General features: G+C 43.5%; 2 protein-coding genes across 2 annotated transcripts; one reads left to right on the forward strand and one right to left on the reverse strand.

Annotated features, from left to right (window-relative positions):
* Positions 1-45,789: 45,789 nt before the first annotated feature.
* LOC123137837 (ubiquitin carboxyl-terminal hydrolase 21) lies at positions 45,790-51,053 on the forward strand. The gene is made up of 15 exons (XM_044557682.1): positions 45,790-46,115; positions 46,783-46,866; positions 46,981-47,040; positions 47,134-47,211; positions 47,324-47,431; positions 47,854-47,928; positions 48,102-48,179; positions 48,286-48,363; positions 48,460-48,580; positions 48,678-48,788; positions 49,007-49,179; positions 49,253-49,588; positions 49,671-49,787; positions 49,862-50,330; positions 50,589-51,053. Exons 1-15 carry the CDS (start codon positions 46,065-46,067, stop codon positions 50,867-50,869), a joined length of 2,220 nt encoding a protein of 739 aa, XP_044413617.1. The 5' UTR covers positions 45,790-46,064; the 3' UTR covers positions 50,870-51,053.
* Positions 51,054-51,412: 359 nt separating this feature from the next.
* Positions 51,413-58,708, reverse strand: LOC123137835 (ABC transporter B family member 2). The gene is made up of 9 exons (XM_044557681.1): positions 58,033-58,708; positions 57,862-57,916; positions 57,558-57,733; positions 54,995-55,455; positions 53,976-54,902; positions 53,230-53,890; positions 52,889-53,136; positions 52,388-52,800; positions 51,413-52,303 (listed from the first exon to the last, which is right to left on the reverse strand). Exons 1-9 carry the CDS (start codon positions 58,321-58,323, stop codon positions 51,744-51,746), a joined length of 3,792 nt encoding a protein of 1,263 aa, XP_044413616.1. The 5' UTR covers positions 58,324-58,708; the 3' UTR covers positions 51,413-51,743.
* Between the last annotated feature and the right edge of the window lie 13,381 nt (positions 58,709-72,089).

A 72,089-nucleotide genomic window follows, 5' to 3' on the forward strand; every position in this document is an offset into this window, starting at 1 on the left:
CATAAATGGAACATGTTAGTTGAGCTGGTTAGACAAACTACTTTATCCTCCCAACCATATAGCACCATTTGGAGCTTCGGAGTCGAATGGCCAATACTCTGTTAAATCTTTTTATAAGATGATTAACTTTGGTGGGATTTCTTCTGATATTAAAGATTTCATCTGGAAGATTAAAGTGCCTCCAAATATCCACGTCTTCTTGTGGCCGATGTGTAATAATAAAAGCTTGACTAGGGATAATCTTGGCAAAAGAAGACATGTAGAAGATAAAACATGTGTTTTTTGTGCTGAATCAGAATCAATTCAACACTTGATGTTTGATTGCATCGTTGCGACTAAAGTGTGGGATGTGATTGCTGAAGCTTTTAAAATAATCCCTCCAGCGTCTTTTTAATCTTTATCTTCCTTTTGGAAGAAGAAAAATCAATGTGAAGCTATTAATACTTCCACATCTGCTACCTTATGGTGCTTATGGCATTTGCGCAATGATTTTGTCTTTCAGGGGAGAAGATGGCAAGGTATTTGTTGTGTGTTCAACCAGGTGGGGACAACAATCAGGCAGTGGAAAATCTTATGTTCAGAGGTCCAGGGTGTTCTTCTTCTCCAGTGCTTAAGGCTTTTGGATCAGCAAAGAGGGGAACTGCTTAGAATCGCCTGGACTAGCTGATGTAGTTAGGGTGATGGAGCTTTGAAAAAGGGGAGAGTGTACTCTCATCTTGTGCTTATGCTGCTCTCTCCGGCCGTTCTCTATCTACCTTTCAATGAAAAACTCTTGATGAAGAGATGTAATAGGGTAGTAGTTTAAAACCTTGGTGTGCGTGTGTGTGTTCTGTGGCTGCTACTTTTGGTTGTCACCAAGAGCTGTTTAAAAATCTGGTCCTGTTGTGGTTGCCTTGGCTTTTAATAAAAAGTTGGGGCGGGGGGCAACCCCTTTCTTAAAAAAACAATAATCCCCTCAATTACAACAAATGTTCAACTCCGAATAATTAAAACAATAACATATGATCGGGATTTAAAACAATTGTTTAAAATAATTGTAATTCCATGTTTTTGGCTAAACACTTGAGTGGAAGAGATACCTCTACATACATCTATTGCTTGTATATAGTTATAGGTAGAAATATTACCCTTAGATTCGGTGCTCCATTTGTACCTATTCTCCCGAGGGTGCAATGGCTCTTAGTCAGCGGTACAACTGCTCCTGATGAGCAGTACAACCGCCATGAGCGATTGTACCGGCTGTACAATTAGCAGTACTGAACCTCTCTGCATTGTTTCTTTTTCTTTCTACTTTGCAAGCAAATATTCCGCCTACCTTGTGTGTATTCCTATCGTCTTTTTTGGGTTCTTTGTGTGCTTCCCATATGTGTGTGCAGGTGGCTCTGGTTTTCGCTCTCCTCCTCGCCATAAGACCAGAAAGAGGGTCCGAAGAGCCAAGCGTTCCCACCAAGGCACCCGACCATGAGAATTCTACAATTGTTAAGTGACGTGTGGTTGTGCCAATACACATGTGGAAGTAACATCATTGGGAGAGGTTTCACAAGCAGATGCCTCATGAGGTCTGATACCTCTCCAACGTATCTATAATTTTTTATTGTTCCATGCTATTATATTACCCCTTTTGGATGTTTATGGACTTTATTCTACACATTTATATCATTTTTGGGACTAACCTACTAACCGGAGGCCCAGCCCGTATTGCTGTTTTTTGCCTATTTCAGTATTTCGAAGAAAAGGAATATCAAACGGATTCCAAACGGAATGAAACCTTCGGGGGCGTGATTTTTGGAAAGAATGTGATCCAGAGGACTTGGAGTGCAAGTCAAAAAAGCAATCGAGGCGGCCAGGAGATAGGAGGGCGCGCCCACCCCTCCTGGGCGCGCCCCCTGTCTCCTGGGCCCCTCGAGCGGCCACCGACGTACTTCTTCCTCCTATATATAACCACTCACCCCGAAAACATCCAGGGAGCCAACAAAAAACAATTTCCACCGCCGTAACCTTCTGTATCTATGAGATCCCATCTTGGAGCCTTCATCGGTGCTCCGCCGGAGGGGGAATCGACCACGGAGGGCTTCTACATCAACACCATAGCCCTTCGATGAGTTGTGAGTAGTTTACCACAGACCTTCGGGTCCATAGTTATTAGCTATATGGCTTCTTCTCTCTTTTTGGATCTCAATACAATGTTCTTCCCCTCCCTTGTGGAGATCTATTCGATGTAAACTCTTTTTGCAGTGTGTTTGTCGAGATCCGATGAATTGTGGGTTTATGATCAAGTTTATCTATGAGGAATATTTGAATCTCCTCTGAATTCTTTTATGTATGATTGAGTTATCTTTGCAAGTCTATTCGAATTATCAGTTTGGTTTGGCCTACTAGATTGATCTTTCTTGCCATGGGAGAAGTGCTTAGCTTTGGGTTCAATCTTGCGGCATCCTTACTCAGTGGCATAAAGGGTTGCAAGGCACGTATTGTATTGTTGCCATCAAGGATAAAAAGATGGGGTTTATATCATATTGCTTGAGTCTATCCCTCTACATCATGTCATCTTTCTTAATGCATTACTCTGTTCTTATGAACTTAATACTCTAGATGCATGCTAGATAGCGGTCGACGTGTGGAGTAATAGTAGTAGATGTAGGCAGGAGTCGGTCTACTTGTCACGGGCGTGATGCCTATATACATGATCATGCCTAAATAATCTCATAAGTATTCGCTTTTCTATCAATTGCTCGATAGTAATTTGTTCACCCACCGTAATACTTATGCTATATTGAGAGAAGCCACTAGTGAAACCTATGCCCCCCGGGTCTATCTTTTATCACATAAGCTTTCAATCTACTTTTATTTGCATCTTTACTTTTCGCATCTATATTATAAAATAACAAAAATATATTTATCTTATCATACTATCTCTATCAGATCTCACTTTCGCAAGTGGTCGTGAAGGGATTGACAACCCCTTTATTGCATTGGTTGCGAGTTCTTTGTTTGTTTGTGTAGGTGTGTGGGACTTTTGAGGAGCCTCCTACTGGATTGATACCTTGGTTCTCAAAAACTGAGGGAAATACTTACGCTACTATTGCGGCATCACCCTACCCTCTCGTGGGCCCCTCGAGGCTCCCCCGACCGACTTCTTTCGCCTATATAAGCCTACGTACCCTAAAAACATCGAATATCAAGATAGATCGAGAGTTCCACCGCCGTAAGCCTCTATAGCCACCAAAAACCTCTCGGGAGCCCGTTCCGGCACCCTGCCGGAGGGGGAACCCATCACCGGTGGCCATCTTCATCATCCCGGCGCTATCCATGACGAGGAGGGAGTAGTTCACCCTCGGGGCTGAGGGTATGTACAAGTAGCTATGTGTTTGATCTCTCTCTCTCTCTCTCGTGTTCTCTCTATGGCACGATCTTGATGTATCGCGAGCTTTGCTATTATAGTTGGATCTTATGATGTTTCTCCCCCTATACTCTCTTGTGATGATTTAAGTTTTCCTCTTGAAGTTATCTTATCGGATTGAGTCTTTAAGGATTTGAGAACACTTGATGTATGTCTTGCCGTGCTTATCTGTGGTGACAATGGGATATCATGTGCCACTTGATGTATGTTTTGGTGACCAACTTGCGGGTTCCTCCCATGAACCTATGTATAGGGGTTGGCACACGTTTTCATCTTGACTCTCCGATAGAAACTTTGGGGCACTCTTTGAAGTACTTTGTGTTGGTTGGATGAATCTGAGATTGTGTGATGCATATCGTATAATCATGCCCATGGATACTTGAGGTGACAATGGAGTATCTCGGTGACATTAGGGTTTTGGTTGATTTGTGTCTTAAGGTGTTATTCTAGTATGAACTCTATGATAGATTGAGCGGAAAGAATAGCTTCATGTTATTTTACTATGAACTCTTGAATAGATAGAACGGAAAGGATAACTTTGAGGTGGTTTCATACCCTACCATAATCTCTTCGTCTGTTCTCCGCTATTAGTGGCTTTGGAGTGACTCTTTGTTGCATGTTGAGGGATTGTCATATGATCTATCTATGTTATTATTGTTGAGAGAACTTGTACTAGTGAAAGTATGAACCTTCGGCCTTGTTTCCTACCATTGCAATACTATTTACGCTCACTTTTATCATTAGTTACCTTGCTGTTTTTATAATTCAGATTACAAATACTTTTATCTACTATCCATATTGCACTTGTATCACCATCTCTTCGCCGAACTAGTGCACCTATACAATTTACCATTGTATTGGGTGTGTTGGGGACACAAGAGACTCTTTGTTATTTGGTTGCCGGGTTGTTTGAGAGAGACCATCTTCATCCTACGCCTCCTACGGATTGATAAACCTTAGGTCATCCACTTGAGGGAAATTTGCTACTGTCCTACAAACATGTGCACTTGCAGGCCCAACAACGTCTACAAGAAGAAGGTTGTGTAGTAGACATCAAGCTCTTTTCTAGCGCCGTTGCCGGGGAGGTGAGTGCTTGAAGGTATATCTTTAGATCTTGCAATCGAATCTTTTTGTTTCTTGTTTTATCACTAGCTTATAAAACTAAAAAATGGAAATGAGTTTGTCTTATACGCTTCGTCTTTTTAATATCTTTCATGAGTTTTATGAAAAGGAAAATTGTGCTCAAGTGCTAGAAGAAGAAATCTAAAGGATGTTTGACACTAAATCTTTGAATGATGAGCATGATTGCAATGTTGTTAGTATGAACTCTTTGAATATCCATAGTACTAATGATGATTGCTCTAGTCATGATGAAAATATCTCTCATAAGCATGTCAACTTTTGTGGAGTGCATGTTTGCATGAACACACCGAATAGAGAAGATGTATATTGCAAGAGGCATAAGCATTTAGAAACTAAATTGTTGCAAGAAAAGTTAAATGAGAGTGCTGAAAATTTGCATTTCCTTTGTCGTACTTGTGAACTATGCAATGAACGTGGTCATCTACATCTCCTATGCAAATTATTTAATGATCGAATCATGTCCAAGAATTGTGATGATTTGATTTCCCTTGCACATTATAATGAACTTAGTTTGCTTTTGGGTTATGAAGAATTGAAACGTTTAACTAAGGATCTTCCAGATTTTGCCCTTAAGAAATTCCTTGATATTGATCTAGAGAAGATTTATTTGTATTGTACGGTGAATTGCATTGAAAATCCTTATATTGCCAATTACCTAAAGAAAAGAAAACAAATAGAAGATGAAGAGAATACTAATGAAAGGGAAGAGACTTCCCATTATCCTCCTATTATTTCTTATGGTGAATCAGGTATCGAGGAGGAGCCTTCTATTCAACCAATCTCATCAATAAGGAGCTCAAAGAAGAGGGTTGAACCCATACATAATGTGAAGAAGAAAAGAAAGAGAAGGGGCAGCAAAGGTAAAAAGGTATCCCTCCCAAATTATGTTGCTCCTACTACTCATTGTGATGATGATAATTGCTATACTATTGGTGCTATCCATACTATTAATGATGAGAGTGATTATGCTTATGATATGAAAAGGCCCAAGCTTGGGGAAGCTATGTTTGATGAGGATGAAATATTTGAGAATATATTTGCTGAAATTAATGTTTGTCCCAAGCTTGGGGATGCTACGTTTAATGAAGATGATATTTTTAGCCTCCCAAGTTTTGATATGCAAATTTGTTATGATGAAAGCATGCCTCCTATTTATGATGATTATATTGATGAAAGTGGGTTTGGAAGAGTGTCAACTTTAGGAAGTAGTGATCCCACTATTTTGTACGATGTTGAATCTTATTGTGATGAATATGAAAGTGGATTTGGAAGAGTGTCAACTTTATTTAGTGATGATTCCACTATTTCAGAAGAGGTTCCAATTGATTATGAGAACAAAGTTGCTATCTATGATGATTATTGTGATGACTTGTATGCTATTAGGAATAATGATAACCATGAAACTTGTCATCATGATTTTAGTTTTCAATTGGATTATGACTCACATGATAATTATTTTATTGAGTTTGCTCCCACTACTATTCATGAGAAGAAATTTGCTTATGTGGAGAGCAATAAAATTTCTATGCTAGTAGATCATGAAAAGAATGCTTTAGGTGCTGGTTATATTGTTGAATTCATTCATGATGCTACTAAAAATTATTATGATGGAGGAACATATGCTTGTAGGAATTGCAATAATATCAAGTTTCCTCTCTATGTGTTAAATTTTTTGAAGCTATGCTTGTTTTACCTTCCTATGCTAGTTGATTATTGTTCCCATAAGTTGTTTGATCACAAAATCCCTATGCATAGGAAGTGGGTTATACTTAAATGTGCTAGTCATATGCTTCATGATGCTCCCATTATGTTTCAATTCTTATCTTTTATGTGAGCATCATTGCCATCATCATGCCTAGCTAGAAAGGCATTAAAGAAAAGCGCTTGTTGGGAGACAACCCAATATTTACCCCTACTGTTATTGTGTATCCACATGATCATGCTACTGTAGTAATCATGTTTTATAGCTTTTGTTTCAATAAAGTGCCAAGTAGAACCTTTGGGAAGACTTGAGTGAAGTTTATGTGATCTTGCTGTAAAAAACAGAAACTTTAGCGCTCACGAGAATAGCTGCCATTTTTTACTGGAGAGTGATTTTAGGTTTATTATTTTTTCAGATGATTAATAGACAAATTACTCAGGTCCAGCAATTTATTTAATAATTTTTGGGGTTCCATAAATATACGTTTGATACAGATTACTACAGACTGTTCTGTTTTTGACAGATTCTGTTTTCATTGTGTTGTTTGCTTATTTTGATGAATCTATGGCTAGTATGTAAGGGTATGAACCATAGATAAGTTGGAATACAGTAGGTTTAACAAAAATATGAATAAATAATGAGTTCATTACAGTACCTAAGTGGTGATTTATTTTCTTATACTAACGGAGCTTACGAGTTCTGTCTTGAGTTTTGTGTGGTTGAAGTTTTCAAGTTTTGGGTAAAGATTCGATGGACTATGGAATAAGAAGTGGCAAGAGCCTAAGCTTGGGGATGACCAAGGCACCCCAAGGTAATATTCAAGGAAAACCAAGAGCCTAAGCTTAGGGATGCCCCGGAAGGCATCCCCTCTTTCGTCTTCGTTCATCGGTAACTTTACTTGGAGCTATATTTTTATTCACCACATGATATGTGTTTTGCTTGGAGCATCATTTTATTTTATTAGTATTTGCTTTATGTCATTTAGAATAATGTTTTGCATCTTTATTTTCAATAAAAATGTCAAGTATAGCCTTTACCATGCTTATTTTGCTAGAATACATGTTGCTGTTTGAAAACAGAAAGTTTACCGCTGTTGCAAAAATTCCCTAGAACAGTCAGAGAATGGTATAATGTTGAAACTTTTTTCATATTACGCTCTGATAAATATATTACAGTGGGAATTTTCTCTCATATTTTTTGGAGTTAGGGAAGTATTGATACTCTTGCATTCTTTACAGACTATACTGTTTTGGCAGATTGATGTTATGGTTGCATTGTTTGCATATGTTTGCTTGTTTAATGATTCTATTTGAGGATAGGAGTATTGAATATGCAGAGGCATTTAGTATGCAATGTTGAATAATAATTTAAGTGATTTGTTACAGTAGAAAATGATAAGGTTTTGCATTGGTTTATACTAACCTATCTCACGAGTTCTTGTTGAGTTTGTTGTGAATGAAGCTTTTGATAAAAAGAGAAACCATGATATGAGAGGAATTAAGGAGACACAAAATTTCAAGCTTGGGGATGCCCGAGGCACCCCAAGATAATATTTCAAGAAGTATCAAGCATCTAAGCTTGGGGATGCCTCGTTAGGCATCTGTAGGATCTTGAAGTATGTCTAGAGGGGGGGTGATTAGACTACTTGACCAAATAAAGGCTATGCCTTTTCCTAATTTTAGTCTTTGGCAGATTTTAGAAAACTTAGCACAAGTCAAGCAATCTTAACACAATTCAAGCAAGCATGCAAAGAGTATATGAGCAGCGGAAAATAAAGCATGCAACTTGCAAGAATGTAAAGGGAAGGGTTTCGAGATTTCAAACGCAGTTTGGAGACACGGTGATTTTTGAGCCGTGGTTCCGATAGGTGGTGCTATTGTACATCCACGTTGATGGAGACTTCAACCCACAAAGGGTAACGGCTGCGCGAGTCCACATAGGGCTCCACCCAAGAAGGGTCCACGAAGAAGCAACCTTGTCTATCCCACCATGGCCGTCGCCCACGAAGGACTTGCCTCACTAGCGGTAGATCTTCACGAATTAGGCGATCTCCTTGCCCTTACAAACTCCTTGGTTCAACTCCACAATCTTGTCGGAGGCTCCCAAGTGACACCTAGCCAATCTAGGAGACACCACTCTCCAAGAAGTAACAAATGGTGTGTTGATGATGAACTCCTTGCTCTTGTGCTTCAAATGATAGTCTCCCCAACACTCAACTCTCTCTCATAGGATTTGGATTTGGTGGAAAGAAAATTTGAGTGGAAAGCAACTTGGGGAAGGCTAGAGATCAAGATTCATATGGTAGGAATGGAATATCTTGGCCTCAACACATGAGTAGGTGGTTCTCTCTTAGAAATGGTAAGTTGGAAGTGTAGGTTTGTTCTAATGGCTCTCTCCATGAATGAAGAGGAGGTGGAGGGGTATATATAGCCTCCACACAAAATCTAACCGTTACACACAATTTACCAATCTCGGTGGGACCGAATCAACAAACTCGGTCAGACCAATTTAGTAAACCTAGTGACCGTTAGGGTTTTCGGTGGGACCGACATGCAACTCGGTAGGACCGATATGGTTAGGGTTAGGGCATAACTTAATCTCGGTGAGACCGATTACACAAACTCGGTGAGACCGATTTTGGTAATAAGCTAAACAGAGAGTTGGTCAGGTAAACTCAGTGGGACCGATTCGCTCATTTCGGTGGGACCGAAATGTTACGAAAAGGAAACAGAGAGTTTACATTGCAATCTCGGTGGGACCGATCGCTCATCTCGGTTAGACCGAAACATTACGAAGGGAAACAGAGAGATTACAATCCCATCTCGGTGAGACCGAGATCCCTATCGGTGAGACCGATTTGCTTAGGGTTTGTGGCAGTGGCTATGACATCTGAACTCGGTGGCGCCGGATAGAAAGAATCGGTGGGGCCGAGTTTGACTTTTGGTTTAGGTCATATGTGGATGTGGGAAAGTAGTTGAGGGTTTTGGAGCATACCACTAAGCACTTATGGAGCAAGAAACCCATTAAGCAACACCTCATCCCTCCTTGATAGTATTGGCTTTTCCTATAAACTCAATGTGATCTTGGATCACTAAAATATAAGATGTAGAGTCTTGAGCTTGAAGCTTGAGCCAATCCTTTTATCCTTAGCATTTTGAGGGATCCACTTTTCTCATCCATGCCATGCCATCCATTGAGCTTTCCTGAAATATTTGTCTTGGAATAGTATTAGCTCAATGAGCTATATGTTGTTAGGAATTACCAAAACCACCTAGGGATAGTTGCACTTTCAGCATCCCACCTTTCTTCTTCAACAACTATCGGTTGGTACCGGTTGAGCATAAGTTTTTGCTTCTTCACATGAGTTGTGTTATCCTTGCAATGTCATTTTATTTTGTTTTGCTTGCGGCTTGAATAAAATACCAAGATCTGAAATTCTTAAATGTTAGAGAGTCTTCACATAGTTGCACAATTATTTGACTACTCATTGATCTTCACTTATATCTTTCGGAGTAGTTTGTCATTTGCTCTAGTGCTTCACTTATATCTTTTAGAGCATGGCAGTGGATTAATTTTGAAGAAATTGCTAGCCTCTCATGCTTCACTTATATTATTTTGAGAGTCTTTTAGAACAGCATGGTATTTGCTATGGTTACAAATTTGGTCCTAGAATGATGAGCATCCAAGTTGGGTATAATAAAAATATCATAGGAAGTGAATTGGATGCTATGATCAATTTGTTGCTTGATAATTGTTTTGAGATATTAAGGTAGTAATGTTAGGGTCATGCTAGTGGATAATTATGAAATTGAGAAATACTTTTGTTGAAGTTGGTAAGTCCCGTAGCATGCATGTATGGTAACAGTTGTGTGACAAAATTGTTGCATGAGGTGCTCTTTTGATTGTCTTCCTTATGAGTGGCAGTCGGGGACGAGCGATGGTATTTTCCTACCAATCTATCCCTCTTGGGGCGTGCGTAGTAGTACTTTGCTTCAAGGGCTAAGTAGACTTTTGCAATAAGTATATGAGTTCTTTATGACTAATGCGAGTCCATGGATATACGCACACTCGTCCTTCCACTTTGCTAGCCTCTCTTATTACCGCGCAACTTTCGCCGGTATTGAACCCATTATTTACCTTCCTCAAAACAGCCACCATACCTACCTATATGGCATTTCCATAGCCATTCCGAGATATATTGCCATGCAACTTTCCACCGTTCCATTTATTATGACACGTTCCATCACTGTCATATTGCTCTTTGCATGATCATGTAGTTGACATCGTATTTGTGGCAAGGCAACCTTCATAATTTTCATACATGTCGCTCTTGATTCATTGCATATACCGGTACACCGCCGAAGGCATTCATATAGAGTCATATCTTGTTCTAGCTTTGAGTTGTAATTATTGAGTTGTAAATCCATAAAAGTGTGATGATCTTCATTATTAGAGCATTGTCTCAGTGAGGAAAGGATGATGAAGATTATGATTCCCCCACAAGTCGGCATGAGACTTCAGACTTTACAAAAAGAAAAGAAAAAGAAGAAAAAGAAAAAAAGGAGAAAGGCCAAAAAAAGAGAAGAAAGGCCAAAGAAAAAAAGAAAAAGAAAAAAGAAAAAAAATAAAATAAGAGAAAAAGAGAGAAGGGACAATGCTACTATCTCTTTTTCCACACTTGTGCTTCAAAGTAGCACCATGATCTTCATGATAGAGAGTCTACTATGTTGTCACTTTCATATACTAGTGGGAATCTTTCATTATAGAACTTGGCTTGTATATTCCAATGATGGGCTTCCTCAAAATGCCCTAGGTCTTCGTGAGCAAGCGAGTTGGATGCACACCCACTTAGTTCTTTTTGTTGAGCTTTCATATATTTATAGCTCTAGTGCATCCGTTGCATGGCAATCCCTACTCACTCACATTGATATCTACTGATGGGCATCTCCATAGCCCGTTGATACGCCTAGTTGATGTGAGACTATCTTCTCCCTCTTTTTGTCCTCACAACCACCATCTTTTACCACCTTAGTGCTATGTCCATGGCTTACGCTCATGTATTGTGTAAGAGTTGAAAAAAAGCTGAAGCGCATTAAAAAGTATGAAACAATTGCTCGGCTCGTCATCGGGGTTGTGCATGATGAGAGTATTTTGTGTAATGAAAATGAAGCATGGCCTAACTATATGATTTTGTAGGGATAAGCTTTCTTTGGCTATGCTATTTTGATAGGACATGATTATTTGTTAGTATGCTTTGAAGCATTATTATTTTTATGTTTTATAAGCTTTTATCTTGAATCATTTGGATCTGAATATTCATGCCACAATAAATAAAATTACATTGAGAATTATTCTAGGTAGCATTCCACATCAAAAATTCTGTTTTTATCATTTACCTACTCGAGGACGGGCAGGAATTAAGCTTGGGGATGCTTGATTCGTCTCCAACGTATCTATAATTTTTGATTGTTCCATGCTATTATATTACCCCTTTTGGATGTTTATGGGCTTTATTTTACACTTTTATATCATATTTGGGACTAACCTATTAACCGGAGGCCCAGCCCATATTGCTGTTTTATTACTTGTTTCAGTATTTCGAAGAAAAGGAATATCAAACGGAGTCCAAACGGAATGAAACCTTCGGAAAAGTTATTTTTGGAACAGAGCCAATCCCAGGAACTTGGAGTGCAAGCCAAGGGATCATCGAGGAGGCCACGAGACAAGGGGCGCATCCTACCCTCTCGTGGGCCCCTCGAGGCTCCCCCGACCGACTTCTTTCGCCTATATAAGCCTACGTACCCTAAAAACATCGAATATCAAGATAGATTGGGAGTTCCGCCGCTGTAAGCCTATGTAGCCACCAAAAACCTCTCGGGAGCCCGTTCCGGCACCCTGCCGGAGGGGGAACCCATCACCGGTGGCCATCTTCATCATCCCGGTGCTATCCATGACGAGGAGGGAGTAGTTCACCCTCGGGGCTGAGGGTATGTACCAGTAGCTATGTGTTTGATCTCTCTCTCTCTCTCGTGTTCTCTCTATGGAACGATCTTGATGTACCGCGAGCTTTGCTATTATAGTTGGATCTTATGATGTTTCTCCCCCTCTACTCTTTTGTGATGAATTGAGTTTTCCTCTTAAAGTTATCTTATCGGATTGAGTCTTTAAGGATTTGAGAACACTTGATGTATGTCTTGCCGTGCTTATCTGTGGTGACAATGGGATATCATGTGCCACTTGATGTATGTTTTGGTGACCAACTTGCGGGTTCCGCCCATGAACCTATGCATAGGGGTTGGCACACGTTTTCGTCTTGACTCTCCGGTAGAAACTTTGGGGCACTCTTTGAAGTACTTTGTGTTGGTTGGATGAATCTGAGATTGTGTGATGCATATCGTATAATCATGCCCACGGATACTTGAGGTGACAATGGAGTATCTAGGTGACATTAGGGTTTTGGTTGATTTGTGTATTAAGGTGTTATTCTAGTATGAACTCTATGATAGATTGAGCGGAAAGAATAGCTTCATGTTATTTTACTACGAACTCTTGAATAGATAGAACGGAAAGGATAACTTTGAGGTGGTTTTGTACCCTACCATAATCTCTTCGTCTGTTCTCCACTATTAGTGGCTTTGGAGTGACTCTTTGTTGCATGTTGAGGGATTGTCACATGATCTATCTATGTTATTATTGTTGAGAGAACTTGTACTAGTGAAAGTATGAACCTTCGGCCTTGTTTCCTACCATTGCAATACTGTTTACGCTCACTTTTATCATTAGTTACCTTGCTGTTTTTATAATTCAGATTACAAATACTTTTATCTACTATCCATATTGCACTTGTATCACCATCTCTTCGCCGAACTAGTGCACCTATACAATTTACCATTGTATTGGGTGTGTTGGGGACACAAGAGACTCTTTGTTATTTGGTTGCAGGGTTGTTTGAGAGACACCATCTTCATCCTACGCCTCCTACGGATTGATAAACCTTAGGTCATCCACTTGAGGGAAATTTGCTACTGTCCTACAAACCTGTGCACTTGCAGGCCCAACAACGTCTACAAGAAGAAGGTTGTGTAGTAGACATCATACACCTCTCATAATTTTCATACATGTCGCCCTTAATTCATTGCATACCCTGATACACCGCCGGAGGCATTCATATAGAGTCATATCTTGTTCTAGTTTTGAGTTGTAATTCTTGAGTTGTAAATCAATAGAAGTGTGATGATCTTCATTATTAGAGCATTGTCCCAGTGAGGAAAGGATGATGAAGACTATGATTCCCCCACAAGTCGGGATGAGACTTCGGACTTTAAAAGGAAAAAAAGAAAAAAAAGAAAGGCCAAAATGAAAAGAAAGAAAAAAAGAGAAAGGCCAAATAAAAAAATAAAAAAATTAAAAAAATGAGAGAAAAAGAGAGAAGGGACAATGCTACTATCTCTTTTTCCACACTTGTGCTTCAAAGTAGCACCATGATCTTCATGATAGAGAGTCTCATATGTTGTCACTTTCATATACTAAGTGGGAATTTTTCATTATAGAACTTGGCTTGTATATTCCAATGATGGGCTTCCTCAAAATGCCCTAGGTCTTCGTGAGCAAGCAAGTTGGATGCACACCCACTTAGTTTCTTTTGTTGAGCTTTCATATATTTATAGCTCTAGTGCATCCGTTGCATGGCAATCCCTACTCACTCACATTAATATCTATTGATGGGCATCTCCATAGCCTGTTAATACACCTAGTTGATGTGAGACTATCTTCTCCCTTTTTGTCCTCACAACCACCACCGTACGCTCATGTATTGCGTAAGAGTTGAAAAAGCTAAAGCGCATTAAAAAGTATGAACCAATTGCTTGGCCGAAACCAGGGTTGTGCATGATGGGAGTATTTTGTGTAACGAAAATGAAGCATAGCCTAACTATATGATTTGGTATGGATAAGTTTTCTTTGGCTATGCTATTTTGATAGGACATGATTATTTGTTATATGCTTCGAAGCGTTATTATTTATATGTTTTACAAGCTTTTATCTTGAATCATTTGGATCTGAACAATCATGCCACAATAAAGAAAATTACGTTGAGAATTATGCTAGGTAGCATTCCACATCAAAAATTCTGTTTTTATCATTTACCTACTCGAGGACGAGCAGGAATTAAGCTTGGGGATGCTTGATACGTCTCCAACGTATCTATAATTTTTGATTGTTCCATGCTATTATATTACCCCTTTTGGATGTTTATGGACTTTATTCTACACATTTATATCATTTTTGGGACTAACCTACTAACCGGAGGCCCAGCCCGTATTGCTGTTTTTTTTGCCTATTTCAGCATTTCGAAGAAAAGGAATATCAAACGGAGTCCAAATGGAATGAAACCTTCGGGAGCGTGATTTTTGGAACGAACGTGATCCAGAGGACTTGGAGTGCAAGTCAAGAAGCAATCGAGGCAGCCAAGAGATAGGAGGGCACGCCCGCCCCTCCTGGGCGCGCCCCGTGTCTCCTAGGCCCCACGAGCAGCCACCGACGTACTTCTTCCTCCTATATAAACCCACGTACCTTGAAAACATCCAGGGAGCCAATGAAAAACAATTTCCACCGCCGTAACCTTCTGTATCCGCGAGATCCCATCTTGGAGCCTTCGTCGGCGCTCCGTCGGAGGGGGAATCGACCACGGCGGGCTTCTACATCAACACCATAGCCCTTCCGATGAGTTGTGAGTAGTTTACCACAGACCTTCGGGTCCATAGTTATTAGCTAGATGGCTTCTTCTCTCTTTCTGGATCTCAATACAATGTTCTTCCCCTCTCTTGTGGAGATCTATTCGATGTAAACTCTTTTTGCGGTGTGTTTGTCGAGATCCGATGAATTGTGGGTTTATGATCAAGTTTATCTATGAGAAATATTTGAATCTCCTCTGAATTCTTTTATGTATGATTGAGTTATCTTTGCAAGTCTATTCGAATTATCAGTTTGGTTTGGCCTACTAGATTGATCTTTCTTGCCATGGGAGAAGTGCTTAGCTTTGGGTTCAATCTTGCGGCATCCTTACCCAGTGACAAAAAGGGTTGCAAGGCACGTATTGTACTGTTGCCATCGAGGATAAAAAGATGGGGTTTATATCATATTGCTTGAGTCTATCCCTCTACATCATGTCATCTTTCTTAATGCACTACTCTGTTCTTATGAACTTAATACTCTAGATGCATGCTGGATAGCGGTCGACGTGTGGAATAATAGTAGTAGATGCAGGCAGGAGTCAGTCTACTTGTCACGGGCGTGATGCCTATATACATGATCATGCCTAGATAATCTCATAATTATTCGCTTTTCTATCAATTGCTCGATAGTAATTTGTTCACCCACCGTAATACTTATGCTATCTTGAGAGAAGCCACTAGTGAAACCTATGGCCCCTGGGTCTATCTTTTATCATATAAGCTTTCAATCTACTTTTATTTGCATCTTTACTTTTCGCATCTATATTATAAAATACCAAAAATATATTTATCTTATCATACTATCTCTATCAGATCTCACTTTCGCAAGTGGCCATGAAGGGATTGACAACCCCTTTATTGCGTTGGTTGCGAGTTCTTTGTTTGTTTGTGTAGGTGCGTGAGACTTTTGAGGAGCCTCCTACTGGATTGATACCTTGGTTCTCAAAAACTGAGGGAAATACTTACGCTACTATTGTTGCATCACCCTTTCCTCTTCAAGGAAAAACCAACGCAAGCTCAAGACGTAGCAAGGTCCCCGTCACACCACACTGGACCATCACTCAGTTTAGAAATGAGATGCGAGTAAGGATTGTGCATGCGCTTTTTGAGCACAACAAGAACTGATTCACCAAGTAGTGGACTATTGACCTTGATCATTGGAGGAACAACATGGAGTACTTTGGTGAGGTCTTAGCTCTTTGCGAGGAGTTTTACTTGATCAAGCTTATGGCAATCAATTGCGACTTTGATGTACAGCTTATCCATCAGTTCTATGCTACCGTTCACTTCGGCGCCAATGATGCTCGTACTCTGACCTTCATGTGTCGTGATGGGTTCTTTCAAGTGCCCTGAGAGCTTTCTGCAATGCTCTTGGCTATGGTGATACCGGTCTCATCAAGAATGGCGGCATTCGTCCTCACGCTCGTGCTACTTCCATGAACAAGGAGAAGCTTTCCCCATTGTACATTCGTGAGCATGGTGTCATTGGTGAGTCCAAGGATCTTGAGAAGGTTTATGACATCATGCATCATGTGTTTTGCAATGTGCTTTTGCCCAAGGTTTATGGCTACCTGGTGGATCTGCTGGTGGTTACGAGGACCAAGGTGGGATCTGGTGACACTTTTGATGTCTCCAAGTGGATGTGGGAGGAGATGCATGGCATGGTTATTCACCGTAAGGTACCCATTTATGCATGGTTTGTCATGTGCTTCTTGAACTTTGTGTGGGCATTTCACAAGCCAGGAGAGCCCTTTACATCTCTAGATAATCTCACGGTTCATGTGGCCAAGCAACTAAGGAAGAAGAAACATGTTGAGCCTTGCTATCTTGATGATGATCTTGAGGATGTCTATGCCACTTCTAGTTATGAGGACTTTGAGATCGAGCCTGAGGCCAAGCCCTCCTGTGTTGCTAAACTCACTACCAAGGTAAAGAAGACTTTCTGCTTGCAGACTCACATTCAGAATAAACTTTATGAGGCACATGTGAATGAGAAGAAGACCAGACGCAGATAGATTCAGATGACGAATCACCTCAATGTTCCTGTGGACAGTGGCACTGAGAAGAGCGTCACTCTAGAGGGAAAGTGGATCTTTGAGAACATCACTTGGACTAACGATGAGGCCTCTGGCCCTCCTGCTACCTTTACCTTTCTTGTCGTCGCGGATGATGATATCATGGAGGAGGACGAGGAGTCTGATGGTGGTGATCCAGATGGAGAGATCCCGAGGAGACCGAGGAGTCTGAGGAGGACTACCGAGCTCTGGGGCGTTAACATCGCTCTTTTCCTTTTTGGTGTCTTGATGCCAAAGGGGGAGTGAGTTCTATTAGGTCTTGGGATTTGCATGGGTGTGTTTTATCTGCTTTTGGTTGCCAGTTAAACTTTTTTGCTTTGAGTTGGTTTGTGAACTTGTCGTGTGTGGAGACTCTGTGCATGGTGTGAGACATGCGATCCCGACCTGTCTATTTCCAGTTACTTATCTTGTCTCGTATGATAGTACAACCTTGCTTATTTATTGTTGCCTCACCTTTTGCTCTACTTCATGTATCTTGCAAATGCATGCATATTGTTTATTCATGTCATTTGCATTCATTGATTGGACTAAAAAATCTAGGGGGGCATTGATCCTAATGTGAGCACTTTGCATTCCAAAAGCAAAATCAAAATAGTGCTCGCATGTAGGGGGGGCTCGTTTATATTTTATAGACCTCTAGTGCAAATCGTGTGGTTATCATCATCCACCAAAATGGGGAGATTGTCAAGGTATTTCCCGCCTTAGCGTTTTGATGATGATGACAATTCACCTTGTGGACTAATCGTGTGCCCAAGTTACTCAGTTACACTTTGTTTGGTGCAAGACGGATAGGCATCCCCTTAGGACAGTAAAGATCGAAGATGGTGTTTCCAACGTGTTTATTTCTTTGGTCGTAGGAAACCCGTGCTATTAAGAGGGAATCCACATGGGAAGGTACTGGGTGAATCAATGCACGTACACATTCTATTGCACCCACTATATACCCTTCCGTTTGAGGAGAGAGGTCCCCAAATTCTCTCTGGTGCAATGTTGTTTGTGCGTGGCGGTTGTAGTGCTAGACCTATACTTCTAGGTCAACCTCTGCCCTAGGGGTGATACCCTAGGGTTGGTCGTCCTCGGGTGTTTTGCAAGCGGGTGTACCGCTCCCTCCGGGCGGTTGTACCGCCTGATGCTTAGCAAACCCTAGGATTGGTGTTGGGTGGTTGTACCGCCTCACCACTGGAATTATTTTTGTTATCGGGCAGTAGTTGGGTGGCGGTGACCCGATAGTTCCCGGATGACACCTGCCGATCGGTACTACCGGTGGTCGAAAGCGGTTGTACTGCCCCGTCCTTAGCCACCACATGTACTTGGTCCTGGTGGTTGCACCGGCACTACCACCGGCCCAACCACCGCTACATGGTGATTCCCCTCTGTTGTTGAGACGGTTGTTGGGCAGTGGTGGAGCGGTAGTTACTGGCAGCTTCGGCTGGTCGGTACTACCGGTGGTGCTACCGGTTGTACCACTCAAGGCATTACTGCAGGGTATCTCATGAATGCTGGCTGCACCACTGCAATGTAAAGGCTACTGTAACGGTTCGATTTTGGGGGATACTATTTAAGGAGGTGGTTCTTCCACCTACCACTCATCGCCTTCCTCTCTCTCGCCTCCATTAATTCCCTTCAAGATTTCTTGCCCGATCTCTCTCTCTATCCACTCAAACTTGTTGATTTGTTAGGGATTGAAGGAGGGGACCTGGATCTACACTTCCACCAAAGGAAATTTGATTCCCCCATACTTTCTTGTGCGAATTTTGTTACTCTTGGGCGTTTAGGAACCCTAGACAGAAGAGGTCACCTCAGAGCCACATTCCATTGTGGTGAAGATTAATGGTGGTGTTGGGAGCCTCCATTTAAGTTATGGAGAGAGCCCCAACCTTGTTTGTAAAGGTCTGGTTGTCGCCTTCAAGGGCACCACTAGTGGAATCATGACATCTTGCATTGTGCGATGGCGTGAGAATAATACAGTGGCCCTAGTGGCTTCTTAGGGAGCATTGTGCCTCCACACTGCTCCAACGGAGACGTACTCCCCCCTAAAAGGAAAGAACTTCGGTAACGCATCCTCGTCTTCACCGACTCCATGATACATCTCCGTCGTATCTATACTTTTTGATTGTTCCATGCCAATATTCTACAACTTTCATATACTTTTGGCAACTTTTTATATTATTTTTGGGACTAACATATTGATACAGTTGCATGTTTTACGTTTCGCAGAAAACCCATATCAAACGGAGTCCAAACGGGATAAAAATGAACGGAGAATATTTTTGGAATATTTGTGAGATTTGGGAAGAAGAATCAACGTGAGACGGTGCCTGAGGGGGCCACAAGGCAGGGGCACCCCTCGGGGGGACCGGCGCGCTCCTGACCCTCGTGGGCACCCCGTAAGGCGGTTGCTACTCATCTTTTGCCGCAAGAAGCTAATTTTTGGGGAAAAATCTTGGCGAAGGTTTCAATCCAATCAGAGTTAGGGATCTCCGGATATATAAGAAACGATGAAAATGCAGAATACGAGAACGCATAAATAGAGAGAGAGAGAGAGATCCAATCTCGGAGGGGCTCTCGCCCCTCCCACGCCATGGAGACCATGGACCAAAGGGGAAACCCTTCTCCCATCTAGGGAGAAGGTCAAGGAAGAAGAAGAAGAAGAAGGGGGATCTCCCCCCTCGCTTCCGGTGGCGCCGGCACGCCGCTGGGGCCATCATCATCACCGCGATCTACACCAACAACTTCACCGCCTTCATCACCAACTCTTCCCTCCTCTATGCAGCAGCGTAACCCCTCTTTTACCCTCTGTAATCTCTATTTACACATGGTGCTCAATGCTATATATTATTTCTCAATGATGCATGGCTATCCTATGATGTTTGAGTAGATCCGTTTTGTCCTATGGGTTAATTGATGATCATGATTGGTTTGAGTTGCATGTTTTATTATTGGTGTTGTCCTATGGTGCTCTCCGTGTCGCGCAAGCGTGAGGGATTCCCGTTGTAGGGTGTTGCAATACGTTCATGATTTGCTTATAGTGGGTTGCTCGAGTGACAGAAGCATAAACCCGAGTAAGGGGGTTGTTGCGTATGGGATAAAGAGGACTTGATGCTTTAATGCTATGGTTGGGTTTTACCTTAATGATCTTTAGTAGTTACGGATGCTTGCTAGAGTTCCAATCATAAGTGCATATGATCCAGGAAGAGAAAGTATGTTAGCTTATGACTCTCCCTCAAATAAAATTGCAATAGTGATTACTGGTCTAGTTATCGATTGCCTAGGGACAAATAACTTTCTCGTGACAAAAAGCTCTCTACTAAAACTAACTTAGTTGTGTCTTCATCTAAACAGCCCCTAGTTTATATTTGCGTGCTCTTTATTATCTTGCAAACCTATCCTATCACACCTATAAAGGACTTCTGGTTTCATACTTGTTCTAGGTAAAGCGAACGTTAAGCGTGCATAGAGTTGTATCGGTGGTCGATAGAACTTGAGGGAATATTTGTTCTACCTTTAGCTCCTCGTTGTGTTTGACACTCTTACTTATCGAAAGAGGCTACAATTGATCCCCTATACTTGTGGGTTATCAAGACATTTTTCTAGCACCGTTGCCGGGGAGTCATAGCGTGGGGTGAATATTCTCGTGTGTGCTTGTTTGCTTTATCACTGAGTAATTTTTATTTGTTGTTCTAAGTTGTTCTCTATCTTTAGTTACGGATATGGAACACGAAATACCAAAAAAATTAGGTGTACTTGCTACTCATGGAGATGGGGAACCTCCTAAAACCCTCGATGCTCATTATGTGAAAGATATTATGTACTACTTTGATAATCCTGAGAAAACCCCATTCAATTATGTTGTGGGAGACACGTTGGATCAACGTGAATAATTTAGGGATTATCGCTTGACACAAAAAGGGAAACTATTATGGGATCAAATTTATATGTTGTATTGGTATGCTAGGCAACTATGATTGAGATATGATTATACTTGTTGCTCTAGGATGAAGGCTCCACACCTTCCATTTTCATGCAAAGTTAATGATAATAAAACCTTAGCTTCTTATGCTAATGGTATATATGATTACTATGATGTGGAACAAGTAGAAGAATTCGTTGCTTTTATGGGTGCTTATGAAATTGAATCTTTGTTTAAAGAGTGTGAAAATCTTGATGATGTTGTTTACAGACCTGAAAAATTTCCTATACTTAAATATTGCTATGAGAATGATGAATTCAATTCCGATATTGATGCATTTATTGAGGAAGTCTCCGCTGTCCAAGAAGAGACTAATATTTTGCAGGAGTCTATGGAAGAAGGAATTGATGAAACTGTGAGCTCATTGGATGAAAAAAATGAGGAGGAGAGCGAAGAACAAAAGGAGGAACAGCGGATTAGCTACCCATGCCCACCTTCTAATGAGAGTAACATGAAGTATGCTTATGGAGATGAACTTGCTATAGTTCCTTATGTTAAACATGAAATTGTTTCTATTGCACCCACGCATGATAGTCCTATTATCTTTTTGAATTCTCCCGACTACACTATATCGGAGAAGTTTGCCCTTATTAAGGATTATATTGATGGGTTGCCTTTTACCATTGCACATGATAATTTTGATGAATGTGATATGCATGTGCCTGCTGCCCCTACTTGCAATTATTACGAGAGAGGAACTATATCTCCACCTCTCTATGTTTCCAATATGATAAAATTGCAAGAAACTGCTTATACTATGTATTGGCCTTTACTATGTGTGCATGAATTGTTCTTTTATGAGATGCCGATGCATAGGAAGAGAGTTAGACTTTGTTGTTGCATGATATATGTTACTTTGTGCTCACTACTAAATTGCAAATCATTGTTAATTAAAATTGGCTTTGATATACCTTGGGATCCGGGTGGATCCATTACTTGAGCACTATATGCCTAGCCTAATGGCTTTAAAGAAAGCGCTGCCAGGGAGACAACCCGGAAGTTTTAGAGAGTCATTTATTTCTGTTGAGTGCTTTTATATAGTTTAAAAACAAAAAATAAAGAGGGGAACCCAAAACTTTTCAAAAAGGAAAGTGAAAGTAAGAAAGACAAGAATTGTTGAAGTGGGGGGGCTCCTTGAACTTTGTTCATGCTCACGAAAACTTTGTGAATCTTAATTACAGAAACTTTTCATCAAAAATAATTATCCCCTTGTACAATTCCATTGTATTATAAAAATAATGTGCCAAGGTTTGCCTTTAGGATGTTTACAATGCTTGTTGGTTTGTGCGGTGCAGGACAGGAACTTTGGTTGTAGTGCACGATTTTACATGTTTTACTGGAACGTCAAACGGTTATGGAACTTTTTGCACTGTATTGTTGTACAAATTGTTTATTTTTAATAATTTTGGTATAATTGTTGGGGTACCAGAAGTATGGTGAATGTTCAGATTGCTACAGACTATTCTGTTTTTGACACATTCTGTTTTTGATGCTTAGTTTGCTTGTTTTGATGAAACCGTCAATTTTTATCAGTGGATTGAGCCATGAAAAAGCTATATTACAGTAGACACAATGCAAAAAACAAAATATGAATTGGTTTGCAACAGTACCTAGAGTAGTGATTTGCTTTATTGTACTAATGGATCTTACCGAGTTTTCTGTTGAAGTTTTGTGTGGATGAAGTGTTTGATTGAGGAGGTCTCGATATGAGGAAAAGGAGGAGAGGCAAGAGCTCAAGCTTGGGGATGTCCAAGGCACCCAAGTAAATATTCAAGGAGACTCAAGTGTCTAAGCTTGGGGATGCCCCAGAAGGCATCCCCTCTTTCTTCAACAAGTATCAGTATGTTTTCAGATTCGTTTCGTTCATGTGATATGTGCAAGTCTTGGAGTGTCTTTTGCATTTAGTTTCACTTTTCTTTTATGCGCCATGCTGGTATGAGATAGTCCTTGGTTTATTTATAGAATGCTCATTGCACTTCACTTACATCTTTTGAGTATGGCTCTATAGAATGCTTCATGTGCTTCACGTATATCATTTGAAGTTTGGATTGCCTGTTTCTCCTCACATAGAAAACCGCCATTTGTAGAATGCTCTTTTGCTTCACTTATATTTGTTAGAGCATGGACATATCTTTTGTAGAAAGAATTAAACTCTCTTCCTTCACTTATATCTATTTAGAGAGATGACAGGAATTGGTCATTCACATGGTTAGTCATAAAATCCTACATAAACTTGTAGATCGCTGAATATGATATGTTTGATTCCTTGCAATAGTTTTGCGATATAAAGGCGGTGATATTAGAGTCATGCTAGTGGGTGTCTGTGGATTAGTGGAAATACTTGTTTTGAGGTTTGTGATTCTCGTAGCATGCACGTATGGTGAATTGTTATGTAACGAAGTTGGAGCATGGGATATTTTTTTATTGTCATTGATACGTCTCCAACGTATCTATAATTTATGAAGCATTCATGCTATTTTATTATCTGTTTTGGATGTTTATGGGCCTTATTATACACTTTTATATTATTTTTGGGACTAACCTATTAACCGGAGGCCCAGCCCATATTGTTGTTTTCTTGCATATTTCAGTATTTCGAAGAAAAGGAATATCAAACGGAGTCCAAATGGAATGAAACCTTTGGGAAAGTTATTTTTGGAACAGAAGCAATCCAGCGAACTTGGAGTGCAAGCTAGGGAAGCTTTGAGGAGGCCACGAGATACGGGGGCGCGCCCACCCCCCTGGGCGCGCCCTCCACCCTCGTGGGCCCCTCGAGGCTCCCCCGGCCGACTTGTTTTGCCTATATATTCCCATATACCCTAAAAACATCGAAGACAACAATAGATTGGGAGTTCCACCGCCGCAAGCCTCTGTAGCCACCAAAAACCTCTCGGGAGCCCATTCCGGCACCCTGCCGGAGGGGGGATCCCTCACCGGTGGCCATCTTCATCATCCCGGCGCTCTCCATGATGAGGAGGGAGTAGTTCAGCCTCGGGGCTGAGGGTATGTACCAGTAGCTATGTGTTTGATCTCTCTCTCTCTCTCTCTCTCTCTCTCTCTCTCTCTCTCTCTCTCGTGTTCTCCCTATGGCACCATCTTGATGTATCACGAGCTTTGCTATTATAGTTGGATCTTATAATGTTTCTCCCCCTCTACTCTCTTGTAATGGATTGAGTTTTCCCTTTGAAGTTATCTTATCGGATTGAGTCTTTAAGGATTTGAGAACACTTGATGTATGTCTTGCCGTGCTTATCTGTGGTGACAATGGGATATTCACGTGATCCACTTGATGTATGTTTTGGTGATCAACTTGCGGGTTCCGCCAATGAACCTATGCATAGGGGTTGGCACACGTTTCTGTCTTGACTCTCCGGTAGAAACTTTGGGGCACTCGTTGAAGTACTTTGTGTTGGTTTAATAGATGAATCTGAGATTGTGTGATGCATATCGTATAATCATGCCCACGAATAATTGAGGTGATAATGGAGTATCTAGGTGACATTAGGGTTTTGGCTGATTTTGTGTCTTAAGGTGTTATTCTAGTACGAACTCTATGATAGATTGAACAGAAAGAATAGCTTCATGTTGTTTTACTACGAACTCTTGAATAGATAGAATAGAAAGGATAAATTTGAGGTGGTTTCGTACCCTACCATAATCTCTTCGTTTGTTCTCCGCTATTAGTGGCTTTGGAGTGACTCTTTGTTGCATGTTGAGGGATAGTTATATGATCCTATTATGTTATTATTGTTGAGAGAACTTGCACTAGTGAAAGTATGAACCCTAGGCCTTGTTTCCTACCATTGCAATACCATTTTGCGCTCACTTTTATCGTTAGTTACATTGCTGTTTTCATAATTTCATATTACAAAAACCTATATCTACCATCCATATTGCACTTGTATCACCATCTCTTCGCCAAACTAGTGCACCTATACAATTTACCATTGTATTGGGTGTGTTGGGGACACAAGAGACTCTTTGTTATTTGGTTGCAGGGTTGTTTGAGAGAGACCATCTTCATCCTACCCCTCCCACGGATTGATAAACCTTAGGTCATCCACTTGAGGGAAATTTGCTACTGTCCTGCAAACCTCTGCACTTGGAGGCCAAACAACGTCTACAAGAAGAAGGTTGTGTAGTAGACATCAAGCTCTTTTCTAGCCCGTTGCTTGGGAGGTGAGTGCTTGAAGGTATATCTTTAGATCTTGCAATCGAATCTTTTAGTTTCTTGTTTTATCATTGGTTTAGTTTATAAAAGAAAACTACAAAAAAATGGAGTTGACTTTGTCTCATATGCTTCATCTTTTTAATATCTTTCATAAGTATGATGAAAAGGAAAATTGTGCTCAAGTGCTAGAAGAAGAATGCATTAAAATGTTTGGTACTAGATCTTTGTATGATGAGCATGATTGCAATGTTGTTAGTATGAATTCCTTGAATATCCATGATGCTAATGATATGCAAAGCCACAAGCTTGGGGAAGCTATGTTTGATGAAGATGATATGTTTAGTCCCCCAAGTTTTGATGAGAATATTTATTATGATGAAAGCATGCCTCCTATTTATGATGATTATATTGATGAAAGTGGATTTGGAGAGGTCATGACTTTATTTAGTGATGAATCCACTATTTCGGAAGAGGTTCCAATTGATTATGAGAACAAAGTTGTTATCTATGATGATTATTGTGATGACTTGTATGCTATTAAGAATAATAATAACCATGAAACTTGTCATCATGATTTTAGTTTTCAATTGGATTATGCCTCACATGATAGTTATTTTGTTGAGTTTGCTCCCACTATTATTCATCAGAAGAAATTTGCTTATGTGGAGAGTAGTAAAATTTCTATGCTTGTAGATCATGAAAAGAATGCTTTATGTGATGGTTATATTGTTGAATTCATTCGTGATGCTACTGAAAATTATTATGAGGGAGGAACATATGCTTGTAGGAATTGCAATAATGTCAAGTTTCCCCTCTATGTGCTTAAAATCTTGAAGTTATGCTTGTTTTACCTTCCTATGCTAGTTGATTGTTGTTCCCGTAAGTTGTTTGCTCACAAAATCCCTATGCATAGGAAGTGGGTTAGACTTAAATGTGCTAGTCATATGCTTCATGATGCTCCCATTATGTTTCAATTCTTATCTTTTATGTGAGCATCATTGTCATCATCATGCCTAGCTAGAAAGGCATTAAAGAAAAGCGTTTGTTGGCAGACAACCCAATATTTACCCCTACTGTTTTTGTGTGTCCACATGATTATGCTACTGTAGTGATAATTTTTTATAGCATTTGTTTCAATAAAGTGCCAAGTAAGACCTTTAGGATAGCTTACGGTGATAGTTGTGTTGATCCTGCTGAAAATCAGAAACTTTTGCACCCAGTAAATTAGTTTTGATAATTCACAGAAACGTGATTCTGATCGATTATTTTTTCTCTGGATTTGTACACAAATTTCTTAGGACTTCCTAATTTGGTAGGATTTTTGGAGTTTCATAAGTGTACGTTTGATACAGATTACTACCGACTGTTCTGTTTTTGACAGATTCTGTTTTCTATGTGTTGTTCGCTTATTTAGATGAATCTACGAGTAGTATCGGAGGGTATGAACCATAGAGAAGCTGTAATACAGTAGATACTACACCAATATGAATTTAGAATGAGTTCATTACAGTACCTAAGTGGTGATTTTATTTTCTTATACTAATGGAGCTTACGAGTTTTCTGTTGAGTTTTGTGTTGTGAAGTTCTCAAGTTTTGGGTAAAGATTCGATGGACTATGGAATAAGGAGTGGCAAGAGCCTAAGCTTGGGGATTCCCAAGGCACCCCAAGGTAATATTCAAGGACAACCAAGAGCCTAAGCTTGGGGATGCCCCGTATGGCATCCCCTCTTTCGTCTTTGTCTATCCGTAACTCTACTTGGAGCTATATTTTTATTCACCACATGATATGTGTTTTACTTGGAGCGTCATTTTATTTTGTTAGTATTTGATTGCTGTTATTTAGAATAATGTTTTTCATCTATATTTTCAATAAAAATGTCAAGGATAGCCTTTACCATGCTCATTTTGCTAGTATACATGTTGCTGTTTGAAAACAGAAAGTTTACCGCTGTTGCAAAAATTCCCTAGAAAATTCAGAGAATGGTATAATGTTGAAACTTTTTGCATACTTAACTCTGATAAATCCTCTTCAGTGTAGTATTTTTCTCATAATTTTTGGAGTTAGGGAAGTATTGCTACTCTTGCATTCTTTACAGACTGTACTGTTTTGGCAGATTGATGTTATGTTTGCTTGTTTAATGATTATATTTGAGGATAGGAGTATTAAATATGCAGAGGCATTTAGTATGCAATGTTGAATAATAATTTTAGTGATTTTTTACAGTAGAAAATGATAAGGTTTTGCATTGGTTTATACTAACCTATCTCACGAGTTCTTGTTGAGTTTGGTGTGGATGAAGCTTTTAATAAAAAGAGAAACCATGATATGAGAGGAATTAAGGAGACACAAAAGTTCAGGCTTGGGGATTCCCAAGGCACCCCAAGATAATATTTCAAGAAGTCTCAAGCATCTAAGCTTGGGGATGCCCCGGTAGGCATCCCACCTTTCTTCTTCAACAACTATCGGTTAGTATCGGTTGAGCCTAAGTTTTTGCTTCTTCACATGAGTTGTGCAATCCTTGCAATGTCATTTTATTTTGTCTTGCTTGCTGTTTGAATGAAATACCAAGATCTGAAATTCTTAAATGAGAGGGAGTCTTCACATAGTTACATAATTATTTAGCTACTTATTGATCTTCACTTATATCTTTTTGGAGTAGTTTTTCATTTACTCGTGTGCTTCACTTATATCCTATGAGTAAATGGTTGAATGAGTTGAATGTCGAAAATCTGAAATTATATATGCTTCGTATGCTTACCCCGTTGGAGTAATGACTTCACATCTAAGAAGTAGAGGTTGTAAATTTCTGGAAGGTTAGCAAGCATTGTATTGGTCATTTGAACAATTCATGAAAGAATGTTGAAGGAAGAGATATTTCACATATAAATATACTATCCTAGACATCTTTTATAATTGTGAGCACTCATTAAGTATGACATGCTAAAGAATTGATGTTGGACAAGGAAGACAACATAATGGGTTATGTTTTCTCACATCTCAGTTAAAGTATATTGTCATGGATCATTCAAACATGTTGAGCTTGCCTTTCCCCCTCATGATAGCCAAAATTCCTTGCACCAAGTAGAGATACTACTTCTGCTTCCAAATATCCTTAAACCCAGTTTTTGCCATGAGAGTCTACCATACCTACCTATGGATTGAGTAAGATCCTTCAAGTAAGTTGTCATGTTGCAAGCAATACAAATTGCTCTCCAAATATGTATGACTTATTAGTGCGGAGAAAATAAGCTTTATACGATCGTGTGATATGGAAGTAATAAAAGCGAGGGACTGCATAATAAAGGTTCATATCGCAAGTGGCAATATAAAGTGACGTTCTCTTGCATTAAGATTTTGTGCATCCAACCCTAAAAGCACATACAACCTCTGCTTCCCTCTGCGAAGGGCCTATCTTTTACCTTATGTCTTTTACTTTATGCAAGAGTCAAGGTGATCTTCACCTTTCCCTTTTTTCATTTTATCCTTTGGCAAGCACCTCGTGTTGGAAAGATCCTGATATATATATCCAATTGGATGTAAGTTAGCATGAACTATTATTGTTGACATCACCCAAAGGTGAATATGTTGGGAGGCGAAATTATAAGCCCCTATCTTTCTCAGTGTCCGATTAAAACTCCATAACCATAAGTATTGTGTGAGTGTTAGCAATTGTAGAAGACTATATGATAGTTGAGTATGTGGACTTTGCTAAATCAAAGCTCTGACATAGACCCTTCCTGAAAATAAGATGAATTGTAATTGTTTGATGACTAAGAATGAAGTTTGCTAGTTTTCAAGAAAGTTTATGGTCTATGCTTTAACATGTGAATAGCTTGTTACTTGATCTTGAGAAGTTTTATGAGATGAACTACTGTTATGACATATGATCATGCTAGAAAAGGTGATTGAAATTATCATTGATCAAACTTGTGGACCTGCTAGCATTCACACTTTATAAATTCATTCTTTTATCATTTACCTACTCCAGGACGAGCAGGAATTAAGCTTGGGGATGCTGATACGTCTCCAACGTATCTATAATTTATGAAGCATTCATGCTATTTTATTATCTATTTTGGATCTTTATGGGGCTTATTATACACTTTTATATTATTTTTGGGACTAACCTGTTAACCGGAGGCCCAGTCCATATTGATGTTTTCTTGCCTATTTTAGTGTTTCGAAGAAAAGGAATATCAAATGGAGTCCAAACGGAATGAAACCTTCGGGAAAGTTATTTTTGGAACAGAAGCAATCAAAGGAACTTGGAGTGCAAGCGAGGGAAGCTTCAAGGAGGCCACGAGATAGGGGGCGCGCCCACCCCCCTGGGCGCGCCCTCCACCCTCGTGGTCCCCTCGAGGTTCCCCCGACCGACTTCTTTCGCCTATACATTCCCATATACCCTAAAAACATCGAAGACAACAATAGATCGGGAGTTCCGCCGCTGCAAGCCTCTGTAGCCACCAAAAACCTCTCGGGAGCCCATTTCGGCACCCTGCCGGAGGGGGGATCCCTCACCGGTGGCCATCTTCATCATCCCGGCGCTCTCCATGACGAGGAGGGAGTAGTTCAGCCTCGGGGCTGAGGGTATGTACCAGTAGCTATGTGTTTGATCTCTCTCTCTCGTGTTCTCTCTATGGCACCATCTTGATGTATCGCGAGCTTTGCTATTATAGTTGGATCTTATGATGTTTCTCCCCCTCTACTCTCTTGTAATGGATTGAGTTTTCCCTTTGAAGTTATCTTATCGGATTGAGTCTTTAAGGATTTGAGAACACTTGATGTATGTCTTGTCGTGCTTATCTGTGGTGACAATGGGATATTCACGTGATCCACTTGATGTATGTTTTGGTGATCAACTTGCGGGTTCCGCCCATGAACCTATGCATAGGGGTTGGCACACGTTTTCATCTTGACTCTCCAGTAGAAACTTTGTGGCACTCTTTGAAGTACTTTGTGTTGGTTGAATAGATGAATCTGAGATTGTGTGATGCATATCGTATAATCATGCCCACGGATACTTGAGGTGACAATGGAGTATCTAGGTGACATCAGGGTTTTGGTTGATTTGTGTCTTAAGGTGTTATTCTAGTACGAACTATATGATAGATTGAACAGAAAGAATAGCTTCATGTTATTTTACTACAGACTCTTGAATAGATAGAACAGAAAGGATAACTTTGAGGTGGTTTCGTACCCTACCATAATCTCTTCATTTGTTCTCCACTATTAATGGCTTTGGAGTGACTCTTTGTTGCATGTTTAGGGATAGTTATATGATCCAATTATGTTATTATTGTTGAGAGAACTTGCACTAGTGAAAGTATGAACCCTAGGCCTTGTTTCCTACCATTGCAATACCGTTTACGCTCACTTTTATCATTAGTTATGTCGTGGAATTGTCACGGCAGATGTCCTAGCGAAAGGACTTAGTCGTGGAGCCATCGCTACGAGTTTACTTGAAGGGGTTAAAGCGGACACAAAGACACGAAGGGTTTATACTAGTTCGGCCCCTTCGATGAAGGTAAAAGCCTACGTCTAGTTGTGATGGAATTGATGTGGTCTCGATGGCTAGGGAGCAAACAAGCTTCGCCTAGACTCGAGTTGTTGTCGTTGTCTCTCCTGAACCGCCGCCGGGTCGTCCCCTTATATACACGAGTGACGCCCGTCGGTCCATAGAGTCCCAACCGGTTCATATTCGTATCCCGGTTGGTATCTCTCTATTCCTAACTTACAATTCAAGTTATACATCAGGTCGGTTTACGGCTACAGATTCTAAACCAACTATAGGCCTTGGGCCTTCTCCTGCTTATACCATTATGAAGTTAACCTGGCCCAAGTAGGCCGGTTTACGCCTAGTGGCAATATCCCCAACAAGTTACCTTGCTGTTTTTATAATTTCAGATTACAAAAACCTATATCTACCATCCATATTGCACTTGTATCACCATCTCTTCACCGAACTAGTGCACCTATACAATTTACCATTGTATTGGGTGTGTTGGGGACACAAGAGACTCTTTGTTATTTGGTTGCAGGGTTGTTTGAGAGAGACCATCTTCATCCTATGCCTCTCACGGATTGATAAACCTTAGGCCATCCACTTGAGGGAAATTTGCTACTGTCCTACAAACCTCTGCACTTGGAGGCCCAACAACGTCTACAAGAAGAAGATTGTGTAGTAGACATCAGTCATCCTTTGTGTGGAGGTCGGGATAGCGCGATGGTTAACTCCTACCAACCCTTCCCCTAGGAGCATGCGTGTAGTACTTTGTTTCAATGGCTAATAAAATTTTGCAATAAGTATGTGAGTTCTTTATGACTAATGTCGAGTCCATGGATTATACGCACTCTCACCCTTCCATCATTGCTAGCCTCTTCGGTACTGTGCATTGCCCTTTCTCACCTCGAGAGTTGGTGCAAACTTCGCCGGTGCATCCAAACCCGATGATATGATACGCTCTATCACACATAAGCCTCCTTATATCTTCCTCGAAACAGCCACCATACCTACCTATTATGGCATTTCCATAGCCATTCCGAGATATATTGCCATGCAACTTCCATCATCATCATATACATGACTTGAGCATTCATTGTCATATTGCTTTGCATAATCGTAAGATAGCTAGCATGATGTTTTTATGGCTTGTCCGTTTTTTGATATCTTTGCTATGCTAGATCGTTGCACATCCGGGTACACCGCCGGAGGCATTCATATAGAGTCATATCTTTGTTGTAGATATCAAGTTGTAATATTCAGTTGTAAGTAAATAAAGTGTGATGATCATCATTATTAGAGCATTGTCCCGGAAAAAAAGAGAGGCCAAAGAAGCCTAAATAAAAAAAGGGGGCCAAAGAAGCCCGCCAAAAAAAGTATAAAAGGGACAATGTTACTATCCTTTTTCCACACTTGTGCTTCAGAGTAGCACCATGTTCTTCATATAGACAGTCTCCTATATTGTCACTTTCATATACTAGTGGGAATTTTCATTATAGAACTTGGCTTGTATATTTCGATGATGGGCTTCCTCAAATGCCCGAGGTCTTCATGAGCAAGCAAGTTGGATGCACACCCACTTAGTTTCTAGTTTGAGCTTTCATACACTTATAGCTCTTAGTGCATCCGTTGCATGGCAATCCCTACTCCTCACAATGACATCAATTGATGGGCATCTCCGTAGCCCGTTGATTAGCTGCGTCGATGTGAGACTTTCTCCTTTTTTGTCTTCTCCACATAACCCCCACCATCATATTCTATTCCACCTATAGTGATATATCCATGGCTCACGCTCATGTATTGCGTGAAAGTTGAAAAGGTTTGAGAATACTAAAGTATGAAACAATTGCTTGGCTAAAACCAGGGTTGTGCATGATTTAAATACTTTGTGTGATGAAGATGGAGCATAGGCAGACTATATGATTTTGTACGGATAACTTTCTTTGGCCATGTTGTTTTCAAAAGACATGATTGCTTTATTAGTACGCTTGAAGTATTATCGTCTTAATGTCAAATGATAGACTATTGCTTTGAATCACTAGTGTCTTAATATTCATGCCATGATTAGATTACATGATCAAGATTATGCTAGGTAGCATTCCACATCAAAAATTATATTTTTTATCATTTACCTACTCGAGGACGGGCAGGAATTAAAGCTTGGGGATGCTGATACATCTCCGTCGTATCTATAATTTTTTATTGTTCCATGCCAATATTCTACAACTTTCATATACTTTTGGCAACTTTTTATATTATTTTTGGGACTAACATATTGATCCAGTGCCCAGTTCCTGTTTGTTGCATGTTTTATGTTTCGCAGAAAACCCATATCAAACAGAGTCCAAACGGGATAAAAACAAACGGAGAATATTTTTGGAATATTTGTGAGATTTCGGAAGAAGAATCAACGCGAGACGGTGTCCGAGGGGACCACGAGGCAGGGGGGTGCGCCCCAGGGGGTCAGGCACGCCCCTGACCCTCGTGGGCACCCTGTAAGGTGGTTGCTGCTCATCTCTCGCCCCTCCCACGCCATGGAGACCATGGACCAGAGGGGAAACCCTTCTCCCATCTAGGAGAAGGTCAAGGAAGAAGAAGAAGAAGAAGGGGGGATCTCTCCCCCTCGCTTCCGGTGGCGCCGGAACGCCGCCGGGGCCATCATCATCACCGCGATCTACACCAACAACTTCACCGCCTGCATCACCAACTCTTCCCTCCTCTATGCAGCAGTGTAACCCCTCTTTTACCCGCTGTAATCTCTATTTAAACATGGTGCTTAATGCTATATATTATTTCCCAATGATGTATGGCTATCCTATGATGTTTGAGTAGATCCGTTTTGTCCTATGGGTTAATTGATGATCATGATTGGTTTGAGTTGCATGTTTTATTATTGGTGTTGTCCTATGGTGCTCTCTAAAGGAAATATGCCCTGGAGGCAATAATGAAGTTATTATTTATTCCCTTATTTCATGATAAATGTTTATTATTCATGCTAGAATTGTATTAGCCGGAAACTTAGTACATGTGTGAATACATAGACAAACATAATGTCACTAGTATGCCTCTACTTGACTAGCTTGTTGAATCAAAGATGGTTAAGTTTCCTAGCCATAGACATGAGTTGTCATTTGATTAACGGGATCACATCATTAGGAGAATGATGTGATTGACTTGACCCATTCCGTTAGCTTAGCACTTGATCATTTAGTATGTTGCTATTGCTTTCTTCATGACTTATACATGTTCCTACAGCTATGAGATTATGCAACTCCCATTTACCGGAGGAACACTTTGTGTGCTACCAAATGTCACAACGTAACTGGGTGATTATAAAGGATCTCTACAGGTGTCTCCGAAGGTACATGTTGAGTTGGCGTATTTCAAGATTAGGATTTGTCACTCTGATTGTCGGAGAGGTATCTCTGGGCCCTCTCGGTAATGCACATCACTATAAGGCTTGCAAGCAATGTAACTAATGAGTTAGTTACAGAATGATGCATTACATAACGAGTAAAGAGACTTGTCGGTAATGAGATTGAACTAGGTATTGAGATACTGACGATCGAATCTCGGGCAAGTAACATACCGATGACAAAGGGAACAACATAGTTGTTGTGCGGTTTGACCGATAAAGATCTTCGTAGAATATGTAGGAGCCAATATGAGCATCCAGGTTCCGCTATTGGTTATTGACCGGAGACGTGTCTCGTTCATGTCTACAAGTTCTCGAATCCGTAGGGTCCGCACGCTTAAAGTTAGATGACGGTTATATTATGAGTTTATGTGTTTTGATGTACCGAAGATAGTTCGGAGTCCCGGATGTGATCACGGACATGACGAGGAGTCTCGAAATGGTCGAGACATGAATATTGATATATTCGACGACTATATTCGGAAACCGGAATGGTTCCGGGGGTTATCAGATGTATACCGGAGTACCAGGGGGTTACCGGGAGCCCCCGGGGGGTTAATGGGCCTCATGGGCCCAAAGTGGAGCACGGGAGGGGCGGCCAGGGCAGGCCGCGCCCCCCCCTCTAGTCCGAATTGGACAAGGAGGGGGGCCCTTTCCTTCCTCTCCTCTCTCCCCTTCCTTCCCCTCTCCTACTTGGACAAGGAAAGGAGGGAGTCCTACTCCCGGTGGGAGTAGGACTCCTCCCTGGCACGCCCTCCCCTGGGCGGCCGCCCCCTCCCCCGTTGCTCCTTTATATACGGGGGCAGGGGCACCTCTAAACACAACAATTGATCCTTGAGATCTATTAGCCGTGTGTGGTGCCCCCCTCCACCATATTCCACCTCGATAATATCGTAGCGGTGCTTAGGCGAAGCCCTGCGTCGGTAGAACATCATCATCGTCACCATGCCGTCGTGCTGATGGAACTCTCCCTCGAAGCTCGGCTGGATCGGAGTTTGAGGGACGTCATCGAGCTAAACGTGTGCTCAACTCGGAGGTGCCATGCGTTCGATACTTGATCGGTCGGATCGTGAAGACGTATGACTACATCAACCGTGTTGTGCTAACGTTTCCGCTTACAGTCTACGAGGTACGTGGACAACACTCTCCCCTCTTGTTGCTATGCATCACCATGATCTTGCGTGTGCATAGGATTTTTTTGAAATCACTACATTCCCCAACAGTGGTATCAGAGCCAGGTTTTATGCGTAGATGTTATATGCACGAGTAGAACACAAGTGAGTTGTGGGCGATACAAGTCATACTGCTTACCAGCATGTCATACTTTGGTTTAGCGGTATTGTTGGATGAAGCGGCCCGAACCGACATTACGCGTACGCTTAGGCGAGACTGGTTCTACCGACGTGCTTTGCACATAGGTGGCTGGCGGGTGTCAGTTTCTCCAACTTTAGTTGAACCGAGTGTGGCTACGCCCGGTCCTTTAGAAGGTTAAAACATCACTAACTTGACGAACTATTGTTGTGGTTTTGATGCGTAGGTAAGAACGGTTCTTGCTGAGCCCATAGCAGCCACGTAAAACTTGCAACAACAAAGTAGAGGACATCTAACTTGTTTTTGCAGGGCATGTTGTGATGTGATATGGTCAAGACGTGATGCTATATTTTATTGTATGATATGATCATGTTTTGTAACCGAGTTATCGGCAACTGGCAGGAGCCATATGGTTGTCGCTTTATTGTATGCAATGCAATCGCCCTGTAATTGCTTTACTTTATCACTAAGCGGTAGCAATAGTCGTAGAAGTAATAGGTGGCGAAACGACAACGATGCTACGATGGAGATCAAGGTGTCGCGCCAGTGACGATGGTGATCATGATGATGCTTCAGAGATGGAGATCACAAGCACAAGATGATGATGACCATATCATATCACTTATATTGATTGCATATGATGTTTATCCTTTATGCATCTTATTTTGCTTTGTTTGATGGTAGCATTATAAGATAATCTCTCACTAAATTTCAAGGTATAAGTGTTCTCCCTGAGTATGCACCGTTGCGAAAGTTCTTCGTGCTGAGACACCACGTGATGATCGGGTGTGATAGGCTCTACGTTCAAATACAACGGGTGCAAAATAGTTGCACACGCGGAATACTCAGGTTAAACTTGACGAGCCTAGCATATACAGATATGGCCTCGGAACACTGAGACCGAAAGGTCGAGCGTGAATCATATAGTAGATATGATCAACATAGTGATGTTCACCATTGAAAACTACTCCATCTCATGTGATGATCGGACATGGTTTAGTTGATTTGGATCACGTGATCACTTAGATGATTAGAGGGATGTCTATCTAAGTGGGAGTTCTTAAGTAATATGATTAATTGAACTTTAATTTATCATGAACTTAGTCCTGGTAGTATTTTGCAAATTATGTTGTAGATCAATAGCTCGCATTGTTGCTTCCCTATGTTTATTTTTGATATGTTCCTAGAGAAAATTATGTTGAAAGGTATTAGTAGCAATGATGCGGATTAGATCCGTGTCTGAGGTTTATCCTCATTGCTGCACAGAAGAATTATGTCCTTGATGCACCGCTAGGTGACATACCTATTGCAGGAGCAGATGCAGACGTTATGAACGTTTGGCTAGCTCAATATGATGACTACTTGATAGTTTAGTGCACCATGCTTAACGGCTTAGAATCGGGACTTCAAAGACGTTTTGAATGTCATGGACCATATGAGATGTTCCAGGAGTTGAAGTTAATATTACAAGCAAATACCCGAGCTGAGAGATATGAAGTCTCCAACAAGTTCTGTAGCTAAAAGATGGAGGAGAATTGCTCAACTAGTGAGCATGTGCTCAGATTGTCTGGATACTACAATCGCTTGGATCAAGTGGGAGTTAATCTTCCAGATAAGATAGTGATTGACATAGTTCTCTGGTCACCATCACCAAGTTACTAGAACTTCATGATGAACTATAGTATGCAAGGGATGACGAAAACAATTCTCGAGCTCTTCGTGATGTTGAAATCAACGAAGGTAGAAATCAAGAAAAGAGCATCAAGTGTTGATGATTGACAAGACCACTAGTTTCAAGAAAATGGCAAAGGGAAAGAAAGGGAACTTCAAGTAGAATGACAAGCAAGTTGTCACTCCCGCGAAGAAGCCCAAAGCTGGACCAAAGCCTGAAACTAAGTGCTTACACTGCAAAGGAAATGGTCACTGGAAGCGGAAATGCCCTAAACATTTGGTGGATAAGAAGGATGGTAAAGTGAACAAGGGTATATTTGATATACGGGTTATTGATGTGTGCCTTACTAGTGTTTATAGTAGCCCCTGAGTATTTGATACTTGTTCGGTTGCTAAGATTAGTAACTCGAAACAGGAGTTACAGAATAAACAGAGACTAGTTGAGAGGGAAGTGACGATGAGTGTTGGAAGTAGTTCCAAGATTGATATGATCATCATCACACACTCCCTATACTTTCGGGATTAGTGTTAAACCTAAATAAATGTTATTTGGCGTTTGCATTGAGCATGGATATGATTTGATCATGTTTATTGCAATATGGTTATTCATTTAAAGTCAAGGAATAATTGTTGTTCTGTTTACATGAATAAAACCTTTAATGGTCATACACCCAATGAAAATAGTTTGTTGGATCTCGATCGTAGTGATACACATATTCATAATATTGATGCCAAAAGATGCAAAGTTAATAATGATAGTGCAACTTATTTGTGGCACTGCTGTTTGGGTCATATCGGTGTAAAGCGCATGAAGAAACTCTATAAAGATGGATTTTCGGAATCACTTGGTTATGAATCATTTTGATGCTTGCGAACCGTGCCTTTTGGGCAAGATGACTAAAACTCCATTTTCCGAAACAATGGAACGAGCTACTGACTTGTTGCAAATAATACATACTGATGTATGCAGACCAATGAGTATTAAGGCTCGTGGTGGGTATCATTATTTTATGACCTTCACAGATGATTTGAGCAGATATGGGTATATCTACTTGATGAAACATAAGTCTGAAACCGTTGAAAGGTTCAAAGAATTTCAGAGTGAAGTGGAAAATCATCATAACAAGAAAATAAAGTTTCTATGATCTGATCGTGGAGATGAATATTTGAGTTACGAGTTTGGCCTTCAGTTAAAATAATGTGGAATAGTTTCACAAACTCATGCCACCTAGAACACCACAGCATAAACGGTGTGTCCGAATGTCATAACCGCACTTTATTTGATATGGTGCGATCAATGATGTCTCTTAACCGATTTACCAATACCGTTTTGGGGTTATGCATTAGAGATAGCTGCATTCATGTTAAAATATGGCACCATCTAAATCCGTTGAGACGACACCATATGAACTATGGTTTAGCAAACCTAAGCTATCGTTTCTTAAAGTTTGGAGTTGTGATGCTTATGTGAAAAAAGTTTCAACCTAATAAGCTCGAACCCAAATCGGAGAAATGCGTCTTCATACGATACCCAAAGGAGACTATTGGGTACACCTTCTAATCACAGATCCGAAGGCAAAATATTCGTTGCTAAGAATGGATCCTTTCTAGAGAAGGAGTTTCTCTCGAAAGAAGTGAGTGGGAGAAAAGTAGAACTTGATGAGGTAATAGTACCTTCTCCCGAATTGGAAAATAGTTCATCACTGAAATCAGTTCCAGTGATGCCTACACCAATTAGTGAGGAAGCTAATGATGATGATCATGAAACTTCAAATCAAGTTACTACAGAACCTCGTAGGTCTTCCAGAGTATGATCCGCACCAGAGTGGTACAGTAATCCTATTTTGGAAGTCATGTTACCAGACCATAATAAACCTACGAATTATGAGGAAGCGATGATGAGCCCAGATTCCGCGAAATGGTTTGAGGCCATGAAATCTGAGATGGAATCCATGTATGAGAACAAAGTGTGGACTTTGGTGGACTTGCCCGATGATCGGCAAGCCATAGAGAATAAATGGATCTTCAAGAGGAAGATGGACACTGATAGTAGTGTTACTATATACAAAGCTCGACTTGTTGCGAAAAGTTTTTGACAAGTTCAAGGGGTTGACTATGATGGGACCTTCTCACCCATAGTGATGCTTAAGTCTGTCCAAATCATGATAGCAATTGCCGCATTTTATGATTATGAAATTTGGCAAATGGATGTCAAAACTGCATTCCTAAATGGATTTCTGGAAGAAGAGTTGTATATGATGCAACCAAAAGGTTTTGTCGATCCGCAAGGTGCTAACAAAGTGTGCAAGCTCCATCGATCCATTTATGGACTGGTGCAAGCCTCTCGGAGTTGGAATAAACGCTTTGATAGTGTGATCAAGGCATATGGTTTTATACAGACTTCTGAAGAAGCCTGTATTTACAAGAAAGTGAATGGGAGCTCTGTAGCATTTCTGATATTATATGTGGACAACATATTGTTGATTGGAAATGATATAGAATTTCTGGATAGCATAAAAGGATACTTGAATAAAAGTTTTCAATGAAAGACCTCGGTGAAGCTGCTTACACATTGAGAATCAAGATCTATAGAGATAGATCAAGACGCTTGATAAGATTTTTTCAATTATTACATACCTTGATAAGTTTTTGAAGTAGTTCAAAATGGAACAGTCAAAGAAGGAGTTCTTACCTGTGTTGCAAGGTGTGAAGTTGAGTAAGACTCAAAACCCGACCATGGCAGAAAATAGAAAGAGAATGAAAAGTCATTCCCGATGCCTCAGTCATAGGTTCTATAAAGTATGCTATGCTGTGTACCAAACCTATTGTATACTTTGTTCTAAAGTTTGGCAAGGGAGTACAATTTTGATCTAAGAGTAGATCACTGGACAACGGTCAAGAATATCCTTAGTGAGGACTAAGGAAATATTTCTCAATTATGGAGGTGATAAAAGAGCCCGTCGTAAAGAGTTACATGGATACAAACTTTTACACCGATCCAGATGAATCTAAGTCTCAATCTGGAATTCTGGATACATATTGGAAGTGGGAGCAACTAGCTAGAGTAGCTCCGTGCAGAGCATTGTAGACATAGAATATTTGCAAAATACATACGGCTCTAAATGTGACAGACCCGTTGACTAAACTTCTCTCACGAGCAAAACATGATCATACCTTAGTACTCTACGGGTGTTAATCACATAGCGATGTGAACTAGATTATTTACTCTAGTAAACCCTTTGGGTGTTGATCACATGACGATGTGAACTATGGGTATTAATCACATACATATGTGAATATTGGTGTTAAATCACATGGTAATGTGAACTAGATTATTGACTCTAGTGCAAGTGGGAGACTGAAGGAAATATGCCCTAGAGGCAATAATAAAGTTATTATTTATTTCCTTATTTCATGATAAATGTTTATTATTCATGCTAGAATTGTATTAACCGGAAACTTAGTACATGTGTGAATACATAGACAAACACAATGTCACTAGTATGCCTCTACTTGACTAGCTCGTTGAATCAAAGATGGTTAATTTTCCTAGCCATAGACATGAGTTGTCATTTGATTAACGGGATCACATCATTAGGAGAATGATGTGATTGACTTGAACCATTCCGTTAGCTTAGCACTTGATCGTTTAGTATGTTGCTATTGCTTTCTTCATGACTTATACATGTTCCTACAACTATGAGATTATGCAACTCCCGTTTACCGGAGGAACACTTTGTGTGCTACCAAACGTCACAACGTAACTAGGTGATTATAAAGGATATCTACAGGTGTCTCCGAAGGTACATGTTGAGTTGGCGTATTTCGAGATTAGGATTTGTCACTCCGATTGTCGGAGAGGTATCTATGGGCCCTCTCGGTAATGCACATCACTATAAGCCTTGCAAGCAATGTAACTAATGAGTTAGTTATGGAATGATGCATTACATAACGAGTAAAGAGACTTGCCGGTAACGAGATTGAACTACGTATTGAGATACCGACGATCGAATCTCGGGCAAGTAACATACCGATGACAAAGGGAACAACGTATGTTGTTATGCGGTTTGACCGATAAAGATCTTCGTAGAATATGTAGGAGCCAATATGAGCATCCAGGTTCCGCTATTGGTTATTGACCGAAGACGTGTCTCGGTGATGTCTACATAGTTCTCGAACCCGTAGGGTCCGCACACTTAAAGTTAGATGATGGTTATATTACGAGTTTATGTTTTTTGATGTACCAAAGATAGTTCGGAGTCCCTGATGTGATCACGGACATGATAAGCAGTCTCGAAATGGTCGAGACATGAAGATTGATATATTGGACGACTATATTCGGACACCAGAATGGTTCCGGGGGTTATCGGATGTATATCGGAGTACCGGGGGGTTACCGGACCCCCCCGGGGGGTTAATGGGCCTCATGGGCCCAAAGTGGAGCAGAGGAGGGGAGGCCGGGGCAGGCCGCGCGCCCCCTCCTCCTCTAGTCCGAATAGGACATGGAGGGGGGGGGGCGCCCCCCTTTCCTTCCTCTCCTCTCTCCCCTTCCTTCCCCTCTCATACTTGGACAAGGAACGGAGGGAGTCCTACTCCTGGTGGGAGTAGGACTCCTCCCTAGCGCGCCCTCCCCTGGTCGGCCGCCCCCTCCCCCCTTGCTCCTTTACATACGGGGGCAGGGGGGCACCTCTAGACACAACAATTGATCCTTGAGATCTATTAGCCGTGTGCGGTGCCCCCCTCCACCATATTCCACCTCGATAATATTGTAGCGGTGCTTAGGCGAAGCCCTGCGTCGGTAGAACATCATCATCATCACTACGCCGTCGTGCTGACGGAACTCTCCCTCGAAGCTCAGCTAGATCGGAGTTCGAGGGACGTCATCGAGCTGAATGTGTGCTGAACTCGAAGGTGTCATGCGTTCGGTACTTGATCGGTCGGATCGTGAAGACGTACGACTACATCAACCGCGTTGTGCTAACGCTTCCGCTTATGGTCTACGAGGGTACGTGGACAACACTCTCCCCTCTTGTTGCTATGCATCACCATGATCTTGCGTGTGCATAGGATTTTTTTTGAAATTACTACGTTCCTCCACACTCTCCGTGTCGTGCAAGCGTGAGGGATTTCCGTTGTAGGGTGTTGCAATACGTTCATGATACGCTTATAGTGGGTTGCTTGAGTGACAGAAGCATAAACCCGAGTAAGGGGGTTGATGCGTATGGGATAAAGAGGACTTGATGCTTTAATGCTATGGTTGGGTTTTACCTTAATGATCTTTAGTAGTTGCGGATGCTTGCTAGAGTTCCAATCATAAGTGCATATGATCCAAGAAGAGAAAGTATGTTAGCTTATGCCTCTCCCTCAAATAAAATTGCAACAGTGATTACCGGTCTAGTTATCGATTGCCTAGCGACAAATAACTTTCTCGTGACAAAAAACTCTCTACTAAAACTAACTTAGTTGTGTCTTCATCTAAACATCCCCTAGTTTATATTTGCATGCTCTTTATTATCTTGCAAACCTATCCTATAACACCTATAAAGTACTTCTAGTTTCATACTTGTTCTAGGTAAAGCGAACATTAAGCGTGCGTAGAGTTGTATCGGTGGTCAATAAAACTTGAGGGAATATTTGTTCTACCTTTAGCTCCTCGTTGGATTCAACACTCTTACTTATCGAAAGAGGCTACAATTGATCCCCTATACTTGTGGGTTATCACTCCACTTTATGGTTATCTCCTACCTTTGCTTTGTGCAAGCTATTATTGTGTTGTATCATTTGCTTGCTTGTGTTGGTGTTGTTGTTTGTGTCATATAGGTTGACAACCTATTTGTTGCTAAACCTAATCTGTTAAAAAAACTAAAAGTTGGTAGTTGCCTATTCACACCCCCTCTAGTCAACCATATTGATCCTTTCAACAATGAAGTGGCAGGAAGAGGAGGGTCCATGGGTGGGTCCAGCTTGTCAAGCGAATGTGGTAGACGACCCCCTCCTTTCCCTTTTTAGGAAGACGACCCTCCTCTGCCCCATTAGAGTAGTAGAAGAGTCTTTTGATCCACACAATTTAACTTAGATAAACATGAGAGCCCATTCAAATGCCTTGTGGCCAAACATGGACATATATACAATGTCGCGCGTGCTGACAATTTTGGCCCTACACATGATTAAAAGGGTTGGACTGGCCTTCGGCCCGCCACAGAACAAGGGCGACCCAAAAGCCAGGCTTTTTGGCCAGTCATGACACAACCCTTTTGATTGTGGGCCAAAGCGGCGTGTCCGGCACGCGTAGGTGAGGGGGCGACACGAGGGCCATATATTTAGCCCCCCTTATTTTCCAGTTCATGATTTAAAAAAAAACAATTCACAAGGCCCAAAAGCAATGTGGGCTGGCCCGCGGTCGTACCAGACCAGGCCGGCCTTTATAAGAGCATCTCCAACAGACCCCTTAAAAGCCAACCCTTAAAAACACATTCAAAGGGCCCTTTAAACGATTTTACGGTGCGAAACTGGGCCAAAAAGAACAGAAGCCGTACCACGAACTGTATGCGGAGCCATATAGCAAGCAATCGTCCCGCTCAGGCCACACTCCCCTTGGCCGCGCTGCACTTCGGCCATGCCTGCCCTCGCCCGTCGAGCCCCGGCCATGCACGCCCTGGCCCAGCCAGCCCCGCCTCCGCCGTGCTTCGCCCCGCCCCGGCCACGCTCGCTGTTGCCGCGCTCCGCCCAGGGCATGTCCGCCCTGCCGCGCCTCCCCCGCCCCGGCCATGCCTCTCTCGACCTTCTCCGGGCTGCCCCGCCTTGATTCAGGCCGCCGATGGCCTGCTCCACCCCGCTCGTGGCCGACCTCACCTTGGCGGTGAAGGTCGAGCCGACCACAATTTGGACCGGCAGCGACAAATTCCGGCGCGCGGCGACCTTTTATGATGTGCGACGACGAATTCCGACGAGTTCCGCGGCGACGCATCTGCTCCGACGAGGTTTGACAGTTTACGGGTTGAAACTGTATACTACCTTCCAACCTGTACATATAAGGTTCTCGCGGATGGATTCACGGTGCCCCTTAAAAATTTTAAGGGTCAATCGAACTTTAAGGGATCTGCTAGGGATCGGTTTTTTAACCGAAGCTGTAAATACCGGGTTTTTAGGCCAACTCCAGCGCACGACCCCAAGCAGACGTCCATTTGGTCTGGATTCTATCCGTTTGGGTAGGGCAATGGGTCGTGTCCGGCCATTTTCTGGGATGCGCTGCGCACGGCCGCATTTTGGCCGCATGCATTTTCTTTTCAAGTACATATATTTTATTTTCATCATTCATTTTCATACATGGAAGCACGTCACCAAATTTTGACTAAAATAACAAGACCAAAGAACACAACAACCATAAGAAGACATTTTAGAAGACAACCAACTTCCATAACTGCTCCCGTAAGTTGGATTAGTGCCTTCTCGATGCATTCATTGTTGATCTGCGGAGGCTCGACCTTGCATGCTTTTTTCTTCTTCGAGTCTAAAGAAGTAGATGTTGCTTTCTCACATCTAGTCGCATGGCTAGCCTCTATTCGAGCAACAAGTGCACTAGTCTCATCTCTAGCCTCTACTCTATCAATATATCGATGTACTCTTCTTCCCAATACCAAAAGTTGCATTCATTCTACACAATAAAATTTTAAGTTAGCACAACTAAAATCCGAGAGCGCAACCGAAGCTAAGTAGCACATACCCATCGGTTGAGCACTTGATGAACACCCATCCGGGATGCTCCGACGTTGTAGACACGCGACGCAAGACCTTCTTTGGGCAGTGGTCGCACTTAATGAGTGGCAAGGGTGCGCAGACGAGCTTTTGGGCCAACAACGAGCCAGGTCGATGGCCGTTCGTGTATCTGCCGGCGAACCGCTGACGGTGTAGAGCCGAGCGGCTAGAGGAGGAGTCAGTACCTGCATGCGGCATTGTGGCCTTGCCAGGGCCTCCCGGCTCGATGCCCGGCCAGTCCATGGCACAACGCGGCCTCTCGCAGCTGGGCGAACTCAAGTCCGTCCGGATCCGCTCCAAATCCGACCGTCGGGAGCGCAAATCAGGTGGTCGTTGTTGGGTAGCTCGAGTCGTCGAGGGCTGCGACAAGGGTTGGGCCGAGCTGCACATCGGCAATGGCAGAGGCGGTGGCGGCGAGGGACGAGAGTGGCGGGGGGTGCGGCTGGAGTGCTCGGTGGAGAGAGAGGGGGGGGGTGGTAGAAAAAGGGAGGCCTGTGCCACTGACGGGCGGGCGCGGCCTGGCTGTCCGCGCGGTGTCCGTTTCACCTCAAAGATGGCCCAAACTTGGGCCAGGGGTAGATCAAAAACGGACAAAAATCTGTTTACGCCAGCGCGTTGGGCCGTCTGATATGTACGTTTTGCCCTAAACGGACATACCCGGACAGGATGGGGTCTTACGCCGAAGTTGGCCTTACGGAGTTGGCCAGACATTCGGGCCGGCATGGCACCCTTTTACAGCCGGGCCGTGCCTCTGTGGCCCGTCGGCCAGCCTCGCTCCGTCGCGCCGAGAGCGCGGCAAAAGACCGGCACCAGACCGGCCAGGGAGCGGGAAACGAAAACGGGAAACCACACCACGTTCCCCAGCACCCAGTCGGCCGCCGCCCTCGATTTTGGGCGTTTTCCGCTTTCCCACCCTGCCCGTTCCCCATTTCCCCTATCCCGCCGCGTGCGACAGTTCGTCTCGCCCCCCCTCCGTTTCAAACCCCCAAAATTTCCCTCCTCTCCTCCCTTCCGCCGGGCAATTCGCCCGCCTTTTTGATCCCCCGCCAGGCCACCGCCTCGATTAGTCTCCCCATCTCCCCTCCAATCCCCTAAACAATCTTTCGCCTTCCGATTTCCCCCCCAATTTCCGCGGCTCCCCTCTCCCCCATCTCGCACCAACCTCTCCGTCCGCCACCTACCCCTGCCAAACCCTAGCCGGCGATTGCTGCCCAACTGATGGCGGACGACGCCGCCGCCGCGAGCTTGAGCCAGCCCTCCCCCGCGAAGGTGAGATTCGATTGCCCGGTCTGTTCGTTTTGGTGTTTGATTTGTTCGGGGTTTCGAACTCCCCGGCAAGTCTCGTTATCAGATTTTACCTCGCGCGCGACGACTCGGTCCTTAGCAGCCAGCTCAGGGTGAGATTTGTTTTTGCGCGCGGTTGAATCTCGAATCCCCGTCGGAGTGGCGGTTGTTTGTGGGCCTGGGAATCCGGATTTGGTTAATCAGCGCCGCCATTTTTACTAGCTAGTGGTCGTTGTTGCTCTAGTAGACGGCTATCATGACGATGATCATTTTGTTTGGTCAAAATGTTTTGACGCGATGGGCTGCTTGTAGTTGCGTGAATTAGAATGGTGATAATTTTGGTCTCCCTTTAATTCGAGCCTTCTGCTGTGCCGTATTTGTGGTAAATATGTCAATACCTTTCATAAAGGGAGTACCTAGAACTCATCTAGATGAGATATAATTTGGTCTCATTCACTTTGAAAACAAGAACAGATACAACCCACGTCAGCACACACGCATCTTATAGCATCACATCCAATGACTATAAAAGGTGAATGAGACCAAATTATATCTCATCTAGATGAGTTCTAGCAAAACTGTTTCATAAAAGTTAGCTTTATAGTATCGTGCCATGTAAATGCAGATCTGACGGTAAGGATTTTTTTTTCAGGGCGACATCTTGAGAGAAAATGGGGATGAGAAAAGTAAGCAGTGCCAACCATTCTTCTCCATGTGCCAACCGCTTCAGACTGTTGTAAGATAATGAATAATGAATTATGCATATGCCTGATCAAATTTGTACAATATATTTTGCTATCATACACAAAACCCTAATTTGGTCATGTCGGTCCTCCCTTATGCTTAACAGAGCTATTCAAATTCTTGGGATAGCATTTGTGCTCCTGCAGCAACGGAACCTTGTCAAACTGTGAGCTAGAAGCTACTGCTACCTTCATATTTAGTGCAAATGTGTGATATTGAATTTTTGTAGTTCTGATGGTGTGCATTTTCTCTGGCACAGAGCGGCTTGGATTCAGTGGATGATGATTACATGCCAAGTGCATCTTCTTTTCCTGATAGCCAGCAGCCCCATTCTGAGGTATGTTCTCCCCCACAGGCCTTTATTCAAGGGTTTGATTTTCCAGTTAGTCTGTTCGAATTCCTGTGATGGCGATGTTTGCTAAGTGGTGTCTATCAATGTGCTGTTTCAGAGCATTTCTGCTATAGTAGATGAATCAAACAAGTTATGTTCACCACCTTCACCTACGGATAAGGAATGTGATGTGGAACAACTTCAGCTGGAATCTGAGGAATTATTGGTATGCCATTTGAACCTTGGCAATTTTTGTGTGGCTTTCTCCAGGGAATTTTACAGTGACTTGCCTCATTTTCTGCCATCTATTAGTTGAAACTTGTAACAGTTGCATATATTATATTCTATTTGAAAGTCCTATAATTGACATCTGGCATAAATTCAAATTTAATTAAGTTCTGCACACTGGAACTTTCTGTAACTCGGCCACTTACAAGCCTTTTATCTAAAATCAGTTTTCCTGAATTTTGGCAGTTCACAAGATTTAAAGCTTGTGCTGCCAAAACCTATTACCATGTGGCCAGCTCATATGCAATTTAATTACATATGATATCCTGAATTTAGTTGTATGTGGCATTCCTGCATGGAGTCCTTTTGTATGTAACAGTTCTCTAACCCTGTCTTCTGTTTTGGTGATTGCTATTTTAGGATGACTCAGGTGTGCTAGATGGGGAAACAAGGCAGCAGTTAGAACCCCTTACCACACATGAACCCAGTTCTGTTGTAAGTTTTTCACTTTGTACATCTGCATTTCTATCTAAAGTCTTCATGGAGCATGTGATTCTATTATGTGTGCTTAATGATATACATAATAAACTGTGGTTGGGATATGTTTGTCAAATGATGTTTTTTTAGGTGTATAACATTCCCTACTTTTTTTGTTGGTACTGCTGCAGGATGAAATCAAAAAATGGGGGGCAGATACTAAGCAGCACTCACCACCCCGTCATAACACTAGGCATTGGAGCTCAGATGTAAGTGGCCTTCTATTATCTCACTGACATTTATCATGCAATATTTCAGATTAGACCTTTCCTTGCATTGTTTGTGACAATTGTACTGACCGCTTGTGCTTAACAGCGTGCTCTTGAACCTTCTGACAATGAAAATAAGCCGCTCTCCTTGTTTTTTTCTCGCTTCAGACAACCCCAGTCAGTGGTATGCAATATATTCTTTGCCAAGTTTTGATACGCCAGTGTCATGTTTTGTTTTTTATTCGTTCTTAAATTGTTACAAAATATTCTCCATGTGCAGGGAGCTGGTCTTCGGAATATGGGGAACACATGCTTCTTAAATGCAACTCTTCAGTGTATCACTCATACTGTCCCACTTTTTAAGAAGCTCCGCTGCACCGACCACTCTACTCCATGCTCATGTATGGATAGTTTCTGATAATCATTTTAATTGTGTGAAAGTGTTCTGAATCTTTTTTATTTTGCTTTACATGATTTGTTCTATTTGATACCATCCAGATGATGAAGATGGGTTCTGTTCCTTTTGCGCCCTTAAAGAACACATCGAAGAATCAGTTCGAAGGTCTGGAGCTGTTTTAGTGCCAGCAAGGTTCAAAGATAATTTAAGCAGTATCCTTTGCTTTTGAGTTCTATGCCTTATCTATTAATTTCATCTCAAATTAGTGCTGTCAGCATTCATGGTCATTTTCCCTGATTTTGCACCCTGAAATGTGCATGCTTTCTCTTGACTTTATATTAAATTCTTACATCTTGCTACTGTTCAAAGTATTGCCATTTTGGTGACAATGCTATGAATTTTGTTGGATTCCTTGACTAAGACTTGCCAGAATTATCGTCAGATTTTAGACCAGGACAGCAAGAGGATGCACATGAGTTCCTTCGTTGCTTGCTGGATAACTTGCACAAATGCACCCTTGATCCCAAGTCAAAGGGGAAGCCCTCATCTTTTGATGAGGAAAGTATTGTCAAACAGGTGTTTGGTGGTCGGCTTAAAAGCCAGGTATGTACTCTGTCATTGCATATTTACTTCTCTTTACGGTTGTCTTTCACCTAATGCTATTCTTCTTGCATAGTTGACATGCCGTGATTGTGGTCACTGTTCGGAGACATTTGAGCCCTTCCTGGATCTCAGCTTGGAGATTGATCAGGTTGATGACCTTGTTGCTGCTTTGGAATCTTTTACCAAGGTGGAGCAAGTTGGTGATGATGAGAACAAGCTCACCTGTGAAAGTTGTAAAGTTCAAGTTTGCAAGGATAAGCGGCTTGTGCTTGATAAAGCACCTGATGTCATCGCATTTCAACTCAAGCGCTTCACCACCCTCGACAATTCCATTGAAAAGATTGACAAACATGTGGCATACCCATCAGAACTTGATTTGAAGCCATTCCACAATAATCCAGACAAGGAGGTTAGTCTTATGTTATTCTCTGCTGGTAGGCTTACCATGAAGACATGTTTTGATGTTTTGCTTGTATTTTCATATGCTTCAGGAACTAAAGTATGATCTTTATGGTGTTGTTGAGCATTCTGGCTTACCTAACTATGGCCATTATGTGTGCACTATTCGTTCTTCACGAAGCACCTGGCACTTGATGAATGACTCCAATGTAGGTGCCATTAGTTGCTCTTGCTTTTATGAGACACATCTTTTCACCTTGTAATAATCACACTTGTGTTGCAGGTTGATTCTATTACTGAGACATGTGCACTAAACCAGGAAGCATATATACTCTTCTATGTTAGGCAGGGCATGTTTCCATGGTTCTCAAGTTTGCTAGAGGAGGCTAGGAGTGGTGCATCTCCTGTGTCAGTTTTGGATAATATAGATGCAGACTGTTTAACATCCAGTAATAGAAGTCCTGGCGATAAGTTTGAGATTGGTGAAACAAGTGAATGCAAAACATCTCTCCTTGCCGAGGAACCAACTAAGAGATATTCAGTTGATGCTTCCAGCAGCACAAACAAAAAAGAAGAAACCACTCCACTCAGAATCAGTCCACTCAGAGCATCTTTCCAAGATGATGTGGGGAGGAGGCATGCCCCTAGTCCTACAAAAATCACCAATCTGGAGAGACCATCAACTCCACCTCCACGTCCCAAGCGACCGATATCTGTTGATGACATTGAGGTGTTTAAGTTTGAGGAATTTGGTAAGGTTTTATTTTCAACTACAAACATCTGCCTTATGTTATGCAAACAAGTGCTTTGCAGTACAATCCCTGGTGCATCCTCAATTTAGGATCTGGTTGTCATAGTATACATATAACATGAACAAACTGCTGAGAATGTGGTTCTAGTTCCATAACCCTGTCTGTTCATTATGTTACATGCTATTCCAATTTATATTTTAGTTTATTTTGAAAAAGAAGAAGAATTAATGGTTCCTGTACTGTATGTCTCATTTGCAGATGACAAGGACACTCCTCTGATGCCAAAGTCTGAGCATCAACCGAAGGTGAAGAAACCGAAGGCTGCTTCTGCATCTAAATCTGTGAAGGGCCCTTGTGTGGACAAAAATGCAACACGGTTGATGAGGGGCATGCCATCCGCACGAAGAAAAGGCTTGCTGGACTGCATGATCTCACAGCAGAATGTTGTGCAGGAGCCCCGCAGGGGCTCTCGAAGTGACCCTCTTGGCAAAAAGAAGAGGAAGCTGGACACCAACTCGGTGGCAGTTCTCCAGTACTAATTATTTATTCTAGTCAGGTTCGAATGTCTAAAATCCTTTTGCTGTACGTAGTTTCCAATCCATCCCTTTTCTCGGGGACCAACTCAGGATGCAATAGAGCTTAAGAGTTTAGGCTAAGATTTTCCTTTCTGCTTTCTGATATGGAATTCCTTGCCCATATATATAAAATATCTTTTTTGCTTGAGTCACTGGCCATTTTGTTAGGCTTTGTTTGGTTCTAGGGATTCCCAGAGAAGAGAAGCACACCGTTGAAGTTAACCTGGTCCAGGCCCATGTGTCATTTTTTAGCAGCTTGTTTGACAGTCAATCCTGTACTGACAGTGTAATACACCAGTCACATACAGGCTGCACCGATACAAACTTTGTTTCTTTTCCTGGGAAAAATACTTTGGGGGAAACCTATTGCTAAGAAAAGTACTCTGGAAATGCTTGTCGGAGAAATGGATGTATCTGTATGTATGTACATCCATTTCTCTGACAAGTATTCTCAGATGGAGTGAGTAGCAAAGAACAACTTGGGGCTAAAGAAAAAACTATGAAGTGTAACGCAACTTTTATCACTCGCTTCAATTGAATGGAGCAGGGGCTGTGATGCTTTACAATTTAAAAAAACTTTTATCACCCAGCAACATGCATATATATATATATAGGTATATATATATATATTATATCCTAAATGAAAACTTGTTATTACTTTCTACTTCTACAAAGAAATCAACATGAGAGCACTCTCCCTGTATAATGGTGCACACACACTTTAAGAAAAAGAAAATATAGCACAGCTTTTACATTCGATGTACTTGAGGGAAGCCATGAAAGAGGCAGCTGGATACAGAAGCACATGGTTCTTCTCCAGGGAGCTCATGAGCTCTGGCTAGGCCCCCTGCAGCTGTTGCTGCTGCTGCTGCTGCAAGTTGACGAGCTTGTGGTATGCGCCATTCTTGTTCTCGACCAGGTGCTGGTGATCCCCCTGCTCGATGATCTTGCCGTCCTGGATCACCGAGATGACGTCGGCGTTCTTGATCGTGGACAGCCGGTGCGCCACCATCACGGTGGTCCGGTTCTTCATCACCCTGTCCAGCGCCTGCTGCACCACGCGCTCCGACTCCACGTCCAGCGCGCTCGTCGCCTCGTCCAGGAGCAGGATGGCCGGGTCCTTGACGATGGCACGTGCGATGGCGATGCGCTGCTTCTGCCCGCCGGAGAGCTGCACGCCGCGCTCCCCGACCTTCGTCTGGTACCCCTCCGGCAGCGAGCTGATGAAGGTGTGCGCGTTCGCCAGCTTCGCCGCCTCGATGACCTCGGCCTCTGTCGCGCCGTCCTTGCCGTAGAGGATGTTTTCGTAGATTGTCGTCGCGAACAGCGCCGGCTCTTGCTGCACCAGGCCGATGTGCCTCCTGAGCGACTTCAGCTTAAGCTTCTTGATGTCCTTTCCTGCAAAACCCACCATTGTACTTTGTTCAGCTCCGCTCATCTGGAACAGAAGCTGTCATGTTTGAAATTTGAACAGCAAAATACCATCGATCAAAACTTTTCCGGCGATCGGGTCGTAGAAGCGGAGGATGAGCGAAAGAACGGTGCTCTTGCCGGAGCCGCTCATCCCGACGAGCGCCATGCTCTTGCCGGCTTTCATCAGGAGGTCGAGCCCTTTGAACACGGCCACCTCCGACCTCGACGGGTACCGGAATTCAACGTCCCGCAGTTGGATCACTCCCTCCACCTTCTTGATGTCGTCGCCGGTATCGATCTCTACCTCGGTCTTCCTGTCCAGGATGTCGAACACCGAGGACGCCATCTGGTTCCCCTTGATGATGTCCGGCGCCATCGCCAGCGTCTCGCCCATTGCCAGCGCTGTCACTATGAGCACCATGAAGGACTTCATCACGGACCTGAAGGTGGCCAACTCCTTGCTCATCAGATGCGAACCGTACCTGAAATTTTCAGACATTTCACCAGTTGCTCTGGGAGTACAGCAAATTTAGACTGAGCTGGGCTGTGTTTCAGTAGCAATTCACTTACCATAAAGCCAGCGCATAGGAAGAGAAGAGGAAGAACTGAGAGACTCCATAGAAGACGCCGGCTCCCTGTCCTCGCCGGAAGGACCGCTTTCCGGGCTCCTTGAGCTCATCAGCGTAGAGCTTTATCACCTTCTCCTCCGCGCAGAAGGCGGCCACCGTCCTCATGTTGCTCACCGCCTCGGCGGCGAGCATGTTGGCCTTCAGATACGACTTGCCGAGGTTCCCTCCGTATCCTTTCATGAACATTTTCTGTTGCAGCACATCATAATCAAGATCGTTTCGTTAGGCCAAAGAAGTGTTGGACATGTGGCAGCTGATGAAAAATTAAGAAGCTGCGTTCACCTCACTGATGTGGCCGCTGACCATGAGGGGATAGGTGGCAAGCACGACCAGCGTGATCCTCCAGTTGAGTATGAAGGCAATGATGAGCGACGTGACGATCATGCCGACGTTCTGCAGCAGGATGGTGGAGCGGTCGACGACGATGGTGCGCACCAGCGTGGCGTCGGTCTCGAGCCGCGACGCCAGCATCGCGCTGGTGTGGCTGGTGCTGTCGAACCACCCGATCTCGTTCCGCAGGATGGCCGCGAACATCTTCTCCCGGACGCGCAGCGTGAGCCGCTCGCCCATGATGCCGAAGCTGAGGTGCTCGATCACGTGGAACACCACGGTGAGCACGGCGCCGCCGCAGAAGAGCGTGGCGATCTTGCGCACCTCCCTCTTGGTGGTCTCCCACCCCATGTAGTAGGACACCAGCGCCTGCGTCACGCCCAGGGCGAAGAGCGGCATCTGGGCGCCCGCCACGAACGCGCTGATGGTGCCCGACACGCCGAACACCCAGTCCGGCCGCACCATGGAGTAGAGCTTCTTCATGGACACGGGCTTCCCCTTGCTCTGCCCTTCGTCGTTCGCCTCCGCGGCGCCGTACCGGCTTATCGAGTCCTTGTCGGAGCGGAAGCTGCCACCCCTGCTCGTCCTTGACAGCTCCCTCGAATACTTGAAGCTGAAACCATGTTAAAAATGACTATTAGTTAGCTCACGCTGACCACCTGCACGAAACAATGTCGATGCCATGTACAGACACGTGCCTTAGTGGCCTTGTGATGCTTGTGCTGTGCGAGAAAGAGGGCTTGCGCTGAAGCTGAGCAGCCTCCTGCAGCTGGATCAGCGACGAGTAGGCGCTGAGAGGGTTGGCCATGAGCTGCTCGTGCGTGCCGGTCTCGACGATCCTCCCCCTGTCCACGACGGCGATGGTGTCGGCGTTCCTGATGGTGGACAGGCGGTGCGCGATCACCACGGTGGTGCGGCCGACCATGACGCGGTCCAGCGCCTCCTGCACGCTCTTCTCGGACTCGGCGTCGAGCGCGCTGGTGGCCTCGTCGAGGAGCAGTATGGACGGGTTCTTGAGTATCGCCCTCGAGATGGCGATCCGCTGCTTCTGCCCTCCCGAGAGCTGTATCCCGCGCTCACCGACCTGCGTCTCGTACCGCTCGGGGAGGTTGTTGATGAAGGTGATGGCCTCCGACAGCTTCGCCGCGTGGTTGATCTCGTCCGCGGTGGCGTCGCTCTTGCCGTAGAGTATGTTCTCCCGGATGCTCGTCGCGAACAGCGCCGGCTCCTGGTTGACGAGCCCGATCTGCCCGCGCAGCCACTTGACGTCCAGGTCCTTGATGTCGTGCCCGTCGAGGAGGACCGCGCCCGAGAGCGGCTCGTAGAAGCGCTCGATGAGGGAGACCACGGTGCTCTTGCCGGAGCCGCTCCCGCCGACGAGGGCGACGATCTTGCCGGCCGGGAAGTCCAGGCTGAGGCGGTCGAGGATGACCACGTCCGGGCGGGACGGGTACGCGAACCGCACGTCGCGGAAGTGGATGTTGCCCTCCACCGCCTGCAGCGTGCGGCCGGCCCTGGAGCTCCTCGTGTTCACGGTGCTCCTCTCGATCATCTGGAAGATCGGGTACGCCGCCGTCCTCGCCCGGAGGAACGTCGATATGTTGGGCGCCGCCTGGCCAAGCGACCTGCGCGCGTGCATTGTACATGATTGCCGTCCATTAGCCAGCAATAGCATGGTCGACATGGAGGTGAGAATGAGAAGGCCGTCTGTACTCACAGGCCGGCGATGACGACGTTGAGCATGGTGGTGAAGGACTCGCCGCCGTTGGAGATGCGCTTGTGGACGACGATGCCGGTGAACCAAACGAGCAGCGCCCAGGAGAGGAAGAGCACCGAGTGCATGGAGCCGAGGCCGAGGCCCTTGGCGAGGCCCCCGCGCTTGCCGTACTTGTACGTCCGCAGCAGCGCCTCCCGGTACGTCCTCACGGCCTTCTCCTCGCCGACGAAGGCCTGCACCGTCCGCACGTTGCCGATCACCTCCTCGGCGATCTCGCCGGCCTTGACGTAGGACTTGCGGACGCGGGCCATGAGGCCGATGGTGACGTAGGCGTAGGTGCCGCCGGCGATGGCGATGAGCGGGACGATGGCGAGCGTGACGAGGCTGATCTGCCACACGCGCGAGAAGCCGATGGCGAACCCGGCCAGGAACCGGCTGATGTAGTGCATGAAGTTGCCCACCTGCAGGACACGGACGCACGGCTTAATTTGTCAGCACGAACAAAATGTTCACCGAGACTGCAATGGTGAACTTGACCGGTCCACTGGTGAAGTAGCAGCAGCAGCTGGTGTGGTCATGCAAAAAATAAAAATAAAATACCAGCAGCTGGTCACGCTCGCCATCGTCCCGTTCATCGAGGTGTGAAGGCCTGCAGAAGGCCGTGCGATTAAGATCTGACGGTGAGCGATCCTTTCATGCCGGCCCACAGAGTATCATGGGGAGCAGAGTCCACAAGAACAGAAGCAAGATCGACGTGTACGTGACACGTTTATCAGCATGACCCCTAGAACTCTCCACGAAACAGAGAAATAATCTTTTTTTCTACTCTCTCCAATCCATATTTTTGTACCAAATCAACGACAATTAATATGGATCGGATGGAGTGTCATTTTTTCATGAATTACAATTACAATGAACAGTCCTTGCCAGAAAAAAAGAACAGCCCCCAAAGAAAAAGAATTACAATGGTGACAACTTATGGATCATATGTAGTACCCATAGCTTATTGATTAAATCGAACAATGTTGTCGCACACAAGTATATAAAAAAGACGTGTTATGTACACAAACTGATTATGGGTGTAAATTATACTTTCCGCATAACTTGGCGCAATAGTTTGTAACTTAGAAACCTCTGAAAATGTATCACATGTTAGAGAGGGTAAGTTCTATGTCTTTGCTTGGATTTTAATATCTTTTCTTTGTACTAGAACTTTTGAGAAACCTAGGAAAATGTGGAAAAAATGTAGTGACTATTTAATTTTCCACATTAGTCCGATCTTATGACAGGATCGGACTTCTAAACCCTCGTGTTTTGTAAAAACCAATCATCATAATATTAATGGGGAAAAACTACTAAACGTTGTCCATTTTTTCGAATAATTACCCGAAGGAGAACATTTCTACTTCGGAATTGCTGTTCGGATGGTGCATGTTTGCACGATAGCTGCACGACAGGGCAATCCAGCCGCTTGCTTGCACTTTGATACATGCATGGAGGATGCGATATATGCTGTCGTGCATGAATCGTGCACACAATGTCGTGTGTATAGCAGCGCTCTTTCTACTTGAAGGAGTGTATTCATTTTTGCCCTTGGTACGATCGTACGATTTTTTTATGGCTAGAGTGGCCCGTAAGACTGTAGAAAAGTGTTGAGAATTTTTATGACAGACAGTGATAGCCAGGTCATGATAGAGAACTCTTGCGATTGCAACATAAACCGTCCACTGGTCATAAATAAGCATGCATATATAGGTCGTGTGCCCAGATCAGATCAGGCCACTACAGTAGGACAGATGGGAATAGTGCGTGCGCGTTGAGCTCTATCTAAACAGTCGGTGGATCAAGACGTTCATTTATTGTGATCTATGTCAATCTGGAAAGAGAGAGACAGTCATGCATCAAATCACATTTATCTCTTTGCAGTATAGGAAAAAAATGTGGCAAGTAGAATAAGTAACGAGTTTCCCGCAGACAGTACAAATGAGTTGGAAATATGAATCTGGTGAAAATTCACATTTCACCGGACTGGAAAGTTTTAAATATTTTATCAAAGGAAGTTACTGGATGCATGGGAGAAGGCGTTGTACGTACGTACCGATGCAAAATTTAATGACAAATCAGCGCATTTGATTTTGAAAATCTTCATCTACTACTACTTTCCTTTTTTACGGGAGGAGAGATGCGTGTGCCTGAATATGATCGCAGCTGTGTCACGCACTCGCGCCTGACGTGAAATTCAGTTGGAGGGAACGCAAAGATGGGTGGAATTCGACGGGAAGTGTATCCCGTGACGTAGAATGCAATCTACACGACGGAGCTATAGTGGCATAGTAGTTCGATCGATGACTTGATCCCCCTCCCGCTGTCCTGCACCCGCAACGCCTTCAATGCCCTTCACCAACTCTCATAACTCCCCACCCTATCGACTGGAGTGAGCTCACCACCATCCCCGCTTCTCTCTCCGGCCGGCCGGTTTGGCATGGGCCGCGCAACGGCAAGAAAGGCGGCAGCACGCGCATGCATGGAATGGAGGAACGGGTGATCGTGCGTACGCACGTACCTTCTCGGAGATGGCGTCCTGGACGACGAGGACGTCGCTGGTGATGGCGTTGATGACCTCGCCGGTGGACGCCTCGGTGTCGAAGACGGCGATGTCCTGGTCCAGCATCGACCGCAGGTACGCCAGCCGCATCTTCGCCGCCTGCCGCTCCCCCGTGTGCATCCAGCACGCCACCTCTGCAGCAAGCAAGCGCATGGAGCCATGCGTGTGATGAGAGCACGTACTAGTAACATTTTGCGTATTTGTCTCCTCTGCACAGATGTGCATCCGGACAAGGTCAGCTGGGTTGAGAAGACGCGCTCACCGGTCCACGACGAGAAGAGTATGACCACGCCCAGGTACACGAAGTCCAGCGAGTACTGCAAAACGAAAACGACGGCCGAAACAGAAACAATGGTTAACCTACCACGGCCATCGTCGCTGGCCGGGTAATTGAAGGAGCCAACCAATGCCAGTTTGTGCATGGGGTACGTACCTTGGCGACGCGGCCGGAGACCATGGCGGGGAAGAAGGAGGCGATGCCGATGATGTTGATGAGCTTGCCGAAGAAGATGAAGAAGACGGGCACGGAGGCGCCGTGCGCGCACGCGCCCACCGAGCCCACCGCCATCAGCAGGTAGTCCCACCGGTCCGCGAACGAGAAGAGCTTCAGGAACGGCACCTTCTCCACCTTCTCCTCCGCCCCCGCCTTCTTTCTATCATTATTATCGCCGCCGCCTCCCGCCTCGCTCTGGTTCTGGCCGGCGCCGTGCACCGACGAGCTCATGTCGTCCTCGCTAGCTCCACGGCTGAGATCGATGGGTCGAGCCGTGCTCGTTCGTTGTGATTGAGACTGTGGGTGAAGAAGGATCTGCGCGTGTGTGCGTGGGAAGGTAGGGCTTTAAAGACTGGCTTGGACACCCGTTGGAGTGGTTGTAACTTGCCTCCATGTTAGCTGTGGGCGCGCCGTGCGCCTGCGTAGGTAGCCGTAGGCCACCGCCGAAGAGGCGATCCGCGTGGTAGAGCACAGCAGCTGAGCAGGGTCGAAGGGGTTCGGCAGTTAAACTCGATCGCTGCTAGGGCCACCGCGTCAGGCCCAAGCTGGTGCAGTGGTGGAGAGGATTTGTCTCAGAGCTGCCGTTGGATTCGGCTACAAAGTTACCCTCATGTCAGAGCTTCAGAAGTCTCTTCATTGCAGTTTACATGGCTGACCAGATTAATTAATATGCGTGCATTTTTACATATATAAAATGGAGGCCTTCTTCTTTGATTTTCGTGAAGGGTGTGGCTAAATCTCAGTGGATTAAGACTTTTTTTTTTGCGAGGGAGTGGATTAAGACTTAACCAAGTCTCAATCGAGCGACATAACAGAAATTGAAAAGAAATTTTTTCACGGATCTCAATGTAAGATCTCGTGGATATAGCATCGACTGAAACATAAATAAGTCTCAGTCGACTAAAATTTAGCAAGATTGTTTTGTTAAACTACAACTGGAAATCCATAACCAAAACCATCGAGACATTCTTTGCCCGCCTACCAAAAAAATCCATAGGCAGAAAATCATGCTTATATCCAAACCGGACGAAAATCCATCCGGTGTGGATATACGTTAGGTTTCTTTTGAAGCAGAAACCATAGAACAATTATTCTACATTGTTCTACGGTAATTTTCATTAATCTTACTTAGGAAAAATATTTACAACGACAGTAATAAAAGATAAATAAAGAGAACTAAGCCTCGCTTAACCAATTCCTCTCCGTAGTGTCATCAGATTACCAATTGGGATCTACTAGTACAACACTCATACTAGATGAGAGTTAATCCACTGTCTTAAACCACTCAAGTATTTGGGCTTGATCCTATGTTCCAGCAGTGATAGATCAGATTTGAGTCTGTATTTCCAACAACTGATACTTGGCACCTTCCTTCTGAAGAGCTTTCCATTTCTTTGCAACCAAATATTCGAACATCCTTGGATAACTATATCCAAAGCAAATTTAAGGGGAAGCTGGCATTGTGCCAGGAGGATGTCATAAAAAAATGAGATTTGCCTTTCCTTGTTTGGAATAATACTGTTCCAGCAGTCCTGAACAAAAGTACAATCCAAAAATAGATGTATTTAACACCTCCTTTGCATTCTCATTGCAAAACACACAATTGTCGGTCCTAAGGATGCGAGAAAAGTGTGCAAGCTCAAAGATATATCTATGGTTTGAAGCAAGCATCAATGAGTTGGAATCAACATTTTGATGAAGTGTTTAAAGAGTTTGGCTTCATTAAAAATGATGAAGAAGCTTGTGTATATAGGAAGTATAGTGGGAGCTCTATAGCATTTCTAATCTTATATGTAGATGACATATTGTTGATTGGAAATGTAAAAGTTTCTTAGCACAATAAAAAAATTCATTGAAGAGTGTGTTTTCGATGAAAGACTTAGGTGAAGAAGCTTATATATTGGAAAAATATATATATAGAGATAGATCAAGACGTCTAATTGTGCTAAGCCAGAGCACATACATAGACAAGGTTTTAAAGAGGTTTAAAATGGAGAACTCAAAGAAAAGTTTTTCCCAATGTCACATGGCACTACACTTAGAAAGAATCAATGTCCTAGGACGGTTGATGAGTGTGTGCTGATGAGTGGAGTTCCATATGCTTCAGCAATTGGATCCATCATGTATGCTATGATATGTACAAGACCATATATTTCTTATGCGCTAAGTGTTAGTAGCAGGTACCAAAATGATCCTGGAGTGGCTCACCAGGTTGCTAAAAATATTTGTAAGTACCTTGGAAGGAGAAAGGACATGCTCCTCGTCTATGGATGAGATGAAGAACTCGTGGTAAATGGTTACACAAACACTAGCTTCATGACTGATATAAATGACTACCATGCTATGTTTTCACCCTCGATGGTAGGGTAATAGTTTAGTTTCAAGAAAGAACACTATTGTGGATTCTACAACAGTAGCAAAATTTATTGAGGCTTTAGAAGCTTCGAGGGAAGAAGTCTGAATCAAGAAGTTTCCTGATATAGTTGGTGTGGTCCCAAGTGCAATGGACCCAATGGCACTATATTGTGACAATAGCGGTGCCATTGCTCAGGCAAAGGAACCAAGATCCCACATGAAGACCATACATAACAAGCGCAAGTATCACACGGATTTGAATGTGTTAGACCCGATGATGAAGCCTCTACCACAAGAAAAGCATGAACAACACTAGATAGCCATAAGTGATAAAGAAACCATATAACTAGATTATTGACTCTAGTGCAATTGGGAGTCTATTGGAAATATGCCCTAGAGGCAATAATATTGTGATATTATTTTCCCATATTAATAATTAAGAGTATTCTATACTATAATTGCTATGATCTTGGAATGTGCGATTCAGTGGAAAACTCATATGCACATGTGGAGTGATAAACGGTAAATTACTAGCTCAAGTGTTGTTGGTGATCATGTTTTCCAGATCTTACGAATATCATTAAGTGTAACGATAGTCAAAAACAAATTTGAGAATATGATGTTGAAGAACGATCATATTGAATCGATCCAAACTTGTTTGTTATACTTTGAGATACAATCATCAGAAGTCAATTGCTATAACACGGATAGTTAACTTGTGATTTAGTTCCTTCGACCATGAGAGTATTGTAGTCACTTCTTATCGTATGATGGACTTCGGGGTTGCTCAAACATCATCTGTACCATGATGATCATAAGAATAGCTTGAGAGACAGTGTGACGCCCGGATAGTTAAGCTACAGTAACCCTCCGATAATGATGCCACGTCACCATGATTACTGTTGTTAACCTTGCGATGATTCAAATCCCGTTCAAATTTCAAATTTAAAATCAAGTCAAACAGTTAAAATTTTCAAAAGTCAAAACTAAAATGTTCTAAATGTGTCAAATAAATCATAAGTAATTATAGTGGGGAAAGCAAAATTTTGTAAAGTGTTAAATGCCCTAAACTAGTTAAAACAGTGGCTAAAATAATAATTTAATAGCTTTTTAAAATTATAACAATATCAAACTAATTTACTTTGGGTCCAAACTAAGTTTGACGGTGGCCAATATTAATGATACTAATTTGGGTGCTAACTCGGTATTTTTATAAAACAAAAATATATAAAACTAGAAAGAAAACAGAAAATGTAAAAGGTTAAACGAAAAACAAAATAAATAAAGAAAAGAAGCCAACCCCCCGGGCCGTTCGACCACCAGGCCAACCCCAGGCCGGCCCAGCTCCTTCCCCCGGCCCAACTGCGCATATAACCCCCCTTCCCCGAAACCCTAGCCACTACTGCACCCCCACTCCCCCCACGTTGCCACTACCTCTTTCCCTCCCGATCCAATCTGGATCAGGGTGAAACCCCCACTCCCCTCGCTCCTCGCACCCTCCTCTGGCCGAACTAGTTCGGGCACGACGTCGCAACCCCGCCGCTCGATGTCGCTGGCACCAACCCGTCGTCCCCTGCGTCCCATCGCCGGCGCCGCTCGTCGCCCATCGACATCGACGCCCACAACGCCGCGGCCACCGTCGCCTTCCTCTCCCTCGCGGGATCTCCTCCTCGCCGGTGTCGCGTCCCCGTCTTCCTCCCCGAGCACCGATGGCTAGACCCCACAGCCCCGTGGTGAGGCCCCGGCAACTCTTCCTCCTCCCCTGCTCCGGCCACTTCGGCCATGGCCTCGCTCACCGGCACTCGAACGCGCGCCGGCCGCCCGGCCGCGCCCCGCTCCCCGGCTCTACTGCTACTGCTAATTGCCTCTGTTGCCGCTGCTAACTGCTCCGGTGTTGCCGCCGCTGCTTCGCTCTACTGCTGCTGGTGCTGTTGCTTCCTGCCGCCCTGCTCGACCCCGCTCGCCACCGCTGCGAGTCCTGCTGGCCTCAACCGCCTGCAACGTGCGCCGCTCTGTGGTGGCCTCACCACTGTCGACTCAGGCGGGCGGTCTCGCCGTGCCCATGGTCGCCCCCTTTCGATCTGGGCGAATGCCCAATCGGGCTGGCCGCCCGTGCCCGTGACCCGCACGCCCTTCGCCCATTATGCCCGACCCGCAAGGCCCCCGTGCCACTGACCTGGGGGCCCCACGCCCCAGAACGATTTAAAAAAAGAGAGAAGAGAATTTAGAAAATAAATAAATAAATAAATAAATAAATTAGTTAATTAAATTAATTAACTTAATTAATTGTTTTTAATAAACCTAATTAAATAACTAACCTAACTAATCTGTTAATTAATCTAATTAACTTGGTTAATTAGTTAACAGACAATGACATGTGGCCGAGTGGTCTGTTGACTAGTGAAAGTCCACAGTTGACCGCTGATGTCATGCTGACATCATGATGACGTGATAAAATGATTTTCTATTTAATTAATTCTGTTAATTCTAAAAATGATATAAAACTTTAAAAATTAATATAAAATAATTCGTAACTCGGATGAAAATACTTTATACATGAAAGTTGCTCAGAATGACGAGACGAACCCGAACACGCAACCCGTTCGTCCGCCACACGTCCCTAGCATAGCAAACCTGCAACATTTCACCTCCGGTTCATCTGTCCGAAAACGTGAAACACCGGGGATACTTTCCCGGATGTTTCCCCCTTTCGCCGGTCACCTACTACCGCGTTGGGGCACACCTAGCACCGCGTATTGCCGTGTTACGCTTTGTGATGCTTTGATTGCTTTGTTATTTATTGTGTTCCCCCTCCGTTACTTCTTTCTGGTAGACCTCGAGACTGCCGGCGACCCCAGTTCGACTACGGAGTTGACGACCCCTCCTTCTTGCCAGAGCAACCAGGCAAGCCCCCCCTTGATCACCAGATATCGCCTATTCTTCCCTATACTGCTTGCATTAGAGTAGTGTAGCATGTTACTGTTCGGTTACTCCTATTCTGTTGCATAGCCTCTAATTGTTGCTACAGTCATTGATACCTTACCCGCAATCCTAATTGCTTAGTATAGGATGCTAGTTTATCATCATTGGCCCTACATTCTTGGCAGTCTGCCTTGCTATACAATCGGGCCGTGATCACTCGGGAGGTGATCACGGGTATATACTATACATATATACATACTATACAGATGGTGAATAAAGTCGGGTCGGCTCGTTGAGTACCCGCGAGTGATTCACGGATTGGGGGCTGAAAGGACCTTTGTCCCTGAAGGAAATATGCCCTAGAGGCAATAATAAAGTTATTATTTATTTCCTCACATCATGATAAATGTTTATTATTCATGCTAGAATTATATTAATCGGAAACATGATACATGTGTGAATACATAGACAAACATATAGTCACTAGTATGCCTCTACTTGACTAGCTCATTAATCAAAGATGGTTATGTTTCCTAACCATAGACATGTGTTGTCATTTGATTAATGGGGTCACATCATTAGAAGAATGATGTGATTGACATGACCCATTCCGTTAGCCTAGCACTTGATCGTTTAGTATATTGCTATTGCTTTCTTCATGACTTATACATGTTCCTGTAACTATGAGATTATGCAACTCCCGTTTACCGGAGGAACACTTTGGGTGCTACCAAACGTCACAACGTAACTGGGTGATTATAAAGGAGTACTATAGGTGTCTCCAAAGGTACATGTTGGGTTGGCGTATTTCGAGATTAGGTTTTGTCACTCTGATTGTCGGAGAGGTATCTCTGGGCCCTCTCGGTAATGCACATCACTATAAGCTTTGCAAGAATTGTAGCTAATGAGTTAGGTACGGAATGATGCATTACGTCATGAGTAAAGAGACTTGCCGGTAACGAGATTGAACTAGGTATTAGATACCGACGATTGAATCTCAGGCAAGTAACATACCGATGACAAACGGAACAACGTATGTTGTTATGCGGTTTGACCGATAAAGATCTTCGTAGAATATGTAGGAGACAATATGAGCATCCAGGTTTCGCTATTGGTTATTGACCGAGAATAGTTCTAGGTCATGTCTACATAGTTCTCGAACCCGTAGGGTCCGCACGCTTAACGTTACGATGACACTTTTATTATGAGTTTATATATTTTGATGTACCGAAGGTTGTTCGGAGTCCCGGATGTGATCCAGGACATGACGAGGAGTCTCGAAATGGTCGAGACATAAAGATTGATATATTGGAAGCCTATATTTGGATATCGAAAACGTTCCGGGAGAAACCAGGTTTTTTCTGGAGTACCGGGGGGTTACCGGAACCCCCCGGGGGTTATTGGGCCTACATGGGCCATGAGGGAGAAGAGGAGGGCCGGCCAGGGCAGGCCGCACGCCCCTCCCCCTCTAGTCCGAATAGGACAAGGAGGGGGGGGGGCGGCGCCCCCCTTTCCTCTTTTCCCTCCCTCCTTTCCTTCTCCACCAAGGCAAGAGGGGGGAGTCCTACTCCCGGTGGGAGTAGGACTCCTCCAGGCGCACCCCTTGGGGGCCGGCCGCACCTCCCCCTCCCTCCTTTATATACGGGGGCAGGGGGGCACCCTAGAACACACAAGTTGATCTACGTGATCGTTCCTTAGCCGTGTGCGGTGCCCCCCTCCACCATATTCCACCTCGGTCATATCGTCGCGGAGTTTAGGCGAAGCCCTGCGCCGGTAGAACATCATCATCGTCACCACGTCGTCGTGCTAACGGAACTCATCCCCGACACTTTGCTGGATCGGAGTCCGGGGATCGTCATCGAGCTGAACGTGTGCTGAACTCGGAGGTGCCGTACGTTCGGTACTTGGATCGGTCGGATCGTGAAGACGTACGACTACATCAACCGCGTTGTCATAACGCTTCCGCTTACGGTCTACGAGGGTACGTGGACATTACTCTCCCCTCTCGTTGCTATGCATCACCATGATCTTGCGTGTGCGTAGGAATTTTTTTGAAATTACTGCGTTCCCCTATTGTGGCATCAGAGCCCAGGTTTTATGCGTAGATGTCATATGCACGAGTAGAACACAAGTGAGTTGTGGGCGATACAAGTCATACTGCTTACCAGCATGTCATACTTTGGCTCAGCGGTATTGTGAGATGAAGCGGCCCGGACCGACATTACGCGTACGCTTACGCGAGACTGGTTTCACCGTTACGAGCACTCGTGCTTAAAGGTGACTGGCGGGTGTCTGTCTCTCTCACTTTAGCTGAACCGAGTGTGGCTACGCCCGGTCCTTGCGAAGGTTAAAACAGCATTAACTTGACGAACTATCGTTGTGGTTTTGATGCGTAGGTAAGAACGGTTCTTGCTAAGCCCGTAGCAGCCACGTAAAATTTGCAACAACAAAGTAGAGGACGTCTAACTTGTTTTTGCAGGGCATGTTGTGATGTGATATGGTCAAGACGTGATGCTATATTTTATTGTATGAGATGATCATGTTTTGTAACCGAAGTTATCGGCAACTGGCAGGAGCCATATGGTTGTCGCTTTATTGTATGAAATGCAAACGCCCTGTAATTGCTTTACTTTATCACTAAGCGGTAGCGATAGTCGTAGAAGCAATAGATGGCGTAACGACAACGATGCTACGATGGAGATCAAGGTGTCGCGCCGGTGACGATGGTGATCACGACGGTGCTTCGAAGATGGAGATCACAAGCACAAGATGATGATGGCCATATCATATCACTTATATTGATTGCATGTGATGTTTATCCTTTATGCATCTTATCTTGCTTTGATTGACGGTAGCATTTTAAGATGATCTCTCACTAAATTATCAAGAAGTGTTCTCCCTGAGTATGCACCGTTGCGAAAGTTCTTCGTGCTGAGACACCACGTGATGATCGGGTGTGATAGGCTCTACGTTCAAATACAACGGGTGCAAAACAGTTGCACACGCGGAATACTCAGGTTAAACTTGACGAGCCTAGCATATAACAGATATGGCCTCGGAACACGGAGACCGAAAGGTCGAGCGTGAATCATATAGTAGATATGATCAACATATTGATGTTCACCGTTGAAACTACTCCATCTCACGTGACGATCGGACATGGTGTAGTTGATATGGATCACGTAATCACTTAGAAGATTAGAGGGATGTCTATCTAAGTGGGAGTTCTTAAGTAATATGATTAATTGAACTTAAATTTATCATGAACTTAGTACCTGATAGTATTTTGCTTGTCTATGTTTGTTGTAGATAGATGGCTCGTGCTGTTGTTCCGTTGAATTTTAATGCGTTCCTTGAGAAAGCAAAGTTGAAAGATGATGGTAGCAATTACACGGACTGGGTCCGTAACCTGAGGATTATCCTCATTGCTGCACAGAAGAATTACGTCCTGGAAGCACCGCTGGGTGCCAGGCCTGCTGCTGATGCAACTGACGACGTTAAGAACGTCTGGCAGAGCAAAGCTGATGACTACTCGATAGTTCAGTGTGCCATGCTTTACGGCTTAGAACCGGGTCTTCAACGACGTTTTGAACGTCATGGAGCATATGAGATGTTCCAGGAGTTGAAGTTAATATTTCAAGCAAATGCCCGGATTGAGAGATATGAAGTCTCCAATAAGTTCTATAGCTGCAAGATGGAGGAGAATAGTTCTGTCAGTGAACACATACTCAAAATGTCTGGGTATAATAATCACTTGATTCAACTGGGAGTTAATCTTCCTGATGATAGTGTCATTGACAGAATTCTTCAATCACTGCCACCAAGCTACAAGAGCTTCGTGATGAACTATAATATGCAAGGGATGGACAAGACTATTCCCGAGCTCTTCGCAATGCTAAAAGCCGCGGAGGTAGAAATCAAAAAGGAGCATCAAGTGTTGATGGTTAACAAGACCACCAGTTTCAAGAAAAAGGGCAAAGGGAAGAAGAAGGGGAACTTCAAGAAGAACAGCAAACAAGTTGCTGCTCAAGAGAAGAAACCCAAGTCTGGACCTAAGCCTGAGACTGAGTGCTTCTACTGCAAGCAGACTGGACACTGGAAGCGGAACTGCCCCAAGTATTTGGCGGATAAGAAGGATGGCAAAGTGAACAAAGGTATATGTGATATACATGTTATTGATGTGTACCTTACTAATGCTCGCAGTAGTACCTGGGTATTTGATACTGGTTCTGTTGCTAATATTTGCAACTCGAAACAGGGACTACGGATTAAGCGAAGATTGGCTAAGGACGAGGTGACGATGCGCGTGGGAAATGGTTCCAAAGTCGATGTGATCGCGGTCGGCACGCTACCTCTACATCTACCATCGGGATTAGTTTTAGACCTAAATAATTGTTATTTGGTGCCAGCGTTGAGCATGAACATTATATCTGGATCTTGTTTGATGCGAGACGGTTATTCATTTAAGTCAGAGAATAATGGTTGTTCTATTTATATGAGTAATATCTTTTATGGTCATGCACCCTTGAAGAGTGGTCTATTTTTATTGAATCTCGATAGTAGTGATACACATATTCATAGTGTTGAAACCAAAAGATGCAGAGTTGATAATGATAGTGCAACTTATTTGTGGCACTGCCGTTTAGGTCATATCGGTGTAAAGCGCATGAAGAAACTCCATACTGATGGGCTTTTGGAATCACTTGATTATGAATCACTTGGTACTTGCGAACCGTGCCTCATGGGCAAGATGACTAAAACGCCGTTCTCCGGAACTATGGAGCGAGCAACTGATTTGTTGGAAATCATACATACTGATGTTTGTGGTCCAATGAATGTTGAGGCTCGCGGCGGGTATCGTTATTTTCTCACATTCACAGATGATTTGAGCAGATATGGGTATATCTACTTAATGAAACACAAGTCTGAAACATTTGAAAAGTTCAAAGAATTTCAGAGTGAAGTGGAAAATCATCGTAACAAGAAAATAAAATTTCTACGATCTGATCGTGGAGGAGAATATTTGAGTTACGAGTTTGGTTTACATTTGAAACAATGCGGAATAGTTTCGCAACTCACGCCACCCGGAACACCACAACGAAATGGTGTGTCCGAACGTCGTAATCGTACTTTACTAGATATGGTGCGATCTATGATGTCTCTTACTGATTTACCGCTATCGTTTTGGGGTTATGCTTTAGAGACGGCCGCATTCACGTTAAATAGGGCACCATCAAAATCCGTTGAGACGACGCCTCATGAACTGTGGTTTGGCAAGAAACCAAAGTTGTCGTTTCTTAAAGTTTGGGGCTGCGATGCTTATGTGAAGAAACTTCAACCAGATAAGCTCGAACCCAAATCGGAGAAATGTGTCTTCATAGGATACCCAAAAGAGACTGTTGGGTACACCTTCTATCACAGATCTGAAGGCAAGATTTTCGTTGCTAAATTCGGATCCTTTCTAGAGAAGGAATTTCTCTCGAAAGAAGTGAGTGGGAGGAAAGTAGAACTTGATGAGGTAACTGTACCTGCTCCCTTATTGGAAAGTAGTTCATCACAAGAACCGGTTCCTGTGACAACTACACCAATCAGTGAGGAAGCTAATGATATTGATCATGAAACTTCAGATCAAGTTTCTACTGAACCTCGTAGGTCTACCAGAGTAAGATCCGCACCAGAGTGGTACGGTAATCCTATTCTGGAAGTCATGATACTTGACCATGATGAACCTACGAACTATGAGGAAGCGATGATGAGCCCAGATTCCGCAAAATGGCTAGAGGCCATGAAATCTGAGATGGGATCCATGTATGAGAACAAAGTATGGACTTTGGTTGACTTGCCCGATGATCGGCAAGCCATTGAGAATAAATGGATTTTTAAGAAGAAGACTGACGCTGATGGTAATGTAACTGTCTATAAAGCTCGACTTGTTGCAAAAGGTTTTCGACAAGTTCAAGGGGTTGACTACGATGAGACTTTCTCACCCGTAGCGATGCTTAAGTCTGTCCGAATCATGTTAGCAATTGCTGCATTTTATGATTATGAAATTTGGCAAATGGATGTCAAAACTGCATTCTTGAATGGATTTCTGGAAGAAGAGTTGTATATGATGCAGCCAGAAGGTTTTGTTGATCCAAAAGGTGCTAACAAAGTGTGCAAGCTCCAGCGATCCATTTATGGACTGGTGCAAGCATCTCGGAGTTGGAATAAACGCTTTGATAGTGTGATCAAAGCATATGGTTTTATACAGACTTTTGGAGAAGCCTGTATTTACAAGAAAGTGAGTGGGAGCTCTGTAGCATTTCTGATATTATATGTAGATGACATATTATTAATTGGAAATGATATAGAATTTCTGGATAGCATAAAGGGATACTTGAATAAAAGTTTTTCTATGAAAGACCTCGGTGAAGCTGCTTATATATTGGGCATCAAGATTTATAGAGATAGATCAAGACGCTTAATTGGACTTTCACAAAACACATACCTTGATAAAGTTTTGAAAAGTTCAAAATGGATCAGGCAAAGAAAGGGTTCTTGCCCGTACTACAAGGTGTGAAATTGAGTCAAACTCAATGCCCGACCACAGCAGAAGATAGAGAGAAAATGAAAGATGTTCCCTATGCTTCAGCCATAGGCTCTATCATGTATGCAATGCTGTGTACCAGACCTGACGTGTGCTTAGCAATAAGCTTGGCAGGAAGGTACCAAAGTAATCCAGGAGTGGATCACTGGACAGCGGTCAAGAACATCCTGAAATACCTGAAAAGGACTAAGGATATGTTTCTCGTATATGGAGGTGACAAAGAGCTAGTCGTAAATGGTTACGTCGATGAAAGCTTTGACACTGATCCGGACGATTCTAAATTGCAAACCGGATATGTGTTTTTATTAAACGGTGGAGCTATAAGTTGGTGCAGTTCTAAACAAAGCGTCGTGGCGGGATCTACATGTGAAGCGGAGTACATAGCTGCTTCGGAAGCAGCAAATGAAGGAGTCTGGATGAAGGAGTTCATTTCCGATCTAGGTGTCATACCTAGTGCATCGGGACCAATGAAGATCTTCTGTGACAATACTGGTGCAATTGCCTTGGCAAAGGAATCCAGATTTCACAAGAGGACCAAGCACATCAAGAGACGCTTCAATTCCATCCGGGATCAAGTCCAGGTGGGAGACATAGAGATTTGCAAGATACATACGGATCTGAATGTTGCAGACCCATTGACTAAGCCTCTTCCACGAGCAAAACATGATCAGCACCAAGACTCCATGGGTGTTAGAATCATTACTGTGTAATCTAGATTATTGACTCTAGTGCAAGTGGGAGACTGAAGGAAATATGCCCTAGAGGCAATAATAAAGTTATTATTTATTTCCTCATATCATGATAAATGTTTATTATTCATGCTAGAATTGTATTAACCGGAAACATGATACATGTGTGAATACATAGACAAACATATAGTCACTAGTATGCCTCTACTTGACTAGCTCATTAATCAAAGATGGTTATGTTTCCTAACCATAGACATGTGTTGTCATTTGATTAATGGGATCACATCATTAGAAGAATGATGTGATTGACATGACCCATTCCGTTAGCCTAGCACTTGATCGTTTAGTATATTGCTATTGCTTTCTTCATGACTTATACATGTTCCTGTAACTATGAGATTATGCAACTCCCGTTTACCGGAGGAACACTTTGGGTGCTACCAAACGTCACAACGTAACTGGGTGATTATAAAGGAGTACTACAGGTGTCTCCAAAGGTACATGTTGGGTTGGCGTATTTCGAGATTAGGTTTTGTCACTCCGATTGTCGGAGAGGTATCTCTGGGCCCTCTCGGTAATGCACATCACTATAAGCCTTGCAAGCAATGTAGCTAATGAGTTAGTTACGGAATGATGCATTACGTAACGAGTAAAGAGACTTGCCGGTAACGAGATTGAACTAGGTATTAGATACCGACGATCGAATCTCGGGCAAGTAACATACCGATGACAAAGGGAACAACGTATGTTGTTATGCGGTTTGACCGATAAAGATCTTCGTAGAATATGTAGGAGCCAATATGAGCATCCAGGTTCCGCTATTGGTTATTGACCGAGAATAGTTCTAGGTCATGTCTACATAGTTCTCGAACCCGTAGGGTCCGCACGCTTAACGTTACGATGACAGTTTTATTATGAGTTTATATATTTTGATGTACCGAAGGTTGTTCGGAGTCCCGGATGTGATCCAGGACATGACGAGGAGTCTCGAAATGGTCGAGACATAAAGATTGATATATTGGAAGCCTATATTTGGATATCGGAAACGTTCCGGGAGAAACCGGGATTTTTCCGGAGTACCGGGGGGTTACCGGAACCCCCCCCCCCGGGGGGTTATTGGGCCTACATGGGCCATGAGGGAGAAGAGGAGGGCCGGCCAGGGCAGGCCGCGCGCCCCCTCCCCCTCTAGTCCGAATAGGACAAGGAGGGGGGGGCGGCGCCCCCCTTTCCTCTTTCCCCTCCCCCCTTTCCTTCTCCACCAAGGCAAGAGGCGGGAGTCCTACTCCCGGTGGGAGTAGGACTCCTCCAGGTGCACCCCTTGGGGGCCGGCCGCACCTCCCCCTCCCTCCTTTATATACGGGGGCAGGGGGGCACCCTAGGACACACAAGTTGATCTACGTGATCGTTCCTTAGCCGTGTGCGGTGCCCCCCTCCACCATATT

This window comes from Triticum aestivum, chromosome 6B, assembly GCF_018294505.1.
Source record: "Triticum aestivum cultivar Chinese Spring chromosome 6B, IWGSC CS RefSeq v2.1, whole genome shotgun sequence".
Classification (NCBI taxonomy): Eukaryota; Viridiplantae; Streptophyta; class Magnoliopsida; order Poales; family Poaceae; genus Triticum; species Triticum aestivum.

Excerpts from the sequence above, each read along its gene's own strand:
- LOC123137837 (XM_044557682.1), top strand. The coding sequence starts at position 46,065 with ATGGCGGACGACGCCGCCGCCGCGAGCTTGAGCCAGCCCTCCCCCGCG. Across the intron at positions 47,432-47,853 it reads TGGAATCTGAGGAATTATTG|GATGACTCAGGTGTGCTAGA; the intron begins GTATGCCATTTG and ends TTGCTATTTTAG. Across the intron at positions 49,788-49,861 it reads ACTTGATGAATGACTCCAAT|GTTGATTCTATTACTGAGAC; the intron begins GTAGGTGCCATT and ends CTTGTGTTGCAG.
- LOC123137835 (XM_044557681.1), bottom strand. The coding sequence starts at position 58,323 with ATGAGCTCGTCGGTGCACGGCGCCGGCCAGAACCAGAGCGAGGCGGGA. Across the intron at positions 57,734-57,861 it reads ACTCTTCTCGTCGTGGACCG|AGGTGGCGTGCTGGATGCAC; the intron begins GTGAGCGCGTCT and ends TGCTTGCTGCAG. Across the intron at positions 53,137-53,229 it reads TCAGCGGCCACATCAGTGAG|AAAATGTTCATGAAAGGATA; the intron begins GTGAACGCAGCT and ends GTGCTGCAACAG.